The 72,089-nt window shown below is 34.7% G+C and overlaps 2 protein-coding genes and 1 pseudogene across 2 annotated transcripts; 1 reads left to right on the forward strand and 2 right to left on the reverse strand.

Moving 5' to 3' along the window:
* Positions 1-18,539: 18,539 nt before the first annotated feature.
* On the forward strand, positions 18,540-19,234 carry LOC143582842 (protein LIGHT-DEPENDENT SHORT HYPOCOTYLS 3 pseudogene; annotated as a pseudogene).
* A 9,809-nt stretch (positions 19,235-29,043) lies between these two features.
* LOC143582847 (putative lysine-specific demethylase JMJ16) lies at positions 29,044-32,635 on the reverse strand. Its single transcript, XM_077065325.1, has 8 exons — positions 32,056-32,635; positions 31,725-31,796; positions 31,518-31,595; positions 30,543-30,962; positions 30,250-30,477; positions 30,024-30,182; positions 29,599-29,943; positions 29,044-29,522 (listed from the first exon to the last, which is right to left on the reverse strand). Exons 1-7 carry the CDS (start codon positions 32,332-32,334, stop codon positions 29,665-29,667), a joined length of 1,515 nt encoding a protein of 504 aa, XP_076921440.1. The 5' UTR covers positions 32,335-32,635; the 3' UTR covers positions 29,044-29,522; positions 29,599-29,664.
* Positions 32,636-55,539: 22,904 nt separating this feature from the next.
* LOC143582845 (dolichyl-diphosphooligosaccharide--protein glycosyltransferase subunit 2-like) lies at positions 55,540-60,538 on the reverse strand. The gene is made up of 19 exons (XM_077065322.1): positions 60,396-60,538; positions 59,226-59,418; positions 59,039-59,128; positions 58,817-58,879; positions 58,636-58,705; positions 58,412-58,476; positions 57,993-58,047; positions 57,744-57,868; positions 57,524-57,639; positions 57,388-57,457; positions 57,212-57,313; positions 57,021-57,110; positions 56,792-56,934; positions 56,598-56,709; positions 56,432-56,515; positions 56,274-56,354; positions 55,972-56,196; positions 55,756-55,878; positions 55,540-55,687 (listed from the first exon to the last, which is right to left on the reverse strand). The coding sequence occupies exons 1-19, from the start codon at positions 60,536-60,538 to the stop codon at positions 55,571-55,573; spliced, it is 2,067 nt and encodes a 688-aa protein (XP_076921437.1). The 3' UTR covers positions 55,540-55,570.
* Positions 60,539-72,089: the final 11,551 nt, after the last annotated feature.

Genomic DNA, 72,089 nt, shown 5'->3' on the forward strand with positions numbered 1-72,089 from the left:
GGGACTGTTTATTTTAATATAATATAATATAATATAATATAATATAATATAATATAATATAATATAATATAATATAATATTATATTATATTATATTATATTATATTATATTATATTATATTATATTATATTATTATATTATATTATATTATATCAGGCTGCGTGCGTCGAGTACGTGGAGATTCAGATGAGGGTGCCAGGTGTCGAAGAGTCACGTTCGGAGGTTTACTTCAGGATATTCGGGCCGGATATCCACCTCTCCATGAAGGAGTTTGCGGTGGCTCTGGCCAATACACGGAGGCAGAGGTACGCCTCCCGATCTACATGCATAGCATCCACCATCTGCCCGACGACGACCTGCGGGTCTGGTGGAGCGCCATCAGCGATGAGCCGTTCGGGTCTGCTGTGATACATGTTCATAGGGTTGCATTGATTAGTTTGAACGTGATAAAGCATTCAATTGACCTTAGTTGAGTCACACTGGCAGAGACCCTTTGATAACCATTGCCGTGTGTTAGTGATTGTTGATGCCTAAGGTTTAACTAGTTGATTAACCAGATTTGATTATTGATAATTAATCTGTTAAATGACATGAGATTTTTGTATTTTACATGCTTGAACCCCGGTTGTGATTTGCTTTTGTTAATTGTTTAAACTTAGATTAATTTCTTGTTTTACATTAAAACCAAATCTTTGCTAGTGTGATCAACACTCATATTTTCTTACTTCATAACGTTATGAATTAAATACACGTTTCACTGATCATATACTCCTCGTGGCTCGACACCTTACTTACCCTAAATAGTTTAAGGTGATTAGGACACTTGTTTAATACTGTTTTTGACTAGATCACAACTTCCTAGATCAGCGAATAAGAAGATTCTTCTATAGAACTTTATTCCTAGATCAGCGAATAAGAAGATTCTTCGGTTTATTTCCAGTTGCCTCGATGAATAAAGTTCTATATATAGCTGATCCTCCCGCTTGAATTGCATTTTGAATTGGAGTAGGTGGTTTCTTTGAAAGTGAATGTCTTGCTTGGCAGGCTTTACATAATTGTCTAACTATGAGTGGTAATTTGTTGAAAACGAATGCTCTCGTAGGCCCGACGATGTGTGTCTGTTGCATGGCAATGGGAGAGTATATTGATCATGTATTTACTTCTTGCTACATGGCGTTGGTGGTATGGAATGGCAATGGGAGAGTATATTGATCATGTATTTACTTCTTGCTACATGGCGTTGGTGGTATGGAATAACATTAGTACGTGGTATAATATTGCCCCTGCATATGTTTTTTTTGGTGAACGACATTTTTGATGCTCGTAAGTGTCTTAAATGTGGAGCATCAAAGGAGTATGAAGTAGTTTATTATAATGGTGGCTTGTTAGCGTATTTGGAGAGATCAGAACGATTTAATATTCAAAAACAAGCCCATTAGAATTGAAAACATCCTTAGAGATATTAAAGTGTGATGCTAGTGGCTTAAAAACGAATCAAATAGTTTGAATTTAGAGTGGGATAGATGATGGCACTTGGCTTTGTAATTAGTTTTTTGTTTTGTTGTTGCTAGCCCCTGCTATTTTCTCAATACGAGGGGTTTTTGGCTTTGTTGAATGAATGTGCTGTTCAATATATATATATATACACTTAAAAATTATTAAAAAAATTTATTGATATGTTTCTTTTATACCTCTAACATTTACCTATATGTGTAGGTAGTTGTAGATTATGTGTTGGAAAATATACTCAGGTATAAGAATTTGTCCTTGTGCCAATGAAGTGTATAGCGATGGCAAATGCTAGTGTTATAAACAGGCTTGAAGCAATGACATGTCGTAGGTGTAGCTTGTGTCACACCCCGATCAACGGCGGCGCAACATGCGAGGGGTAACGTATTGATCGAACAGTAACACTAATTAAAGTAATAATTATATTATTCATTAATATTAAAACAAATACACAATTACAATAACTGAATCAATTACATCATACGCTTATATTTTTGAATAAATAACCTAAGCTAAACTAACTATCTTCGATCTTAATAACATCAAATACTTAAACCTGTAGCATGTATAAAATAGATTTTTGTCAATACAAATGTTAGTGAGAATACATAAGTTTAAGTTTAGATAAATATAGATAAAAATCATAATTCATATATCAATGTTGAGCATTACAATTCTTATGAAAATATAAACAATTAAATAAATGTGAACCCGTTCCTATTGATACAACATCAACTTACTTGGGTAAATGTATGATCATATTAGATGAGAATAGATGAGGATGATATATCAAACCACCAATGCTATGTACCAATCTGTCACACCCCAACCTAAGGCGGAAATGCCGGGGATGCGAACCGTGGTTCACAACTCACAAGGTACCATCATGCAATATAAAATATGACAATATCTAATTAATTTATTTATTTCAAAATTCAAATAAATGGCACAAGTTTCAAGAGATGACAAAAAATAAAATGCAAATTCCATTGTTTTAATATCTAATGGTCTCTTTATGTTTCATTCACCTTAGCTTCAAATCAACTAACAACCTGCATATGCGTACAAAATGACATAGATTTGTCAACAACACATGTTGAGTTTGATAATCACCAGTTTTGTCACTAAAAATAATAAATAATAAATTATAGATAATAACCGCGCAAACAAAATAATGTGAGTAATAATCAATCAAACTATAAGCAAATAGTGTGTCAATTGACCATGCCTCACGAACACGGGCTATGGCTACTATGACTGCATATAAATGTGATTGTTGGTTTACCATCGCCAAGCGAATCGGGCTTTGGTTACTAAGACGGCGTGTGATCATACTGACATGCTAGACTTCTGATGGACCTCTCCAAATATGATAGAGTGTAAGCATATAAGCAAGTAACAAATTACATTTGATTGAATACACACAATCATTCTTTGCTAGGTTTGTATGTAATATAAAATAAGTGTTAGTATTAATACTTGTATGTGTATGTCCCCAAAACGTTTGAAAACAGTAAAATAGAGGGGAATTATAAATCTCACCTTATTTCTTAGGCGAGTATGCGAGAAATAAGAATAAAAGCACGATTAAACGAACGAACCGTCCTTTAACGTGCTGACTGAGATAAACCGAACATACCTAAAAATTAGAGATTATAAACTCTGATTAAAAACGAGAACATAGCCGGTGGAATTGATCCAAACGGATGTCTAGAACTCCGGTTATGAGAAAATTAACGTTTAAGCGAGCTGGTACTGACCAGAATCCGAACAGCGAGTCGGAAGTCGGGGTTTGGCCAGTAACCTTAAAATCTCGAGATAAGAATAAAAATATTCTGGACCAAAATCTAATTCCGATCATATTATATAGTAATTGAAAAATCATTAAAATTTGGCTTTTTTGCCCCTAAACGGTCGGAAAGCAATTGACCAACAAAACCCCATTAATAAATAAAATTGATTGATGGCTTTTGTTAGTTAGATAAAAACCAACTTTTTTCATGAAGACAACTTACCCAAACAATGAATGGAATAAGAGATAATCAAGGTCAAAGTGGTCTTGAACATCAAAGTCAAACCGTAGATGAAAGAACTTAGACAATCTTTATGAAATTGATAAAGAAGAATGGAATTTCATGGGATACGGGGAAGATAGCTGGTGTTGAAGTAATAATTTAAGGTTTTATGATATGACTTGTTTAAATACTAAGGGTTAAGTTTTGTTTATTAGGAAACAGCTCGTTTAGGAAACCGAATAATCAATTAATGACAAAATCAGGTATAATAACATAGAGATTTCGGTTTGGACAATTATAAAACGAAATTGGATATGCTATAACATTTCTTGGAGTTTAAGTTTCGTTAATTTAATCAAAAATAAGAAAAAATTGGCAAAATTAGTCCATGTAGTCCCGTAAATACGATTTTTAACCGTTTTAAACGATTTTAAAGGTTGTTAAGGACTATTGGGCATAACTGAAAGTTATGGGATTATAAAATAAGTTAAACCAAGTTAAATAAAATTTTTAATTAGTACGAAAGATCCGAATTACATTCTCGAATCGGTTTAAACTTAAACGAATACAAATAGTCCAAAATGTAATAGTCTCCCCTACTTTAGGGAATTTCGTCCCGAAATTAAGAAAAACTAAAACAAAATCATGTTATAAACTTTAAGGAAAATAATTTTAGATAAAAGTTAAAAATTATCATTGCATAGAATTTCTAATAGCCGGAAGAACGCTCAAAATGAAAACCCGATAAGGGTACTTATATATAGGATGTACCAGCGACGTATCCACCATGTCTTTATCATCTTGTCATTTGTACCGTTACTCAAACTACTTTTGGTTCTGGATTATGATACATAATTGTACGTATTATGATTTCCATGCGAGGATTTGGATAATTATGTATGCATCCATAATTACTCTTATCGTCGGATGGTCCGCATAATCCGTCCCATCATGTGGGTTACAAAACATTGAAAGACATAATTTTGAGAGAAAATAAAAGTTTTTGATTTTAAAGATAAAATAAGATCATAAATATATAAATCTTTATAATTGAAAGGAAATGAAATCCTAGACGTTTGAGAGAGTGAATGAGGATAGGAATATAAGATAACCAACGAACTTTCGTGAACTTTACAAATATCATAAAAGAGCAAACCGATTTTTATGAATGTATGAAAAATATCACAGCAAATATTAAGTGAATGATTAGATTAATAGTTTAATTGACAACGAATCTTAAAATGAGAAATGACATATGAAACCTTTAAATATCGTAACATTAGGAATGAAATTCTTAAGACCGAGAGTATAAATTTGAAAAAAGTTAAAGAAGATTTTGATGGAACGAGTTTGATTAGATGAGAAACTTATGAGATTTAAAGAGATATTGATATGATATTATAGCATTGCAAGTTGTGAATTTGTGATGAGATAAATTCAAGCAACAAAATTAAAATAATAAAATAAATGGGAAATATTAATTGAAACATTAATGAAAATACGAAAATTCACGAATTCAAACAAATCGTTAATAGATTAAATTGGGAAGCGGATATTGTCGAATCACCGAGATAGTCCTATTCCAAATAAATCTTAAAAATTAGATATAATATGAGGCGTGTCATTGGAGTATCCACGAATTACGAGGGATCTTCTTATTTCCACAAAAGCGTAAAAAAAAATAATATAGAATAAGTAAATTGAATTATCGATGATTTATAATGGAAATTTAAGTAAATAATGAATATTAAATTAATTGTGATAGCGAAAATGAGATGTGACATAATATAATAAAATAAGATAAACGTGGGGCTAGAAATACATAAATCACCATGACTATTCTAACAACTAACGAAATAATCACCGAAACATTCAAAATTCTCAAGATGTTTCGAAAATTGAAGTAGGGATTTGAAATATTTACGAACCACCGTGTAATTTCAACTAAATAACGAAACTGAATTAAAAATGAAAATAGATCGTTGAGATACCCACGAACTACCGCAGGTTCTCAGCAATAATCGTGAAAATGTCAATAAATGAAATGGGTGATTGACTTATACATGGATTTCCATAGAGATTCAATAAAGAAGGAAAAAATCAATTTAATATTAAAAATTAAATTAATTGATAAAATATTTAATTTAATAGTGAAAATTAAAATTAAATGATGAAAAACTCAATTTAATAATAAAATTACAATAATTTAATTTTAGTAATAAATACTTATAAGATAGAAGGTAAGTTGTGAGAAGTAACATAAGATTAATGAAAAACAAGAAGTAATAAAATGTTAATAGTTAAAGTTGAGGGTAAAGATCGAAACGTGTTTGATAGTTTGAGAATATGATAAAATGAAATAATTGAGAGAAAATAATTTTGTTGGGCTATATTTATGGTTTATGCTTTATTTTTGGGCTTAGTTGGGCTATATTATGTAAACTGAAATCTATTGATTTCGGTGGGCTTTACTTTGTTTTGGGCCTAGTTGGTAGTGTATATATAGGATATATGTTTACTATTGTAGGGTTGTTCGTTCAAGTTCATCTTTCACCCGTGTAAGTTTGCTAAGGGCTTAAGCACCCGACGTATCAATATACGTGTGTTTTGAAGCTTATTCTTTGCGTTTGTTTGTGTTTGTGTTGGTTTCATTGAATCGGCTTGGTGATTAGTTTCCGCCTAATCATTGAGTTATTTGATATCACATTGAAAGATCCTTTCTCGGGACTTACAAATTTAAATAACATAACAAAATGATAATTGTACTAGCAAGTTGTGATAAGTGTGTTTGGAGCCTTGTGTTGAATTGTGGGAATTAAAATATTTCGATTAATTGGAGTAAAATAAACAAATCACATCATGAAATGTTGATTAAGAAAAATCAATTAAATAAATGAAAAACAAATATCCTTTGTTGGGTTAGGCTCTCCATGAGCCTTTTATGCCATTTTATTTTCCCAACTTGTTAGCATATCAAAATAAATAAATTTTATGAGTTGGGCTTTCCATGAGCTTTTCATGGCATTTTATTAGCCTAGCTAAATAGCAAAATATCGATTTGTGAGTTGAGCCTCCCATGAGCATTCCATGGCATTTTATATGGCCCAACTAAATAACAAATTATCAAAACAATTGAGTTGGTCGGCCCATGAACATTAGATGATATTTTAACTGACCAAAACTAAGTATCGAATTAACGGATCCAAATATGAGCAGTTGGAGTATCTCGTGAACCACCACGGACGATACGTTTCAATCAAAAATCAAATTGAAAACGGGTTGAGAAATGATAGTTGGAGTGCCTATGGATTTTTCATCCAACTAAACATTTAAAACAACAATAATAATAAAATATTGGAAAATTTTCCCGAATTTAGCCACGAAATCACCGTGAATTTGGTTTTTATAAAAAGGAATGTAACCGTTTAACCGGCCACGTTGACCAATTAAAGTTCCGGTCGTATGACATTTGTTCCGCTTTGGCTTGTAGGATCGAGTACTGTGGTCAGGTTATCCTCCAGGTAAAGAATAGCGTCTTACCTTGGGTTCTCCGAACCGTTTTGCCAAGGCCCGACTCACAGTTCTCTCCCCCTTACGGTTACTACAAGAACATGTTATACTCCCATGCTTTAAGGTGCGGGAGTAAAAACAAAACTAGGGAAGTCTTAAGGAATTTCCCATAATAAAATCAATATACTAAATTTATTAGATAAAGGAATTTAAAATATTTTGAGAGTGAGGCATAGCCTCAGAATTTGTGTGTAACATTAAAATAATAAAATAAATAAATAATCTAAGTAAGATGTAAACACGTAATAATAAGCACATAAGGCAATCAAGTAAGCATGTATAAAGTCCTAAGCATATTTCTAGGACTTTTCTAACCACCTATCTTATTTGAAAGTCATATTCTTTATATTTATTTTAACATCCACAAAAAAAAAATGGTTCAATTTTGATAAGTTAATAAAAATGAAGGACCAAAAATATTCATAAAATAAGTAATGGGAAAATAAGACAAAGAAATGAAAGCATCTTATGTTAAGGAAATAAAGGAGGAAACTTTATCCCACATAGAAAGAAGTAAGGAAATGGAAGCACTTTACAAGGAAGAAAATTTCCATAGTTATATTCTTACGTGGCTAACCACTCTTAGTGGTCCTAGCAGAGGGTGCGAAGCTTCAGACGGGCACAGGCGATGGGTGCAATATGGCGCCTTGATGGAGAACTTTGCCATTTGGACGATTTATTCGATCAATTACAAGGAGCGAGTTTCTTTTTGAAAGTAGATTTACGCTCTGGATACCATCAACAGAAAGTACAAGAAGAAGATATTCCGAAGACGGCTTTTCGGACAAGGTATGGACATTATGAGTTCATTGTAATGCCATTTGGACTTACTAATTCCCCAGCCGCTTTCATAGATATGATGAACATAATTGGTAAGCTTTATTTAGATAAAATTTGTAATCGTATTCATCGACGATATACTTATTTATATCGGAAGAAGATCATAAAGTTCATCTTAGGAATTACTTGAATTACTTCGAAACGAGAAATTGTATGCTAAATTTTCCAAATGAGAATTCTGGTTGCATGAGGTACAATTTCTTGGTCATGTTATTAAAGCAAATAGAATTCAAGTATATCCCGCAAAGATTGAAGCAATATCTCAATAGGAGATTCCTGGATCATCAACCGAGGTTCGAAGTTTCCTAGGATTGGCTGGATATTATAGAAGATTCATCAAAAATTTCTCCAGTATAGCAATTCCCTTAACTTCATTAACTCGAAAGAATGTTAAATATGAATGGGGAACTAAGCAACAGGAAGCATTTGATTTACTTAAACAAAAGCTTACAAATGCACCTATACTGGCCTTGCCAGAAGGTACACATGATTTCGTTGTATTTACTGACGCATCTCATTCAGGTTTAGAGTGTTACTAATGCAAAGAAAGAAAGTAATAGCCTATGCTTCTCGTCAATTGAAAGTACACGAAAAGAATTATATGACTCACGATCTAGAGTTGGGTGCCACAACTTTTTCCCTGAAGTTATGGAGGCGCTATCTTTATGGAGTCAAGTTTATCGTGCATACTGATGATAAAAGCTTAAAGCACATCTTTGATCAGAAAGAACTTAACATGCGTCAAAGAAGATGGATGGAATCTTTAAATAATTATGATTGCGAAATCATTTATCATGAAGGAAAGTCAAATGTTGTAGTTGACGCATTGAGTCGAAAGGAACATGAAAAGCCCAAGAGAGTTCAAGCCTTAAGATTAGAGCTACAGATTGACCTAATCGAACAAATCAAGAAGGCTCAGAAACAAGCTATTGAGAACAATCAAATCCCCGAAGAAAAGCGTAATGGTACAATTGACTCTTTAGTAAAAGGAGAGATTACTCAGACTTTGAAACCGAATCTGGGTACCAATTGTTAATGAACTGCGGGAAAGGGTCATGAGTGAAGCTCATAGATCGACATATATGATGCATCCTGGTAGTGATAAGATGTATCAAAATCTTAAACCAAACTACTGGTGGAATGGAATGAAAAGGGATATTGCTCTGTATGTTGCTAAATGTCTAACTTGTTTGCAAGTCAAGGCAGAGTATCAAAAACCTTCAGGTTTACTTCAACAACCTAAACTTCTTGTTGGAAATGGGAGATGATAATAATGGATTTCATTACGAAACTCCGTAATAGCACAATGCTATATGGGTTATTATTGATAGGTTAACTAACTCCATGCATTTCTTACCTATCAATGACTCTTACTCTATGGATAGATTGACATGGATATACGTGAACAACATTGTAGCATTACATGGTGTGCCATTATCTGTCATATCTGATCGAGACAGTAGATTTACGTCTCATTTCTGGAATAGTTTTCAACAAGCGTTAGGAACTCAATTGAACCTTAGCACTGCTTATCATCCTCAAACTGATGGGTAGAGTGAAAGAACAATTCAAACGCTTGAAGATATGCTTCGAGCTTGTGTGATCTATTTAGGAGAAAGTTGGGATGATCACCTACCTCTAATGGAATTCTCGTATAACAATAGTTATCACACGAGTATTCATGCCGCGCCATTTGAAGCGTTGTATGAACGAAAATGTAGAACGTCTGTTTAATGGTTTGAAACAGGAGATAATCAAAATATGGACCTAAAATAGTCCAAAAAACAACGGATAAAGTATTACAAATCCGTGAACGACTTAAGACGGCAAGAGATCGACAAAAGAATTATGCAGAGATCCGTCGTAAGCTGTTAGAATTTCAAGTAGGCGATAAAGTCTTGTTAAAGGTATCACCATGGAAAGGTGTCGTAAGATTCAACAAGAAAGGGAATTTGAGTTCTCATTTTGTTGGACCCTTTGAAGTATTAGAACGAATCGGTGCAGTCGCTTATCGCTTATGTTTGCCAGAAGAGATGAAGGGAATACATGATGTATTTCATGTCTCTAACTTAAGTAAATGTCTAACTGACGAAACTTTAGCCATGCCTTTAAAGGATGTCGAAATCAATGAAAATCTAAAATTTGTAGAACAACCTTTACAAGTTAAAGATTACCAAGTTAAGAAACTTAAACGGCAAAAGCTAAAGTTAGTCAAGATAAGATGGAACTCCCGAAGAGGACCAGAGTTTACTTGGGAGTTAGGAAATAAAGGAGGAAATAAGTAATTGGGAAAATAAGACAAAGAAATGGAAGCATCTTATGTTAAAGAAATAAGGAGGAAATTTCATTCCATATGGAAAGTAGGAAGGAAATGGAAGCACTTTATAAGGAAGAAAATTTCCATAGTTATATTCTTATGTGGCTAACCACTCTAAGTGGTCCTAGCGAAGGGTGCAAAGCACCAGACGCGCACGCGTACAAGCGCGGGCGAAGGGAGCAATGTGGCGCTTTGATGTCGCACTTTGCACTTTGCCCGCTCACATCGCCGCAAGCCGCTTGAGAGCCGCATTAGTATTTTTGAACGATGGAAGCAAGACCAAGACGTGACGAGCTACCAAAAGTCCAGGGACTAAAAATGAAAATTCTGAAAATTCTATTCCTTCGTACGACGCGAAGGAATTGGATAGCTACTTGACATGACGAGCTACTGAAAGTCCAGGGACTAAAAATGAAAAATCTGAAAATTCTATTCCTTCGTGCGACGCGAAGGAATTGGATAGCTACTTCGCGAAGTAGCGATGAAGTAACTGTGTCAACGAACGACACGTGGCAACACGTCATAGGACATGTGGCAAGCCTAGTTGTCAAATCATCAAACCTATTGGTCTACTTCGTGCGACACGAAGGATACTTCGCGCTACGCAAAAGACAAAAGAAACCTGAGGTGGTTTCTTAGCCATTCGCGCGACGCGAACAAACAATATGTTTGTCCTTCGCGCGACGCGAAGAAACTCTTTTTCTGCCTATAAATAGGCAGCTATGGAATGAAACCCCACTCACTTCCACACTCTCATTACCTTGAAATTCTTGCCTCGATCCCAACACTATGACGTTTGTATCTTGAAGCACGTGCAAAGAAAAGAAGTGTTGTTCGTTTATTCCTTCGATTACCTACCGACAAGTAGAAGTGCTACCCGCATTAAGCCTAGGCATTTCTTATAATCAAGCGATACAAGGTCCGAGGTAACAAGAAAGTACAAATCGGTGAGAAACACTGAACAAGAACAAAGGTGAATACACTCAAACTTTTATAACTCTTTGAATGAGTCTTAGAAATGTTTACATGGGATTATGTATCCCTAAAACTTTATAAACAAAGGTAATCGCTGGCTCTCAGGCTATCATATATGGTTTTCTGGATCCTTAAATATGTGGGTAGACGGTGGGCACACCGCACCACACTTGCTAATGCCTGCGTCACGTTGGGTTGGACCTAAGTAATGTCCAAGAGGGGATTATCTTGTGTATATTGGTAGTTACTAAGTCCTCGACGTTGCAGTGTCGCTGAGTGGTTTCGAGTAGAATTGGATGTTTATAATAGTACGTAGTTCAGACTTTCAGAACTTGATTATTTCCTAAGCCACATTGGGCCGAGGCCTACGATATCTTGAGGGAATAATTGAGTATCAAAATGTTTTGTGTCAACGTGTTCACCAGCATGTGTTGTTGACGTGTTTTATAAACTGTTTTACAGGTAATGAAGAATAGGTGTTTGGAGATGATGGATAGCCGTTAGACAATCTGATGGCTCAGTTGATGTTTTATTATTAAAACAATGTAAATTATGGTTTCTTAATTTCAAACACTTTTGTACCGACAATCGGATGTTTTATCTCCCGTATTTTAAATATAATAATATTTTAATCAAGTGTTCCGTTTTACCACCTTAAACTCTGGTATATTTACAAAAACAGGTACCAACTTGTGGTCACACGCCTAGGACCCAGATTGAGGTGTGACATTTATATACAAAACGTCGTATTTTTATTCATTATTTGCATGATTATAGCCTTATTGTTAAATTTCAAAATTTAGAAAGTCATAAAAAAAACATTTGCCTTATAGTATTTACTTTATGTACAAAAATATTCGAGTAAAATGCCATTTTCATCCTTGTGGTTTGGCAAATAATGCGAATTTAGTCCAAAAAGTTTATTTTTTGCATATGGACCCTCCATGTTTCTCAATTCTTGCCAATTACATCCAAATCACTAACCTTGTTAAATTTAAGTCAGGGGTAGACATGTCTTTTCACTATTTCTTTATTATATGAGTAAAGTGCCAAAATCGTCCCTGAGGTTTGATCATATTTGCGAATTTCGTCCAAAAATATTTTATTCGCAAGTAGACCCTCGATTTTTCTCAACCGTTGCCAATTCATCCAAATTGTTAACTCGGTCTAAATTCAACGTTAACTTATGGGTGTTACTATCCTTTAATGAAGAATAGGTGTTTGGAGATGATGGATAGCCGTTAGACAATCTGATGGCTCAGTTGATGTTTTATTATTAAAACAATGTAAATTATGGTTTCTTAATTTCAAACACTTTTGTACCGACAATCGGATGTTTTATCTCCCGTATTTTAAATATAATAATATTTTAATCAAGTGTTCCGTTTTACCACCTTAAACTCTGGTATATTTACAAAAACAGGTACCAACTTGTGGTCACACGCCTAGGACCCAGATTGAGGTGTGACATTTATATACAAAACGTCGTATTTTTATTCATTATTTGCATGATTATAGCCTTATTGTTAAATTTCAAAATTTAGAAAGTCATAAAAAAAACATTTGCCTTATAGTATTTACTTTATGTACAAAAATATTCGAGTAAAATGCCATTTTCATCCTTGTGGTTTGGCAAATAATGCGAATTTAGTCCAAAAAGTTAATTTTTTGCATATGGACCCTCCATGTTTCTCAATTCTTGCCAATTACATCCAAATCACTAACCTTGTTAAATTTAAGTCAGGGGTAGACATGTCTTTTCACTATTTCTTTATTATATGAGTAAAGTGCCAAAATCGTCCCTGAGGTTTGATCATATTTGCGAATTTCGTCCAAAAATATTTTATTCGCAAGTAGACCCTCGATTTTTCTCAACCGTTGCCAATTCATCCAAATTGTTAACTCGGTCTAAATTCAACGTTAACTTATGGGTGTTACTATCCTTTTACATGTTTGTTTACATTATTGTTATTATGTGTTTGTTTGATGATGTAACATCCACGTTTTTGGATTTATAAATAAAATATGTTTATATGTAATTAGTGTGTGTTGTTACTTAGAGTTAATAGAGAATAATAAGATGTAAGGATATGATTAAGGTGGATTATGGGCTTGAGAATGGTTACGGGCCTAAGGTCCATGGGCTTAGGATATTTAATCCCTAAAACCCTAGACATTTTCATTTCACCATCTTCAGACTCCAGACACATACATACCTCCTGTACACACACAAACCTCTCTTCTTCTTCCTATTCTATCCAAGATCTTTAGAGAGCTAACAAAGATTGATTTCCTATTCAAGATCTAAGAAGGTTCAACTAGGGTTCTAAGAAATTCAAGATCTAATCTAACCTAATCTTTCAGGTACGTATTAGGCTAAAGGTTCATCCTTCATTTCATCTTCATCTTGTTCTTGTTTTATAATAAAAGATGAACGAATGGACCTTGTAAGTTGGAAACAAAACGAATCGAGCCTAATCGACATAAATGAACTCTAATTGAACCAAGTAGGAAAGTTGGATCTCGATCTAAATAATTGGACATAATATATATACGTATATAAATAAATTGGAATCTGACTCTAGTTATAGTGGATTGGAATTCGACTCTAACTGGAGTGGATTGGAATTCGACTCTAGTTGGAGTAGATTGGAATTCGACTCTAACTGGAGTGGATTGGAATTCGACACTAGTTGGAGCAGATTGGAATTCGACTCTAACTGGAGTGGATTGGAGTTCGACTCTAGTTGGAGCAGATTGGAATTCGACTCTAACTGGAGTGGATTGGAATTCGACTCTAGTTAGAGTGGATTGGAATTCAACACTAGTTGGAGTGGATTGGAATTCGACCCTAGTTGGAGTGGATTGGAATTCGACTGTAACTGGAGTGGATTGGAATTCGACTCTAGTTGGAGTGGATTGGAATTCGACTATAGTTGAGTGGATTTGACTCCTATGTGACTCGAATGGATGGATTTGACTCCTATGTAACTCGAATGGATTTGACTCCTATGTGACTCGAATGGATTTGACTCCTATGTGACTCGAGGAATCCGAATGACTCCTATATGAATCGAGTGGAATCTAAACGACTCCTATGTAACTCGAGTGGAACCTAAACGACTCCTATGTGACCCGAATGTACCTAAGTAAAACTTGAAACTCGATTCAAATATGAGAACTTAACCCGAACCCGAGAACCGACTCGTTTAAGGATCATAACCTACAAACTCGTTAAGAACCCTCTACCTTATAAGCATGTTAAAAGAATCGTTAACTTAAAAAGACCGGTTCGTTAAACTAATAAAGTTCGGTTTGTTAAAGTAATAAAGTTATGATTCGTTAAGATATAAGTTCGCTAAGAAACCGTTAACCCGATTCGTTAGGGAATCATTAACTTGAAAGTTCGGGTTCGTAACTTATAGAGATCTTAACGAATAAAGATTAGTTTCGTAACCGACAAGCTCAGTGTCGGTTTCGTAAATAATAGGTTCGGATTAGTGAACTTAAAAGTTAACTCCGTTAACTCAAGAATATAAAATATCAAAATAGAAAGTTAATACTCGTATGTTAACAAACAGTTAGCCATGCTCAATTGAAGAAGGGTAATACGCTTAACTCAGAGAGAAACCGACTACAGGTGAGTTCTAGCCTCTTTCTCTGTGACGTTTTTCGGGGCTGTGTGCATCCACGTATGTGATAGTTTAAATATTTATCCTATGTGATAAGTATAATATACGTGTATGATTGTGCATCATTGTTATTATTATATGATGGTTTTGTGAATGAATATGTGTATATAAATATTATATACATGAGACAGGTAAAGTATGCACGTATGATAATGAGGTATGAAATGAACGTATGGATAGCTGACAGGACATGTATGGTTGTATGGTTATGCGAAATAAAGGGACCCGACCCTAATAATATCAGAGATTGTAGGGACGCGACCCTAATAATATCGGAGATAGTAGGGACCCGACCCTAATAATATCGGAGATAGAAGGGACCAGACCCCTAATAATATCTGAGATAGAAGAAGCAGGATAGTATACGGTATATCACAGGAAGAGTATGAAAGAAAGTATGTAAATACGTATGCATGTATGAATGAGTAATAGTAAGTAATATACGGAATACGTATCTTCGGACACGTATAGGTATGAATATGAATATATGTATGTTAATTGATTAACTAGAACTCACTCAGCGTAGCTGACTTTTAGTATGCACGCAGGTGAGTAGGATGAGACAGGTTGCATGAGGGAGACACGTGGCAAATAAAAGAAGACTGGCATCGAAGAAAAGAAGAGTCACGTATTATTTATATTTAATATTTAAAACTTATGAAATTTCCGTTTGAGACAAAGTATTAAAGTTATGTAAGAATGGTTTACTTTTATTCCGCGAAATATTTTAATTAACTCTGATTTTCCGGATTATGTGAATGAGTAAATCCAACCCGAGCAAAAGTAGGGCACCTGGGATCGGGGCCTTACAGGTTGGTATCAGAGCATAAGTTCGAGTGAATAAGCATCCTACATGATTAGACTCGAACAGAGAATGGGACGTAAAGTAGAAAAGAAAGAAGATGCCAGTCAGAGAATGTCATGTGTCACTCGATCAAGCTTAATACGTGAATTTCCTTACGTATAACGTAGGGATAAGTAAAGAAAGTTATATAAATTGTTAGTGATAGAATTGCTTGTGTATATTTGAAATGTTTGACTCTCTAACTGCCTTAAGTAGAACCAAGCAAAAGTAGACTCACGAAAGGAAGTGTATAGGACACGGAGAGTAACGTGAGCAGCTAATCTAGCTAGCCACTGTTATTACCTACAGCCTTACTATCCTTGTACTAAATAGTTCCTCACGTGACGATGTTTGTGTTTTCCCTTTAGGATTTAGATGGCTGGTACTAAGGCTGATGGAAAAGGAGAGCGCAAGGGGCGTCGAGGTAGGCCCCGCATCAACCCATACCCTCTGAGGAACCGATTACTGAGCCTAGTGAAGACAGAAGCCTGACTGTACGTGAAGAAGAGTATCAGCTCGATCCTACTATTCAAACTGCGATTACTCAAGTCGTTGCTGCTGCGGTGAAGAATCTCCAATTCGACAAGTCTACTGAGAGCCGTACTAAGACTGCTAAGAAGACTGGCGAGAGTAGCAAGAAGGACACTGAGACTGAGAATGAGAATGAGGTGTCAAGCGAGGTTCGTTCTGTGAAGATGAATGAGGGAAAGAGAGGCCGATGTAGTTGCAACTACAAAACCTTCAAAGGTTGTGACCCACCTAAGCTAACTGGTACTGGTGACGCAATCGCTACCCTTCAATGGATAACCGTAATGGATAAGGTTATCCGCATTAGCGAGTGTCGTCCCGACCAAGCTGTGGGCTTCGCTACTCGGTTGTTTGGTGATGAAGCTATGTTCTGGTGGGAAACTGTTGAACAAAGAAAGACTGCTGCTGAAATTAAGGCTATGAGGTGGGATGATTTGAGAGAGATGGTAATGAGGAAGTTTTGTGCTGATGCTGAGGTTGAAAGGGCTGAGATGAGGTTTCTGAACTTGAAGGCGAGAAAGATGACACACCGCGAGTACACTACTGAGTTTAACCGTATGTCAAGACTTGTGCCCGAGTGGTGAATACTGAGGCTAAGAGGATCAAGTAATATGTCAGAGGACTTCCACCAAACGTCCGCACACTGGTTAAGACAAGTAGACCTGCTACTTTTGATTCCGCGGTGGAACTTGCGGAAATGATTTACGAGGACCTGGCAGTGAATGAAGTGGTGGTAGAGGAGAAGAAAGAAAGGGAGTGGGTGTCTCTTACTAAACGATCCGGTACCCAATTGGTGAATTCAAAATATAAGAGACATAAGGAATAGGAGAAGATGCCGTGCAAAATATGTGGGAAGATGCACGGTGGGGAGTGTAAATGGGGAACTAGTTCTGATGTGTGCCGCAAATGTGGGAAGACTCATAGCGGAGAGTGCAAGTATGGGTCGAATGCTTGCTATAAGTGCGGTAAGATGGGACACTACACCAATGAGTGCGGTGCAGAACCAGCATGTTTCCGATGTGGCAAAACAAGCCATATGGCGAGGGAATGTGCTGAAGTTGGAAATAGTGGAAAGAAGGATGCTGAGAAGAACAAGCCAAAGACCAGAGCTTACATGCTGACACAGGAACAGGCCAAGCAGATTCCCGATGTTGTGACAGGTACATTTCTAGTAAACGGTATTTCTGCTTCTATTTTATTCGATTCGGGTGCTAATAGAAGTTACGTAGATGTGACGTTTTGTAAGGTAGCTAAAATGACGTGAAACTTTTATGGTAAAAACGGCTAGTGATACCTCTGTTAAGATAATGAGAATGGTTAAAGGCAATAAGCTAGCATTAGAGGGACGTGAGTTCCCTGATACTCCTTTTGTATTGACCTTAGGAGGATTCGATGTGGAAACGGGAACACATCACCATGGATTTCATAACTAAGCTATCGCGTACAGCTAAGAACAATGATACCATCTGAGTGATTGTGGACCGATTAACTAAGAGTGCTCACTTTCTGCCTATACGAGAGGCCATCTCATCAGAAACGTTAGCGAATGTGTGTCTTATGCTGACAGACGACGACGACCAATCGAGTTTAACGTTGGCGATAACGCGATGCTTAAGGTCTCGCCGTGGAAAGGTATTATTCGTTTTAGGAAGAGAGGAGAGTTGAGTCCAAAATATATTTGACCGTTTAAGATCATAGCTCGTGAAGGAAGGGTGGCGTATAAGCTTGATCTACCTGCGGAACCAGAAGGGATTCACTCTACCTTTCACTCGGCTGCAAGGGAGCCGGCCAGTCCGAACCGGTTTGACCGGTCGGACCAGAAAACCGGACCGGTTGAAGCAGTTTTCAATGAAAATTTTTTTTTTTTTTTGAAAAATCATATTTCAAGCATGACCCGTCTTATTTTGACCAAATTTGTTCGGCCGGTCTGACCGGTTCGACCGGTTAAACCGGTGAACCGGTTGACTGTCCGGTCCGGTTATAAAAACATTGATTTTAAGATCAAGTGTTAAAATTTTATCATTTGTTCGTACCAACCCCACTGTCTCTACTTGTTGTATCCGAAAAAGATCAGGAAATGTAAAATAAAAAAAAATAAAAAAATAAAAAGAATGAGACCAGCTAGACTATCAGTCAACCAATCAACTGTTGACATCATACAATTAAACATATAAAAGAAAGTTAAAGTAAGACTACAGTTATCCCAATTTACTTTTCACTATCTTGGGAAACTGAGTTTCACTCTCTCACAGCTCTTGTAATTATAAAGAAAACCCTAGCAGCATTTAAAGATAACCCGAAAAAGAAAGACAATAAAAAAAGCAACCATCACTTCTCAGATAACAATCAAAATCTACCCATTTTAAGAAAACCTAGAGATATCATAATACCCTAAATTCCAATGGATGCATACTCTGAAACCAATAACAGTACTATCAACAGTACTCACCAAGATTTCAGCACCACCGTTGCATCTGGCAGTTCCTCCAGTTCTCCGGCGGTGGTATCCACTACCCCAAGCCGCTACGAAAACCAGAAACGTCGAGACTGGAACACCTTCTGTCAGTACCTGAGGAACCACCATCCATCACTATTTATCTCACAATGCAGTGGTGCAAATGTGCTTGAATTCCTTTGTTACCTAGACCAGTTTGGAAAGACTAAGGTTCACACCATGATATGTCCGTTTTACGGACACCCGAACCCACCTGCCCCTTGTCCTTGTCCACTCAGACAAGCTTGGGGCAGTCTGGATGCCCTGATAGGCCGCCTTAGAGCGGCTTATGAAGAGAACGGCGGTGCCCGAGAGGTTAACCCTTTTGGGGCACGAGCAGTGAAGCTTTACCTTCGTGAGATCCGTGATTTGCAATCAAAAGCAAGAGGGATCAGCTATGAGAAGAAGAAAAGAAAACGTGTGGCGCAACAACAAAATGATAATACTTAAATTTCAAGAAATAAAATCATGTTGGATCAAGGTATGAACTAACTTTTTGTTTGCTTTTTAATTTTATTTCTGGATCTTATTATCTTTGATTTTATGTTAAATTAAAAAGAGTACTCAAGGGTACTACAAAGCTTGCTATGGTACTTCAGATCAAGGATTATTGCTAGTTTTAATTGGTTTTCATTTGGGTATGATCTGGATATTTTATATGAACAATGAAGACTATGAAGAATATGAATATTCCTATTGTTAATACTATTATTTTCTGTTTAGTGTGATTTACTAATTGACTTCTACTCTTCTAGTCACAAACTTAAATATATATACCAAATTGCAATATATGAACGATGGTTTAACTGAAATTGATTTGGCCAAATTCTAAACCATTATATATACTAGCTATGCATTGTTTATTTAAAACTGGAGCTTCCTCAATAAGCAACTAACTTTTGTTTTATATATGTCTAATATAAAGACAATATATGACTATTTGCAACAAAGAAACTGGCACATCAATTTTGTGTAACGGCAGCAACAATATAAACCGGACTTAGATTTAAAGTACATGAACTTGAGCAGCATCAGTAATTATTTTTTGAACTCTTCTAGTTAATTACCGAATAAATGGTAATTGTATTCTTTTACTAACTGAGATACTTAATCAAGATTTTGAAGTTAACGGGGTCTATAAACTTTGAAAGTTAATATTGGCAATACTTTTTTGTCACCATTTTACCGAAAAGGAAATGCCAATAATCGTGTGTTTGTTTCACATGCAACAAATTAGTAAAAATCTTTAACCATCTAAGTGCAAACAAGTTAGTTGGAATTCATATAGTTATATATAAATTGGAGATTACATAAAATAAATAATTTGTACAAGATTTGGACAATAATATTTGTGTTTCTATAAAGAACAATTTTCAGTAATGTTAAAAAGATGTTAGGTTCCAAGGAGCCACTTCTTTTGATATTCTAGCGTTCTATGCTATGTTATTCAAAGTACATTCTATGCCATCGTATGTTCACTATGCCAAAAATGTAAAGAATAATATGAAAAACAAAACGTATAATTGAAGCCATTCGCTTTATTGAAACAGCTTCTCTATCCCTTAAGGTAAAAGTAAGGTTAATTTGTCACCATCACACCCAGCCTCCCACCCGTATGCAAGTTTGTAGGCTTGACAAAAATCTATATTTTTTTTATTTATGTTTGTAACTATATAAAAAGTGGTTACAAAAAATATATATTTATATATGAAGAGACATCCCATCACAGGGTACAATGAACCAGTGGCTTTTAGTGTCAAGCGTCAACAAACAATGGGACAAGTCACGGCTAGAAAGAGCACGTCCTCTGAGACGACATGACACATGATTATTCTTGGCGAGGGAAGATGTCTTGCCATTTTTAAGCATAAAGCAACCTTGATCGGCCATACTTTTTGTGGTTCTTCCAGTACTAAGCAAGATATATATTTGTCAAGGAAAGGCACTGTTCCTTATAAATATTATAATCACAATATAAATATAAACATGTTATCCAAATACTAATTATAACTATTTATATATTCATAAACCACATCTAAAAGAGAAGCATGTTGGTTGATGCATGGCCGACTGTCAATCTATCACATCAATAGCGGAATTCGATAAACCAAGCAGTTTAAGAAGATATAATTTATCAACGTGCCTACACATGTTTGGGTATTCAAGACACATCAATTTAAAAAATGTGTTATGTGAATTTTTATAAAGATTACGAATATATTTTTTAAACCAAACCAAATTTTTTTAATAATTCAAAAGTTGTAAAAGTACTGCTTAACGAGAAAATGGATGAACTCGAAGTTAAAAATCACAACTAAAACAAGTTTTATCAAAATAAAAAAGTTCTACAAAAGTGATTATTTATACAAATAAATATAATACATTGATGTGGTCTATAAAACTTAAGAAATCTTATAATAACATCCATAATAAAATAGAAGTATATTAGAAGAGGTTGCAATAATCTTCTATAAGAATAAATTTTCCAACATGCTAAAGCAGTCTTGAAATTGTATAACAATACACTTTAGGGTAACATTTCACCATTTGAGTAATTCACATAAATTATACATTTTAATTAAACCATACAGTTGTACATAAGCCATATGATTTTGCGGTTCCCATGGCAAGCATATGCCGCTCATACCCACGTCAGTTTTTCCTAGCATCTTGAATTGCCAGCTGAGCCATGCATGCCGCATCCATACCCACCTCTCAAAGTGGAAATTTACCTTATCAACAAGAAGTTGCCTCAGTTCCTTTGACCTTCGATGACAACTCTTCTTCCAGTGCGTTCTTTTGTCAACAACTTGTGTGTTAGCACAAAGTTGTTATATCCGGACCAAGTTTCTATTGATGGTAGTTTGCCAACAATAACACTTATCAGCAATAAATCTCTTTCAAAGGCATTTCCCACTCAGTTTTGATTATTAACGTACTTTTCTTCATCGGAACTAACTGAGCATCAATAGTAACTTAGTTGAGTTTGATGAACAAATATAAACCCAACATATTAATTTCAAAAGTTAAATATTAATTTTACTCTTTTAAAGTACATAAGAGTATTTAGAAAGAATAAAGCAGCTAGCTAATTATCAAACTAGAATATTTTGAAAGAAATTTATTTTGATGCAATAAATTTTCAGAAGTAAAGAAATGCCGCAAGGGAAAGTTTCATTTAATTTTTGGGAAAATCTCATATAATAGTAACCAACTTTTAAAAGTGTTCCAATTAGGTCACTGATGCATATTTTCCCTAAATCGGGTCACTAAATCTTCAAATCAAGTCTCACCGATTTTTGTGTACGTCAAGAATGAAATGGATGATAAGATGTGGCTGTCGGAATTTGCAATATATGTAGTTAAATTTAAAAATTTTTAAAAAACATTAATTATATTAAAATTTAAAAATAAAAAATAAAATTCACGTCGCCACTCAACGTCAACTTAAAAAAAAAGATAAAAAGATTTCCTATGTGAAACAGAAAAGAAATTGGCTAAAAAAACATGTTAAAACTTTTAATTTAATCAAACACGAAAGTTGAGTGACCTAATTGAAACACTTTTTAAAGTTAAATGACCTTATTGAAACACTTTGAAAGTTGGTTACTATTCTATGAAGTTGCCCCTTAATTTTTCTATGTATTCTTTTTAGAAAGAGTTGGAAGGTAAAGGACTTGAGACTAAGTCCCTTTTCAACTGAGGGGATGCAATATTTGGGCTTCTGGTTCAATCGCATGTAGATAATAGGTAAGGCTTGAGATTTTTGAGGTCTCAGGTTTGAAACTTGACTTAATAGATTTTTTCAAAGTGGTGGGTTTCCTTCTTAATGTTGTTCCTGGGTGAGTCAAGTCTGAAACGTCAAAATCAGTATGGATGGATCCCGTCTCAGAAAGTCTCACGCGAATATTGAGGGTAGTTCCAAACGTTGTTAAAAGAAAAAGAAAGGGACGACGACATCCTCTCTTCCTCATTGGATTGTTTAATTAATGGGCAAGTCAGCTACTGGAACCAGCTACAACTCAGGTTTAAGAATGAAAATAACCGTGTCAAGTCAACTCGGCTCTAAAGTCTGGCTCACAAAATATTGAGCAAGCATTTTAAATTAAATTTAATATTATCATGTCACTAGTTGACACCATATTATACGAGCCTACTAATTAAAAATTGCATAGGAAACTCATAAAGATTTAAAACTTAATTAGTTACGCTTAAACGAGTCAAATGAGTGGGCCAACGAGCGAGCCTATACATTGTAACAAGTTTGGCTCTTACAAACGAGCCAACTCATCTAATCTTGGTCATAAATGACACATTTTAGAGTGAGCTAGCTATGAGCAATGAATTTTTTGAAGAACCCTACTCCTCCCACGTACGGGCAACCACTCTTTCTCCTCCCCTCTCATATATATATATTCCCCGCCCAACCCTGTATCATCACCACATCCTCTACGTCGTCTATCTTTTCTCTTACGTCACTCATATCGGTAATTCTGTAATATAACATAGTTTATATATTTCCTTTCGCCCTTAACACATACATGTGTGTAAACATATAATGATCTATTATATTAAATAGAGAAATTGTAAATTCAGTTCCCTACACATTTAGTCCTTTTTTTTAAATATAAAAATATAATCATGGACCGATTTTCAGTATTCTTATTTTAGGCTTCAATCTGGAGCACAAAGAGTGGGTAAAGGCAACCGTACGGAGGTTGACTTACAAGCATTAAAGATTCATAACACTTGATCTTTAACCGATAGGAAACATGCCATTGGAATGAAGTGTCAAGTGTGTGTATAAACAAAAACTTATGGCTGAAGGTCAGATTTAAAAACACGAGGCATGTTTGGTTATGAAAGGGTATATATACCCATGAGTATAAAGATACATTCTCTCTGATCGCGTATCGGTATAGATTATTATGTAAAAGGATTATTTGAGTTGTTCGAATTCATATCGGTAAATAAAAAAGAGAGCGAGCATAGTAGTATTGTGTATAGAGTATTATGTAAAAATAGTTTATATATATTTTGTAGTTATACAGGGGTAACTATTTTTTATTATTTAGAATAGTAACTTAACTAAAAAAAACTATTAACGCTATATTTTGATGAATCATCCACGTGAATGGTTTTTGCTTGCCATGCCAGGTAGAATGGAAACTATGGCGGGCACGATGATTACCGACGCAATTCCATAGCCACACGGTATTTTGTTGCACTTATCACGGGTATACCGCATGGTCTTATTATTATTAAATGAAAATTAAACACACATGTATACCTATGAGTTCTTTTTACAGGTTTGATTTTAGTAAACAAGGATTCTAAGAATGGAGAGTGTGGTCACCTAAAGGTAGTGAAACTACCCTAAGTAAGCGACCAATCTTGCACTGCCACGTCATCTTTATTCTTAAGTACCCCTGAACCATTCTAAGGGCTAACAATGGTGTACTCGAACTACCCTAAAGAATTTTAATTTTTAATTAAAAATAACTCAAAAATTATAAATTTAAAAGTCAAAATAAATAAAAATGCATACATTATAAATCGAAAAATACATAATAATTAAACAACATTTTATTCAATAAAAAATAGATAAAAATATTATTCCCAATTCCATCAGGGTTTTTTTTACTTTTATTATGAGTTCAAACGTGTCGTTATCGCGAACGTTAATTTGTCCGGTCATATGTTGCCATTTCGAACACACTGGGTGTTGTGTACGATCGCTTGATCCTCCCTTCGAAACAAAATAGTTCCAAACTCGTGGCCAAAAACCCAACGTTCGTTGCTCCACGGGGTCCATGTCTTCGGAAGCATAGACTCAAACCTTAGATAATGCTACTTCTTCTTCATGGCTCCATCTTCTTGACGCAATTCGTTGAGAATTTGATTGCTCCATATAAAAATATATTGTTTGAATTTGAAGAGAAATTAAAAATTGTTGTAGAATAGTGTGTAGAAAATGGTTAGTGTGTTTTGTTATTTATAAAGAAAAAAGAATTAAAAACTAGCCGTTCAACAACTAAAATAACAACTACATATTTCACATAAAATGTTCAGGGATACTACCTTTAAATGTGGGAGGCGTGGCAACGGGGAACCGGGGTTAGCCGTTGCTCAACACCGTCCACACTAACATTGTGTGAGGTTTTGATTGTGTTGAATTCAAGGGTTTATAGGGTTTTGAAAATTAATCGGTTATGGCTAGGTTTATATTTGATTGTGTTGAATTCAAGGGTTTATAGGGTTTTGAAAATCAATCGGTTATGGCTAGGTTTATAATATTTTCATAATTGATTTGGTGAGGATTTAAATTTTTGCCAAAGTTAGTATATTTAGTAAATATCTAAATTATTATTTCATGGCACTTTAAAGAATGACAAAGAAATTATCGGTTATATTTGTATGAATATATCCACGTACATTTGTTATATTTAAGTGGCGGGTTTTTTTTTCTGAAATTCTTTTTAGAACGACCAACTAAGTAACGTCGGGTACTTCGTACGCGGCCCCCAATAGCTAAAGGTAGCCCGAGCCGGCCACGAGTGCGGATTGACGGAGCCTCTAGAGGTCCACCAATTGAGGGATTCCCCGGATAAAACCCGACCCCCACGCCCGCCAAATGGCATGACAGCGAGGAACCGGTAAAACCGGGTGAGATTATGACTCAAACCCTGGCAAGCCATGGTCATCTCTCATATCTCCCATATAAATTAATGATAGTAAGGTTTGAACCAACTATCTCTCACTAATAAAATAAGTGCTCTATCATTGAGTCTCATTCAATTTTTTTCCTAAAATAGATAAGCAGAAATATGGAGTAGATATGAAATTCAGTCGTATCAAAATAATTAATAAAATTTTATATAATCAAATCAGGTTCCCACCGTACTTATGGTCACGTGTGCCTGTCTGCAGCCTGAACCAAGGGCCCATTGTCATTATTTTTAGAAAATTTTACTATTTATTCCTGTTTATACTAACGTATCAAAATAATAAAAGGACACATTTCATTTATTTTAGGAAAAATTCTTAAAATGGATTGTTTGAAATGACATAAAAAATGACTCACTAATCTTCAATATTCTCAAAATGAACCAAGAAATTTGGACTGAGGCGACACTTTGGCAAGCGTTCCAATGAGATTTCTCCATAAATGAAAATGTGAAACGTGTAAAATAGCTTACAAGTCCGGCCAAAAAGTTTAAAAAGTTGAGGAAGCCGTCCAAATTTTCTCATTAAATTTTCTTCTCACAAGCAGTCTTTCCCGACTGCTTTTTTTTTCTAGCTGGTCCGTACAAATTCTTAAGTTTTTAAAAAAGGTGACTTTTGAATTCCGTCTGTCAGGACGCATTTTAGAAAAAATTGTTCCAATGAGACGGAAAACAAAATCATCATCATCATCCTCCTCCTCCATGGCTGAACCTCATGAACATGTAGACTCATCATCATCAACATCACCTTTTCAATGGTGGAAATCAACCACAAATTCTCATCTGATGGGTCTCTCAAATCATCATCATCTTGCATTATTAAGGTGCTTAGAGAAATGGAACGCTTGTGTTTAATAAGTGAAGATGGAGTAGATGATCTTAAACACAAGCTCATGATCTACAAATCTGGTGATTTTTGGATTCATGTTGGTGGGGTTAAGAAGGGAGATATGTGTATTATGGTATTTTATTTTTCGTCTTCTCGAAACAAATTCTTCTAAAACGCGTCTTGGGAGACAGTTTTCAAAAGGCACCATTTACAAAAAGTTGAGAATTTGTACGGACCTGGTAGTAAACAAAAAAAACCGTCGGGGAAGACTGTTTTTTGGAAGAAGATTTAATGGAAAATTTTGGACGGCTCCCTCAACTTTTTAAACTTTTTGGCCGGACTTGTAAGTTATTTTACACGTGTCAGATTTTCATTTGCGGAGAAATCTCATCGGAACACTTACCAAAGTGTCGCCACAGTCCAAAATTCTTGGTCCATTTTGAGAATATTAAAGATTAGTGAGCTGTTTTCCATTTTCTCTCTTTTCAAATGGTACATTTTGAGAATTTTCCCTTTATTTTATCGTCAATGATGACCATCGTAAGTGATTGAGTTGAGTTATATAAAGACTTCAATTTGAGAAGGGATAGGTCTTTGGTTAATATCCAGCACAGCACAGGTACAAAATAGGGGTTCTCCTAAAACAAATAAGTTGAATCTACCTTTAAATACCTAGAGTAACCCAGTGATTGGACAGCCCAAAAGGCAGGTTAGGCAGGCGATCGGATGAGAAACTTGCTTTCAAAAAGATTTTAGCGAGCCTACAACAACTCTTGCGGTTAACAAAGGTGTATGCATAAGCAGGTGGGACTTAATATCTCACATGTGACAAAACATAGAGGGTTTTAGGTTGGGTCATGGGATTTTTTCACCTATGTTGAGCTTCCTTTTGATGGTGGAATGAGATGATCGAGTGAGTCGGTGTCCCATCAATGATCAAAATGACCGTTAAAAAGTTGATTTATTTTATTCTCTTTTTTATCCCATTTTGCTCATACATACTTTATATGAAAATGACAAATTTATGAAGGCATATCAGTATATCACAAAGTCACATGTCGCTCATACACATTTGCACTGATTAAATATTTTGATATACACTGAAACCGTCAAGCCTGTCTCAATTTTTCAAACAAAACAATTGAATAACATTTACTCAACGTGTCAAATCCTTGACAAAACACATATATCAATAACATGTCTCAACTACTTTTTTGCATTGAGCCTGGCACATAGCTTAAAGTCATGATCATGACATTAGAAGAGAAGCCTTAATCACCACACATCATTAGAAGCAAAATCTTGATCACAAAACGTTATGTCCTTGCTAGATATTTTAGAGTGTGATGGATAGTATATTTAAGATACACATTATTTAGGATAAACATTTTCTTGGCAAAACTCTGGTGCTGGTATAATATAGGTCATCTATTCTTCTAGAATAATGTGTCTTCAATTTTAAAACCGTCCTCTTTGATCCGATTAACTTCACACCTTGGTACATGTATCACACACGTGTTAAAAACTAAACCAAGTGAAATGCATAGTTTAATATGGAAAAAAGCCACTTAAAGTGAAGGTTACAATTAACATGTCAACAAAGCTATTTGTTTGTTTGTACAAATTTAAGCACAATTCAACAAGTCACTGCTTTTACTTGAAGTATTTAATCTACAACTTCGTACACTATTTATAGCACATTATGGTACTAGCTAGGCATCTTGTTTCGCATTTTTACCCCAAATAACACAACATATTACCGGAATTGATATCTAACTTTGACTCCTTTGTACTAGTTCAGCAATTTTAGTAACTTTAAGTCTAAACTAGTTGACTAAACCATAACAAAAATACACTAATCTCATACGCCTTATTGTTAACTTATTTTTCAATCATGATAGCATGTTACTCACAAACTCATGGGACCCTGCAAATACGATACTAACTAGTAGGATCGGATAAAATCATAGTTTGCGTCTGGCAGGTGACCTTCAAAAGGTTACGACAAGAAGCCAGTGAAGACTAAGGCATGAGATCTCACAGAAATTGTATATGATTTTTTTAGCACCGTTATCTTATTTTGTTCTAAAATGATATGTTCTATAAAAATAATGTATTATAATACGGATACGGGTTTAACTCATTTACCTAGCCCTTTTCTGTTCCAAGAATTCAGATCTTCGCTAATTGCATATTAAATCCAAATCTGGTGTCGAAATCATAACATAAATTGGCCATAGCAATCCACAAGGTGTACAACAAACAATTTACATAACCCTCAAATATGACTCATGAACATTAATTGAATAGTTCGAATATTAAAGTTTAAACCTTTAATATTGGCTTCCAAATACACAAAATCACCTTCTATTGCACGTTGTTCACCTCTTCATCTTAGCTCATCTTCAAGAACACACTCAACACCAAACACTTCATACAACAAATGGTAAAGAACTAAAGTAACACTTGTTAACACATCTTTTGACTTTGATAAGCTTACCACATTTTTATAGCAACTTCACACTAGATTTACGCACCTTACAACATGGTTATGAAGTAGCGATTAACCGATTAGTGGATCATGAAGAAGTCATGATATGCTAAAGCAAACATAAATTCATTATCTTTGCGTAATCAATGTTTTTATGTACGTATCTTTGCATACTTTGTAACAAGATTATGATGCAACATTACCAATCACCGTTTGTATATATTTTATGCATGAATTCATTTCATTTACGCTTTTACGATGACGAAAAAGTTGATTACAACATACCAAGATGACAAATGATATATCTATACTTCTAATTCCACGGTTGCATTCTATACAACTAATGACACCACTAACCATCCACGTTTTGCTACAGACCTACAGGTTCTAGCATTATACCCCTTTTGGATTTGCCTTACCTTCTAAAGTGTCGATTAGGTGATTCAATTCACTTATCTCATATCGAAAGAGAAAGAACCTGGAACTCCATGGGCATGTGCATATATGCTTTGAATGTTCTAGACACGAGTATTTGCCTGGGGTACATGAACAGCTGGCAGCCGAAAGGTACAAGTCATACAAGCATACGAAGCATTCCCTTTTCACTGCACAACCAAAATCCTCTTCCATCTTTCGTGACTGTGAAGCATTGCACAAGAATTCCCTCTTTATGCTTTCTTGCCTCACGCGCGACTGCTCCATACAAATAAACATGGGTCAGCAGGTTAAATAAGAAAATATTATACGGAAACGGGTTGAACAGATTAACCTTGAGGGCTCTTGTAAGCCAACCGTCTTTTCCACACGCGTTATTCCACCCACGCATTCGAAAGTCTCACGTTGATTTAGCAGCTTGTCTGGCAGCTTCAATTAGCATTTTATCATAGGAGAGTGATGTCTTCCGATGAAACTCACTGTATATTTCTACAGTCAGCTGCCCGTGTGGCAACCAGTCAAGCGTTGCAAGGTTGACTTTCTCAGAAACACTGAAATCAGTATCAAATCCTGAATAATATGCCCCAGGAAAGATAAGTACAAACTGCTTTGCATGTTGTACACAGCGGTACACAGGTATACCCTCAGATTTCAGGGTCGAGGGTGAAAGTTGAGCAACCTGTAACAGACAATGAAAACTCATTATCTGAACTGTGAAAATATAAAATACTTATTTATCTAATACTTGTAGATACTCACTAGCTTATGAAACAATTCACGATGTCTTGATATTTCTGGGAACGTTTTCTTAATTAGTGCTTCACATTTTTGGCGGTATTTACCAGGAACTCCATACAAGATTCTAGAAGCCCCAAGGTGCAAGTAGTTCAAAGAGTACAAGTGATGATCTTCAACATTCTGGATAAACAAAAACAAATAAGAATTTAAATAGCACATGTCATCGTCAACGAAATTCAAATCTTACCCAACAAATGGATGAAAAGCACATTCCTACATCTAGGCGTGGGGTCAAAAGGGCAGAATTGGCACTATCAAAAGCAAGAAGGGAACCAGGGAGCTTTGGGGTCTTATTTAAATTCCAATGTGATTTCATGTATTCAGTTTGATTATCATCATCATCATCATCATCAAGTGATGGCAAAGGAAATCCACTGCCAATAACTTTTGCCTCCAAATTGTGAGCAGACAACACCTATTACAGAGTCAGGATTAAATATTAAGTTAATGACATTTTAAGGTATGACTGTTTGAATATACCTGAATTTGATTAGTCGGGTTCTGAACAATTCGCCAATATTCTCCCTCAACATTCTCCCAATGCTTATTCTGAGTGAAAATATCTTTTTTTTGAAAATAGTATTGTCTAAATTGCTCCGCGTATGACTTGAACTTTTGCAGAGTAAACTCAGGACCACTTTCAAATTCAAATTCACTAGGTCCATTATCCAAATCCATTAAGTTCTCTTTTTGAATGATTGCGATAAGTTTTCTCCTTGAGTATACATCTTTAAGTTCATCAATCTGTTGAACACGTGTACCAAATTTACAAGATTCAAATTGATTTCCTTGCATAATAAGCGGCGGCTTCCAGGAATCGGGAGATATGATACGACAAATTCCATGTTCCTCTGCTTTTGGTCGTATTTTGGCAATATATTGATAAATGTCTTTAAACTCCTGTCAATAAAAAGGTCAAAGCTAGGTTAAAGATATAGGAATGCAAAAACAATGGACATTAAAACCATAGTTATCAAATGCTCTAGGCGCAATCAAGGCGCATAGGCCTCGCCTAGGGCCTAGGCACAAGGCGCAAAAAAAGCGAGGGCCTAAAGAAAAAAAAGCGCACTAGAATAAAAAATTTTAAATATATTATGTCTATGAAAAATAATACTACTCTTCAAATAAATTAAACAAAAGCTATTATATAACATTTAATATCATCTAAGTAATACCAAAGTTCTAAAAATGTCAAGATTCAAATGCAATTCCAGAACTTGAATAACAACATGTATCAATATAATGCCTTGGACCTCTCCTAGATCTAAGTTTTAGTAGCACTCCTTGCGTTTCTTTCGCTCGGCTGTTATCTTCTCATGTTCTTGGCATAGACAATGTTGAAGCACTCGCCTAGAAACTAGAAACGCATTTATTGAGTCTCGCCTGAAAAATGGGCCTCGGCGCAAAAAACGAGGGCTTTTAATAACTATGATTAAAACATATCAAAACAGTCACCTCTGGAGATGGATGAAAGGCGTGGGAATACTCTACCCCAGGCCTGCAGGATTCGTCTGGATGCCAACATGCAATAACCTGTAAAAGTTGTAATGCAGGGTTAATTACAACAATCTGAGAGGGTATTGGATATATCATATACCAACTGAAATATGTTAAAATGATACTTCATTATCACATTGCAAATTGAAAGAAATGGTCTCAAACCTTCTGGCAAGTATTGCAAGCCGGACACCCTCGAGTCACTCCTTTTGGAAGGGTATTTTCCATTGATATATTCTGCAAGAAAAAACCATTATTAACTGTTATAAAACCCAATCTGTTAAATTTAGTAAATTTCTGAATTTGGACACGTATAAGCGAGCATGTGATTATCATGTCCCAATTTAACAGTTTCGGTTTGTAATTGTTCTCAAAGAAGTACACCATTCTCACTTATATTAGGCTAATCTGTCACTGATAATCAAATCAATAAAACTGCAGTCTGTATATACGAACTTTTATAGTTAAGAAAGTGATGCCAAAGGAGCTAGCTAACCGTCTTAAGATGTTTAGTACTATCCGGTTCTTCCAGGTTACTGACTTGATCATCGTTAAGTAGCCAGGGCATTCGCTTGACAGACTTTTGAAGCTTCTCAATATCAACGTCACCTTGAATGCCTGTAAAATTACCAGATTCATCGTTCAGTTTCGCCCTCTTCAGTGTGAAAGATGTGAGTGATGAATATCCTGGTGGGGCCGGCCTTTTGTCTACTGCGTTCATCCTAGATCCTATATCTTTGGTTGTCATCTTTACTGTATGGAAACAAACATACATTAATTAAGCAAATAACTATGAAGCCATTACTCAAGATAGAAAGAACGTGATAGCACAAAAAGAAGAAACTAAAATAACCTTTAAAGCAAAATCACAAAGAATAATTGCTTAATGATATCTAACAATTAATGAAGATCATTAACACAAACATAAAGAAAATGGAATATTTAAGTATGTAAACAAAACTGAACTAGGGAAAATAATATGGCATTGTTATCCAACCCAAGTTAACTTCAACATTTGAACTTTTTATATGAACCAGTGTGGAAATACCTCAACTACTCAGCCCTGGCCCCTAGACTGTGTCCTCTTTAAACAGACCATTTTGAGCCCTAGATTTTGCTTACTTTCACAGTGCAACACAGGTTTACAAAAAAGTGAAGACATGGACGAAATCTGATGGTCGATAACACAAATTTCCACAGGCATTCAGTTACGGAACGAACACAAAATGAAAAACGAGAACAACTTTACCACAAAAAAAAAAACGCATAATTATTGTAACAAAATAGTTATGTAGTAAAACAGAAGCTATGCCTAGAAGGCTAGAATTAAGGGGATGAAACCAGAGAATGTATATCAGTAGTATGCGGTTAATTTATATGTAAATTAACATATGAATATGAATGCTAAAAAAACACCAATACAAACTTGGTATCCGGACCGAACTGTTGTCACAGGTCATCCTTGGTTAGCCAAATTAAATAAAACACACAAATAGTATTTACATTAAAAAGTAGTGTTTACAAATTACAACGATACAGAAGGCAGTCAGGCAACAAGCTGCAACGTTAGCCCTTTTTGGATAGCAAAGCTAAGTCATTTAAAATAGGCATTCATAGAACGTGGGATCACAAGTCATAACACTACAATTCATGACCCGTTGGACACGAGTAAGTAGCGCTACAGCCTCAGGCGCTAGGAAACCAAAAGTATCAAATGCGAAAGGTATAATCATGTGTTGGTTGTCAAGATAGGCTTTCTCGTGTGTGGTCACTTTACATGTAGCAAATAGATTTGAGGCCATTACTCTAAGATAGAAAGAACATGATAGCATATAAAGAAGAATCTAAAATAACCTTAAAAGCAAAATCACAAAGAATATTGCCTAATAATATCTTATCTTAACAATTAATGAAGATCATTAATTAACACAAATTAGCTTCAACAGTTAAATGATTTTGAAGAAGCACCTTCACTATTCAGGTTTTGCCCTAATTTAGCTTCTGATTGTGCTTAATTAATTTCACGTTACAAAACAAGTTTATAGAAAAGTGAAGACATGTTAGGAAATGAAGATAAGATGGATGAACAGTTTAGCTATATAATTATTGTAAGAAAATAGTAAAACGGAAGTTATACCTGATGAAAGCAGACTAGTCGTCGAGCACTCAGCTATTCACACCTTTATCTTCTTCGGTAACCAAAATCGTCGGCGACCATCTCTGTTATGTATACTTTTTTACAATTTAGAGTAATCAAATTAGGAATTCACAATCATAATCACAATTAACATCTCTAGAAATGTAGGACGCGTATTTAACCGGAAAAACGAGAACTTTGGTGAAAGCCGGAAACCTGCAATTAGCCGGCTATCTACCAATATCTTAATTTACAAACTCAAATTCAAAAGACTGATGTACATGAAATTCAAGATCTTCATCTTTATTATATTTATATGTGGGCATGGGTATTTTAGTAATTTAACATACACTTAGCTGGAAAACTTAATGTCATCCAATTAAATGACCACGAATGTTTCCCGCATCAAAATATCAGGGAGCATGCATGTAATTTTTCAAAGTTAGAGACCAAACGTGAAATCCGTGCAAACCACATAAAGCATCAATGTAATTAAGTTAAAAGGTTACGCTATGTGTGTGTATATCTTCTTTGCCCTATGTTTTCTTGTTCATTAGAACTAATTATATTATAAACTAGGTTTTATCCCCCGTATTACAGGGGTTGTTTTTATTTTTCGTTTCTAATATTTATATATTTTTTGGATTTTAATTTATTTATTGTAAGAAAGTTTATAATATACTTAGTGTTTGATAGTGAAAGGGTTTCACAAATAAATGAGATGTTATAACTCGTTTAAAAGCTATCTATGTTTGATGAGAACCATAGTCCGCTTATTTTTTTTACTATAAAATTGTTTCTTAATATAAATAATATCTTTTTTTTAAAAAATGGATATTAATTTTTAGTATATCCCTATTTTATATGATTTTCAATCAAATATTTAGTGAAATTAATTTTTAGTATTATGAGATGTTTGATGTGGTTTCAATTATTATATTATTATATAAACATTCCCTATTTTTTTAAGTACTTTGAGCCAGGTTTTTATTGAAAATTATTATTAATTGGTTCATGTGTGGGCATTTAAGGTTTTAAGAGACAATGAGTTAAGTTTAAGGACGCGCTGTTGCAAAGAAATAATAATAATAATTCATTCATGACGGTGGGACATTATGATTTTGATTCTTTTTACTTATTTATTTATGTATTTTCTTTGCAAGTCAATGTCTCGTCAAATTTTGTGACACGATTATGTTTATTATTATTTTTTTATTAAGCCCACAAAGAAGAATTATTGAAAGAATGAAGGCCCACTAGTTGGGTAGGTCTAAACGAGTCCACAAAAGATTATTTAAGTTTTTTTTGACGGCATTATTATGGGGGGAGCTAGAAAATAATCGGCCGCCACTTGATATTATTATTATTATTCTCTTGGAGCGAGGGCGGCTTGATTGAAGCAGGAGGTGTACGCAACAATTAAAAGAAGACTTTGAACGGAAGCTAGAGATTATTATTCGCGGCTGGGAGAGCCAGACGCAACTACATCCTTATTATTTGGTTGGATTTTAATATTTTTATTATGAACTTGGGTGTTGAACCAATTTATTTTATTTTCTTGAGCATGATTATTGGCTAAAACCATTTAGTTACCTAGGTTTTGAATGAATATTTGTTGAGTTTGATTTGCTTGTCGATATTGGATTATTGGTGTTGGACTAATATTATTGTAATAGACTTTTTGATGTTTTTAAGATGAATATGCATACTTATTATTAATTTACTTTTATTCAATAAGTTCCATATGTGTCTTTGTGAATGTCTTTAATGTGTAGACGCATATTAGGTTACCTACTGTGTGTTCGTAACTAGTTTATGGTTTATAGCCGGAATACTCCATATTCTATTATTTAAGGGTTTAGAGATTTTAAGTGTTCTACCTATCTTGAGACTGAGAGGTAATAGATAGTTGGGGTTGTCTTAGTCATTAGGCGGTTTGGGTATAGATTACACAAGAGTGGATTTCCCCTTATTGTCTTTTGGTTTTTGCTATCCTAAGTGTTTTTGAGCATCTTTAGGTTACTACTTACGTCCCTCACACTCCCGGATGTATTATGATTAGTGAGACTGAGAGGTGATCTAGTCATTAGAGTACTTTAATATTGTTGGAGAGATCGAGAGGTAATCCAACCAACCGGTATGCGTCATACGCCCCTTAGGTAATCCTTTTAGGTGACACCCAGAGAATGATCAGGGATCCACTAGGATGTCTAAGGTGTCGTATCTTTAGATCCCAGTTCCATCACAGTTTCCATAGCCGATAAGCATCCAAGATTCACAAATAGGATTTCAAGCCTAGGTAACGCCTTTCTCATTAGTGGTTTTCATCTAAGTCTTAGAATTTTAAGTTTAATTTAGTTTAAATAATTATTAGTTTTAAAATAAAATAAGTAAAAATCCAAAAAAAATATTTTTTTTTCTTAATTATTAGTTTATTTAGCTTTTAGAATCTAGTTTCGTTACTTTAATTAGTGTCTCTAGGGTTCGATATTCCCGGACTTCCCATAGCTATTCTACACCCAATAGATTCACTTGCCAATTGCTAGTGGTTTGGTTTAGGGTATTCTAGGTTTTTATTACTCGTTGTGCTAGGTTTATTAATTGCAATATTTTTATATACCACTTTTAGGCAGGTTAGAACCAAACCCTAGAACCATTTATTTAACCCATCTTTAAATGAATCGGGTCAAAGCCCTCATCCTTTACCATCTTAGTATGATAATCTAGGATTTTGCTTTGATTAACTTGATTGTGAGACCCAATTAGTTCATGGGTTTAGTGGGTTTTGAATAAAAATCACCCAGGTTCGGGTATTCAACATGAAATATCCTACAATCCGGACCTGAGGTGTTTGTTTCATCCAACCAGTTTGACACGCTAGTTCGATTCATGAAAAACTACACACCAGACCAAAAACACGGGCCATGGTCCACTCACCACGCCCCGATGGTCAACTGCAAGTCAACTGCAAGTTAAAAATGTAAAAATTATGCATCACAAGGTCGTGTCAGAATGACAAGGGGGCATGCCAAGCCTCTGTTCCAGATTTTCAAATTTATTTCCGCTCTTCGTTTCGATAATATCTTTCTTTTTCAGGATGACTGAACTAGGAGATGATATTCATGCTTTCCTAGTCTTCCCCGAGCTCACAAAGCGCGATCAAATCGCTTGGGACAGACTGGCACTCATGAGACGCCGAAGACCTGCTCCAAATCTTTATACATGCACCAAGACATTGCAAGATATCAACCAATTAGAACGTTACAACAATCTTGCGGAGGGCCCGTGGGTTTGAGTTTTCAGTTGTAAGAGAAGAGGCATAACCGAACTTACCAATGAGTTTCTTGCTTCATTCTCGACGTAAATCAAAGACCTTTACATGTGGGATCCGAAGGGGGTATGTTCGGAATCAGGGGAGTTTGGTATCCAACCTCAGTTACTTAGCTCGGGATTGGCACAGGTATCTATACAGCTGAGGAAACTAATTCTGAAATTTGGTATAATGCACTGTAGACCAATGGCCGTAGGGTTCCTGTGATTGAAGGTTTATGGATATCTTACCATAAGACGAGATAGGCGGGCTTAGAACAAGAACCGTCGATGGATAAGATCACATCTTCATAACAAAATGTGTACACGCTTGACCTAGCTCAAGGTAATGGACCAAACCTAACAAGTCCAAATTGGGCTTAATATTCAAGGCCTAGAAAAGATGATTTGAAACCAGAAAGCCTTACCACTCTTATTCCGTAGCCTTTAGTAAGTAGAATCAATCACTTAAATGACATGATTCAACTACCATGGGATTAGAAGCTTCCTGAGAAAAGTAAGTTGAATCATGTAAATAGCATTATTCATCAACTAGTAAAGGGAGTAGTTCATCAAAAGCCATTCCTCTCTGGGAAGAATACCATATTCGGTGTAAAACTTGAGCATTATGTTCGAGGTAAATTAACCCCATTGTCACTTCTAATTTCCTTGTCAATTTTATTAAATTATGTATTAATCATTTTGTGAAAAGCACATAAATAATCATTCGCTACTAACTTGTGTTTAAAATGAACAGCCACACAGTGTGATTAAAATCATCAGCGATGGTTAAAAAATAATCGGCACCTATATTTAAGGAGTTCAATATCTTTCTCAAATATTATAATGTATATGATCAAACATTGAATGTGATGTCACGAAGAGGAGCTGAAGAATCTGCTTTGATTCAAGTTAATGTTGTGGTTTCAAAGTGCTTTTACTGTACGTGATGATAGAATTAAACCCTCGGATAAGCAACCAACCAGGCCTGAAGCTCTCCAACTCCTGAAAGTGTGTTTCGGTTCCACTTGTTTAATCAAAGATGCACATTCTCAACAAAATTCAAATCCAGGTCAAATCAAAAATCATAAGTAGCATGCCTCTTGGCACTTAAGGGATCCTATCCAAATCCAAGTCAAATCAGAAATCAAAAGTAACATACCTCCTAACACTTAAGTGATCCTCTTGTGAATAAACTTGCAGAACCTAGCCTTCCTCTCAACTAGACCAGATACCAGTGCAGCCACTTCAGGATTGATGTTTTCCTTAACCCTTCTTGAGTCTGCCTCATTAAACTCTTTAAAAAATCACCCCAACAGGCCTGAAGCTCTCCACAACCTAAAGGTGTACTTTGGAACAACTTCTTTTGTGTACTCCAACACCTCACTTCTGATTTTTCCAGTCACTTATCAATTGCTCATATAATTTGTTTCTTCTAGCAAGTGAACTCATTTCATAAACTCATCAACAGTTCATTGAATATCTCACAGTGCACACAAGAGTTTTCTACCAGTTGAGCATTTTCCCCATTCAATGTTTTCCATTGTATTATCCACTTGCCATACTTTAGCTTTTCTCTGTAGTACAAGTGATGCACATGAAGCTCTTTATTATCTTGCCCCCAGTATACCAACGTTGCAGTATAAACATTTAGTGAAAACTGCATTAATAGGAATCAAGTTAGATTCCTCATTAGCTCTCTGTAATATCACTTGTCATGTCACTCACATGGTGCCTTTAAATTCCTTGGTTTGGTCATTCATGGCAGAGTCAAGAAAAGGAACAAAAATGTTAATGGAAAGAGGTAAAGTTTGTTATTTGTAAAACTAATTGAATTATGGGTAATGGGAGCACGGAAAGTTTGTTATATGAAAAACTGATTGAATTAGGGTAATGGGAGGAGGAATGATTGTTATAACTAACTACTTGTTGGGGTGTTTTTAGGAATTATTATTATTATACATTGAAAGTTTGTTGTATGAAAAACTGATTGAATTAGGGGTAATATGAGGAGGAAATGTTGTTAACTAACTGTTTGTTGGGGTGTTTACATGAAGAGTTTATGTGGTTGTTGTTGTTGTTGTTGCTGCTACTGTTGTTCATATGACATCAATTGATAGGGATAAGGTAGTCAACATTTTGTTCAACATCCACTAGGTCACGTGGATCCTTGCTGCCCCATCATCCAGGTCCATGCGTGCGGTACCGATACTAAAGCCATAAAATAAATTAGTGAACGCTTAGAATAGTAATGAGATCCATGTAGCTTATGATAGATAAAATGACATAATTAAAAGGGTGTTTATAATGCAGTTGGTAAAACATAGGTGCTGCGACGGTGAGTCGTTGCAATAGAATAGGCTAGTTACGGTTCTGGAATAAACCCAAATAGTTCGTCAAATTTACATGTTTAAAGAAGTTGTTTAAATTAAAAAAACTAATAAAATATTCAGAAAAATAGTTGCTGCACCGGACATGTGAACTAATCTTATATACAACTAGTTTTTCTACCTGGAGCGTTGCGCCGTGGCAGTTGGCAAAACCCTATCGTTGAATCACAGGCGTTGGTAAAACCCGAGCGTTACGACGATGAGTCGACATGAATTCGGTCGGTATCGGCTGCGTTTGTTAAATTTTGAGTGTTATGCCCAATAATTAGTTTGTTGTTATTTAGATAACTCTATATCGATCAATCAACACGATATAGACACAATTGGTAAAATTTGAGCGTTATATACCCAAAAAATTAATTCATCAAATTAACATATAAAAACATTAATATATAAGAAAACAAAATATTAAAGACGATGTTTATTTGGTTGGAAAACCCAGACGGTGGTAAAATCCAAGCGTTGTCGGTCCTGAACATTGAGGCCGTAACTTGACACGAATTCAGTCAGTTTCATTACGTAAGTTACAGTACCAGAACTAAAAAACGAAAATAAATAAATAAATTTTGAGGTGAACCAAAGACCAATTTTTTTTTTGAAAGAGGGGGGGGGTGTCGGTCGGTAAACTTGCGCATTGGTAAAACCCAAGCGTTGCCAGTCATGGGCTTTAAATATAGCCGTGAGTCAGCATGAACTCGATCAGTTTCTTTCAGGTTTGTTATGATGCAGGAACTAAAACAAAAAAAATTGACGTTTGGTCGTTTTCCATTATGTTTATTATGATGACCGAACGAAAAAAAATTGTCAACCAATACGGTGCCGTCAGAGCACTTGCGGCACCAAAGTTAGTATATATATAATTTAGTACACTTATTTATTATATATATATAATTTATTATCTTATTTTAGTACACTTATTTATTATATATATTACAATTCTAAATTTTCTTCTGCATAATGGGTTGTGTTTTATGCTTCAAGTGTTTGTACCTTGCTTATCTCATCTTGGTTTGGTGGTTTGTTGCCAGATGTCACTGGTGTTGCTATGTGTTTTCATATGTCATGACATTTCTCTGGCTTCTCTCTTCTTTCCATTTCTCTTTCTCTATATTAATGCTAAGACTAAATCTAATGATAAGTACTAGTATAATTTTCAAAGGCAATATGGAGGTTTAAGTGATTTATAGAATTATTTAAAATAAGTTTGTTTGTCTTTTAAAAAAACTAGTATTACAGACCTGCGCGTTGCGGCGGTAAAACAACAATAAATGCATGACTCGTGTTCATGCTGAACATTTTAACCCACAAACTCATTAGTCGGTTTCTTATACACTTTGTTTCTGTTTTAGTGGTGGTAAAAAATAATATGAGAATGTGTATTAGATTGAAATTTTGAGGACTCTTTGGTAATTTTTCAAAGTTTAAGAACACGCTGTTGCAAAGGTTAAATAAGAAACAAGGAAACATTGTAACCAAAGAGTTGAATCGTGGGCTCTTATCATTTGTGCATGAAGCCATGAACCAATAGAATTTCACAAATTAAATAGTATTTTTGTGACTAACATAAAGGTTGCTTTTTAATATAAATAACTAGTAGGTTCACCCGTTACGATGCGGCAGCGGGGTGTAGATGACGATTAAGATTAAGAAACGTAGTTACACATGTCACACATAATTTATGTTTTACATAATACCCATATAATCATTCATTACATCATATAAATTGGTCTTTTAAGGTGTGTACATAAACTAATTACAAAAGGTTGTTGCTTGTGTCCTTTGAGACATGTTAGTCTTGCCAAAAGTATAAGGTTGCTATCTGCTGCCATAATTTGCGAACATGAAACAGCCAAAAAAAATTGTCATTTTGACCAATGTGTTTATAGTTAGTTATTTGACCAAAATTTTCTAACAAATAGACACATCCAAATGTTAAAAGATTCAACTTAAATGGTAATCTATTATGTTCTTTTTTTATTTCGTTATGATTTTTTTGATACATTTTCTAATAAATGTTAATTTTATTAATTTTGGGATGTTGAACTGTCACTTAACCGGAGGGGGTGATTTGCTATTTCTTGAAAAGTATATGGCTGATTTTGAGGACTTTTGCTCCTATTATTTTAAGCATAAATAGGTCTCATTCATCCTTTGGAGAATATACAACAGCAACATTCATCGTACACAGTCCTCTGGCTTCTTTCATTCAATCCTTTGGTGCTGATACATCCGCTGCATACACTCTTCGCAACCAGTAGGTTGCTGATCAAACATCATCTTTACACCATGAAGCTTGAATAATCTATGATGACCAGTGTAATACTTTTTCATGTTAATCACTGTTAATTTTGATTCTTGCTTGTATCTGTAAGAATTTCGTGTTCAATAAAACTGTGTTTCTTGTTACAATTTCTCAAAGGAAACCGTATTCTTAACATGGAATCAGAACCTTTTGCTCTTAATCCTGGTTATCCTTGACGAATTATTGTAATTTTTTAAAGAAAAAAATTATAATTTTCAAACGAAAGAATTCTTACTATTAGTAGATAATTCTTTTTGATTGTATTGCAGGGACTTTTTTTTTGTTGTTTTTATTCTCAGATTTGTGTGGTACTCTTGTGAACTTCACGGTTCTTTGGTGAGACTGCTATTGTTCATGAGTTGAGTGTGACTTTGCTACTTGAGGAAAAAAAAGAAGCAGAAAAGGAAATCGTAAGAATCAATCTAGGGATTTAATCACCCAAGTCTGATTAACCTTTACTTCAAATCATAAAATTCAAAGACTCTTTTCATGTTAAAGGACTTGCCTGTGAGATTTTTCCGTCCCTTCAATTTTAATTTTTTTGTTCTTGCATTAGGCATTTGTGGCTGGGTTAGAAGGACCAGCAATTGTCTTGATAAACAGGGAGAGCTATCCCCTGTATTGTGTGCATCTAGGCATCCTAAGGACTTTGTTTGGTTGGTTCTTTATATCATTTTGTGTTGCACGCTCTCTATCTTTATAGTTTTTAAATGGCCGATAAAATGAGCAACCTTGATTTCGCTGACCCCTTATATCTTCACCCATCTTATACAAACAATTTATCTATAATAAATCTGAAGTTAACCGGGACTGAAAATTATGCTATATGGGCAAGTTCAATGGAGCTTGCCCTTCTTGTCAAAAATAAAACTGGGTTTATAGATGGATCTCGTGTCAAATCCACTACCAATCCCATTCTTGCAATGCAATGGGAAAGATGCAACTCTGTTGTATTATCATGGTTTCTTAATTCGATAAGTGAAGAGCTTTATGTTGGGCAAATATTTTTCAAAAGTTGCATTTGAAGTCTGGACTGAACTTAAAGAAACATATAATAAGATAGATGGGTCCATAATATATAATTTACACAGACAAATTAACTCCACATGTCAGAATGGTTCATCCGTCTCTGATTACTATCACACGTTAAAAGTATGTGGAGGCAATATGACATGTTAATTAATCTCCCTAAGTGCACTTGTGCTGCTGCTACTGAACTCTCAAACTTTAATCAAAGAATTAAGCTTATGCAGTTCTTAATGGGACTTGATGATTCCTATCAACCTCTTAGAACTCAGATTCTTTCGAAAGAACCTCTTCCTACGGTTAAGAATGCTTTTGCCTTAATTTCCAATGAAGAATCCCATAGGCCCTCAATCCATCAGGTAAAACCCAGGCCACTAAAAGTTAGTTAGTTTTATATATTAATTAGTTATATTTAGGTTAATAAATGGATGAACATTGGTACTTCAAGCATTGCTATGTGTTTTTCAGGACATTGGAAGTTAAGGAGCATAAACGAGCTAATTCAGAGCCATCCAGATGAAGATTAAGCAAGCCTCGAGAAGATGGAAGCATGAGGAAACATGTATTGAGGGTTAAGAAGGATTCGGGAAAGGATTGGATGAGAAACCTGAAGCAAAAGCGAAAACTGAACAAGATGGGTTACCAGGAAAGTGTCTTTTAGTAAAACGGGCATATGTCGGCCTAGAAAATGAGTTAAGGAATCCATAATATATGAATTTTGAGTTTCTCAACGAGAGGAATCGGAATATAAAATCAGTTTGCACCTTAGCGCGACGCGAAGATGCTATACATGCAACTTCACGCGACGCGAAGTTGCCTAAAACCGAAAAAATCTAGGTTTTGCCTTATATAAACCCATTAACCCCACCATTCGGTATATCACGACTTCCAGAGGCAAAAGAGGCTGCTTAGGGCGATTTTCCACCATTCCAAGGCTTCCGGTTCATCTCAAGTTTGCATGTCATCAAAGATAAGTCATTTTATCGATATGCCGATGTTCGGCTAAGTCCATTGTTCATTCTAGGCTGGGGTTTTGTGTAAATCCTCTTAAGACCAGATTTATTATGCTTAATGTTATGAACTTGATTTGACTTTAATGTGTTTATCTTGTTCAACTTAGTGCTTATTTGTTTAAACAATTTATATTTGCGATTATTGATTAGTGCATCACTTGTTTGGTTCTATTCATCAACATTTAGGGTTAGGCTCTTGTGTCATTGAATTTATAATCGTCAACTATTGTCACCTAATTAGTTTTTTCATAAATATAAATTGGTAATTAGGTAGATCAAGTTCAATTGTGTCAACATTTCGGTTAGGGTATCGTTTGTCATCACAATCAAACTACTAGGTCTAGTAATTACTGCGCAATCAAAAAAGTAAATATGGGATTAAGTTGACTAGCACATTACCTGAACCTAGAATGAATGCTTTTTATTAATATTGTTTACAAAGTCTTCTTAAGTATTCATTTAGTTTTAATAAAATCTTTTTCTGAAAACCACTTGACATCGTCTGTCCGGCCTTAGTTAACAATTAACTTAGTAATATTAAAATTAGCACTTTCCTTGAGTTCCTGTGAAGACGACCTTACTTACACATACTTATTATAGGTATTTAAGTCTTTAATTAATTGTTTTTTAGTAGACCGCGACAGCCTACGTCAGCCACCGCTTTTGCTAGTAGAGGCCTTGACCCGAGAAGAGAATCCAACAAACATGAACCCCTTAAATGCTCACATTGCAATCTCACTGGTCACACCACTGATAAATGCTTTGAACTTGTTGGGTATCCCTCTAATTATAAGAAGAAGTCTGATATTCAAAGGGCCCAACAAATCTCAAACAATGATCAAGGTAAACCAAAATTGGCCAATGCTGCTCAAACAAGTCCGTTTCCTTTCACACCTGATCAAGTTAACAAGATCATGTCCTTGATCCGTGAAACTTCTGGAAGTGAGTGTCCCACCTCTAATATGTTAGGCAAGTTTTTCTACTCTATCGGTTGGAACACCTTTTTTTGTCTAAATAGTTTTAAAAACATGAACTTTTCTAATCATTGGGTTATTGACTCCGGGCTAACCAACACATGGTAACCTCTGAAACGGGTCTTGTTAATTGTACCAATGTTTCTGATCTTAACCTCACTGTTTCACACCCTAACGGAACTAAGGCTCACATAACTAAAATTGGCCAACTAAAATTGTCTGATCATGTTACCCTAAATGATGTGTTGGTAATTCCCTAATATTGTGAATCTATTATCTGTGAATAAAATGGCGAAAGAAAACAAAGTTTACAGCCTATTTACTGAAAATAACTGCTATATTCAGGACTTTCAGTGCCAGAAACATCTGATGACTGGTAGTGAAGTAGGGGGTTTGTACTTTGTCAACATCTTGAATAAGATCCAGTCAATTGGTGATTCTTTCTTTGCTAAATCTGTCGCTCTCTCTGTTAAACTATGGCATAACAGGTTGGGTCACCCCACAGAAAATGTTCTACATGTTCTTAAAAATGTTCTATCTCTGAATAATACTAAATCTATTGACCCATGTGATGTTTGTCATCAAGCTAAACAAACCAGATCTGCTTTTACTCTAAGTGATCACAAATCTAATGAACTGAGAGACCTGGTTCATATGGACCTATGGGGACTTAGGGTAACAAGCAGAGAAGGTTATAAATATTTTCTAACAATTGTTAATGATCATTCTCGTGCTATATGGGTATACCTTTTAAAATCAAAAGATGAAGTGTTTCAAAAAATCATAGTCTTCTTCAAATTAATTGAAACTCAGTTTAACAAAAAAATAAAAATTTGTCGGCCCAATAATGGAACTGAGTTTGTCAACAAACAGGTAGAACGTTTCTTTGAACAAAATGGGGTTATACACCAAACCTCGTGTGCTTACACACCTTAACAAAATGGCATAGTTGAGCGAAAGCATAGACATTTACTTAATGCTGCTAGATCTCTCATGTTTCAGGGTAACCTTCCCCTAAATATGTGGAATGAATGTGTGTTGACTGCTACGTACATCATAAATAGGATCCCGTCTTCTATCCTTTCTGGTAAATCTCCTTATGAACTTTTGTTTAAAAGAAAACCTTCTCTTTTACATCTTAGAAGTTTCGGGTGTCTTGCCTTTTGCACTAACTTAAACCCTTCAAATAAATTTGACTCTAGATCAATTAAATGTGTTTTTATTGGGTATTCTATTAAAAAAGGATCTAACATGTGGGATTTAGAAAAAAGAACTTCGTTTTTCTCTAGAGATGTAAAATTTTACGAAGATATCTTTCCTTTCAACCAAAAAACCACTAATGACTTTTTTGAAGGTTTAAAACTTTTTGATGATTTACTTGAAAAAAATGTAAAAGAAAAGACATCCACACCCGATGATGAGATAAAGGTATCAAAAGATCATGAGGGGCATGACGGTGAGGTTCAGCAACCGGACACTCTAACTGAGACTGCTAGCATCGAAGAAGGTGGATTCGAGAGGCATGGCGGTGAAACCGCAGCCGAACAGATTGACAGAAGTCTAACTGTTGACACCAATGTTTTGAAACCCGGACCGGACAGGCCGGTCGGACCGGGACCCGCTATGAACTCCTGTCCGGTTCGTATCGTATTATATAACCGTTTTCTAATAACCCGGCCGGGTCTCCGGTTTAACCGGTAATGCACTGTTAAATAAAAAATCTTGCAGAAGATGGAACTCGAGCCCTGGTCATCCAACATGCATGGTTTAAAGTTGACACAAAAGCCACTAAACCAGGCTTGTTTTATGTTTTAATTACTGAAACATGAATACTAAATAGGTTAATTGTATCTAATTTAAAAAAAGCATTACTTTCTGGTTTCGTCGTTGCATGTATTCGTCCATCATATGTATGATTGCAATTTATTTATATATATGTAAAAGAAAAGGAAGCTTGCCAATTTTTTTTTTTACATACATACATACAAATAAACTTGTTGGGAATACACAAAGTAAATAAACTATAATACCAAATATTTAATATAATAATTAAAATAGGAATTTGTTAGGATAAATATGTAAAACGGGATCTTGATGATGAGATATTTGGGAGAGACTTGAAATCATGGGATGAGTTAGAAAGACGTAAACGACTTTATATTAAAGAAAATACTAAGGATGTGTGTGTATATGTATAAAATATTTATGACGTCATCCGGGTCAATGTCCGGTCCGACCTCCCGGGTCGGTCCGACCTTTGACCCAGTAAGGCGTCCGGGTCGATGTCCAGGTCGGGTCTGAAAACACTGGTTGACATTGTTAATCGCTCAGAACCCCTATCTCTAAGTCTCGGCAACTCTGATAGAGGTACTAGGATGGCAGAACCCGCTGAAACTCCTAGGACTGAGTCTACTGATTCTGAGGTGTACCTGGACCAAACCAGCAAACCACAACAACTCTAAGGAGATCTACTAGAAAATCAACCATGCCTAAATAATTTGATCAATATGTTATTGAAGGCAAGTTAAATACGGGATTGAAAAGATGGTCAACTATTCTAATCTTTCACATGAAAACTTCTGTTTTGTGTTAAATCTTAACAAAAGTCTTGAACCTAACACTTATTTTATGGCTTCCAAAGATCCAAATTAGGTCAATGCCATGAATATGGAAATGGAGGCCCTTCATAAAAATAATACATGGGTTCTAACTGACCTTCCTAAAGACAGAAAACCCATAAGATGTAAATGGATATATAAGATTAAATATAAATCTAACGGGGAAATAGAACGTTATAAAGCTAGACTCGTTGCTAAAGGTTACAGTCAAAAAGAAGGACTGGACTTTGATGAAACGTTGTAAGGCCCCGAATATCGAGAATCCCACAATTGGTAATCATATCTAAAATTCACAAAAATTTAAAACCAAACCAATTCATCTTATTAAAATCGTTTCAGAGTACTAAACAGCAGAAAGTCAAAAACAGTTCATTCCATTAAAGTAATTAATTCAGAGTATGATTCAGCGGAAAATCATAATTATTAAAAACAAGTTCCCAAAACCCGGGAATTTTCCCCAAACTAATTTTCAATGTATTTGATAAAACTTTGAAAGAAAAATGTTCATTATTAAAAACTTCCGACTGAGTATACTCTCCACCGTCCAAGTAGCTTCGAGCACGTCTAAGCGGTAAGCATCCTTCTCCCAACCTGAAATTCACACTAACATACACATAAAGTCAGCTTGAGCTAAGTGAGTTCAAGTTTTAATAATTTACATTTAAATAAATCATTCCAAGAGTTTTAAAATAAAACGGGATACAATAGTTAGGCCATCATCAACAATAAGTAGTCATACTTATATATGTATAAACATCCATATAATTATATCCCTATAGATATCATCCAAGTATTAACATCAGGGTCGAGCACACGTACAACCCAAACACGTAATATCCAAGTAATAACATCAGGGTCGAGCACACGTACAACCCAAACACGTATCATCTCATTCGAATCATGCCACACGAGCCTCCCCCCTTACGGGCTTTTCAGGGCTCGCCACAGGATTTAAGAACCTGAGTAGTATAGTTCGGCCCAGCCAAGATCACCATCCATCCGCATGCAAACACAAAGTAGGCATACGCAAACATCCTTAGTCGATAACGACTAATTAACATCGCCAATTATTGGCCATAAAATAACGCATGTATAAACACGCGTATATATATATATATAGGGGAGGGATATTTTGATAACCATGTTGAGTTTTAAGAACTTAAGAACTTCAATTCTAGGCCACACATTTAATTAAATTGGTTGGAATATGTGATTGAGATTAAATCTAGCAAAAAAGTCAAAGTATGAGAGAGAATAAATATGTAAGTGGTTACACTAACTTTTACGTCCGTTACACATGTGTAAAAAGTCGACTCGGTGCGTAAAAAATTGTGTAATTTTTTTACGTGTATGTAACTTACATATATTACGCATGTGTAAAAAAATTCGAAAAAAAAAATCGTTACACTGAGTTCTTTCGAGTTCTTAAAACTCAAAGGAGTTCTTAATTGAAATCTCCCCTATATATATATATATATATATATATATATCATCCCAAATATATCATCATGAAAGTAAGCCTATGGTTATAATGTAACACCTGCATACACATTCATAAATATCATCTCATGACATACTTCAATACGAGTAAGCCTATATCCTTGAGTCTAGACCATAAGTAATGTCTATAACCTTATAAAATATATAACCATAAACGAGCCTCAAATATTCTAAGGCATGGAATCTAATTCACCCATATTTTCATGAACCCACAAACACAAGTAAAGCCATTTAAAACCATCCAATTAGTTTAAACGAGTATAGTCAGATAAAATTGTAATATGGTGTATGCTAGCCCAAAAGGTGAAAAGAGTAAAAAGGGGCACATGAACTCACCTGACACGAGGCACACAATCACAACGGGCTAGAGGACCCTTAAGTACTCCCACAACTCAAAAGCCTGTCGGATTACGAACAATCATTACTAACGACACCGAAAGGACTCGTTTACTCTACGAGATGTTCTAACGAAGTTCGAGTTACCTAAAGCCTCGACCTCATGAAACTCAATCATAACAGCCCCCGGGGCCCTACATTTACCGACACGACCCATAGATACTTCCGAGAATAAAGAATTCCCAAATTACCCCGGAAGCACTAGGTGATACAAACACGCGCGTTTAAGAGTTGTTTAGGCAATTAACATCCAACTTAGCCCCGTGTGGACCCAATATGTTAAATTCACAGTCAACACGACGCTACACAAGTCAAATGGGTCGGTAACTCGTAAGTACAACGCACCAACTATTCAATAAACACGAATGCGCGTTGTACCGACCCGTTTGAGTAACCGACAACCAATTCAGCCCCAATACTTATAAAAATCATTTTCCAACAGCCCGTACATTAAACCAAAGCTATCCTAACTGAATTGGTCATCACTTACTTCATCCCTCGCGTTAAACGCAACAAATCACTATTCTAGACAACTGAAAACTAGTTTTCAATCTACAACTAGTTGACCAATCAAACGAACACCAATGGACACGATTATAAAGTATGTTATACTAGACATACCTAAGAAGATTTTGGTGCAAAAACCTCAACCAAAACAGTCCCGAAATTGCTCAATTGGACAGCCACCCGGTAAGCCTAAAACAAGCGAGTTATCAATCAATACGCGAGATATGATGATGAATTAAGGTGTAAAAGACTCGTATAAGGTTAGCACAGACCTGGAATCGAACTTTGGAGGCTGGAGAATGGACGGAAAGCACAAAAAATGAGGAGAACCCTCCCCTTGAAGCTGCCGATTGGGATTTAGGGGGGGGGGCTAGGGTTTTTTTTTTTTTATATAAAACTAAATGTTACACTCTGGCCCCTCGAGGTTGAAAATTACGGTAACTAGGATGAAAATGTTAAGAACTTAACATACGAGAACGACTAGGAGGTCCCTGAAGATGTCAGAACGAGTTCCGGTAGAACATACAATCATAGAAGGCATAAGCCCTTATTTTCTTTTCTCAACGAAATTTTTACGGGCGTTACAAACGTTCTCACCCGTTGTGAAAATGGCCACAATAAGGTGTGTCATCAGCATTGCTGTCCAAAAAAATTGGTCTCTACATCAGTTAGATGTCAATAATGCTTTCTTATATGGGTCTCTCAATGAGGAGGTTTACATGGCATTGCCATAAGGGTAAGAATGAAACCAAAGTGTGTAAACTAACAAAATCCATATATGGTTTAAAACAAGCACCCAGGCAATGGAATGAAAAACTTACCTCAATTCTTACTGAAATTGGTTTTAAACAAAGTAAAAATGACTATTCTCTGTTTGTTAAAACTGAAAAAGACTCAATATGTGCTTTACTTGTCTATGTTGATGACATAATTTTAACTGGGAACAATGACTCCATTCTTGAAAATGTTAAGTCCAGCCTAATGTCTAAATTCATGATAAAAGACCTAGGTGAACTTAAGTACTTCTTGGGTATAGAAGTGTTAAAGACCGAAAAAGTATTGGTTTTATCACAAAGGAAATATTGTCTTGACCTTCTAATGGAATTTGGGATGCTTGCATCCAAACCTGTTGGCAACCCAATCGAGCAAAATGTAGTAGTAACTGACAAACAAAACTCCTTCAAAGAAGATTTTGACCAGACCCGACATTTCATATACTGTTGGTTGTCTAAGTCAATTTATGCACAAGCCTCTTGACTCTCACCTTAAAATTGCTATGAGACTACTAAGGTATCTAAAGGGATCTACTGGGAAAGGCTGCCTATTTAGAAAAAGCAATAACTTCAATATATCAGCTTATGCCGATTCTTATTGGGGCAAATGCTTGGCTACCCGAAGGAGAATCTCTGGGTACTGTGTGTCTCGGTAACTCTCTAATTTCATGGAGAAGCAAGAAACAACCCATAGTTTCTCGCTCTTCTGTAGAAGCTGAATATAGAGCCATGGGAGTGGCTGGTTGCGAGGTAACATGGTTAATTAAACTCTTGGCCGCAAGTTACCTGTGTCCTTATTTTGTGATAATAAAGCTGCTATCCTCATGTCTGCTAATCCGGTTTTCCATGATCGGACAAAATATTTTGAGATTGACCTTCACACTATTAGGGAAAAGGTTATGGCATGTTAAAAGATTCAATTCAAATGGTCATTTGTTATGTTCCTTTTTTATTTTGTTATGGTTTTTTTTGTAAACATTTTCTAATAAATGTTAATTTTATTAATTTTGACATGTTGAACTGTCACTTAACCGGAGGGTGTGATTTGCTATTTCTTGGAAAGTATATGGCTGATTTTGAGGACTTTTGCTCCTATTATTCAAGCATAAATAGGTCTCATTCATTCTTTGGAGAATACACAGCAGCAACATTCATCGTACACAGTCCTTTGGCTTCTTTCATTCAATACTTTGGTGCTGATACATCCGTTGCATACACTCTTCGCAACCAGTAGGTTGCTGATCAAACATCATCTTTACACCATGAAGCTAGAATAATCTATGATGACCAATGTAATACTTTTTCATGTTAATCACTGTTAATTTTGATTCTTGCTTGTATCTGCGTTAATTTTGATTCTTGCTTGTATCTGCAAGGATTTCGTGTTCAACAAAACTGTGTTTCTTGTTACAATTTCTCAAAGGATACCATATTCTTAACACCAAATTTGTTAAAAGGTACAAAGAATCTGATACACAACTAAGAATAGAAAGGTGGTTAGAAAGTAATGTGTATGTTATAAGCAAGTTTTGTGGCCGTGTGCATTAATTTGAAAAGACACGTGGAAATTGAATTGTTTGCAACTACCTGGTGAGTTCAGATTCTTTGTTCAAGTTTGTGACTTCATCCTTGTTCTTTTTTTTGGAAAAACTATGTTTGCTTGTTCAAAGGTAATACATGTGTTTCATTGTCTCCATTCTTTCGCTTGATCATGTCAGGTGATAGAAAGTTACTTTTGCTTGTTTACGTCAACCGATTGTTTTTCTTTTGTTTATGCTTATCACCTTAAGATGGCATAGCAGTCTATCTAAGTGAAACAATATATTCTAGTCTTAGATTGAGTTGTGGCTGTGTACCTAGTGTTTCTTGCATTATTTTTTATGGAGACCAGCAAACTTGAACCACAATCAGCAAAGCAGGACAACAACCAACCAACAAAGCACAACAATGACAATGATCAAAGGCTGTTCAAAATTCAAATATAAATAACATTATACAATAAAACAACTAAAAATAACTTAATCAGTACATTTAGAAAGAACATGTAAAAATATCAAATAAAGAAACGAACTTGACAAAACACAATTAAGACCACTACGACAGAAAGTTTAACACTAATTATGTTTAATAACCTGACTTGAAATGACCCGTCAACGTATATTTGGTCATCCTTTTGATCCATTTTTTACCAATAAAAAGACCATCCATTGAAATTTAAAAAAATGACATCATGTTGACAAATTTCATTTCATATATGCATGGACCGGATGTCGCAATTTCAGGCGAGCCACGCAATTTTGATCAAAGAAAGTTTAAAAGGCTCAGAAGCGTTAGCTCATTGTAGCTGCAAATAAATTATCACGCCAAAACAATGAACACCTAAATACTTTTTGGATCATCATCGCCTAAGTATCTTTGACTTTCAAGCATTTAAAAAGTCAAAGTCATCGAATTAGGGTGAAAATCAGTTGCAATTTTCATAAGAAAAGGCTCAGCCAAGCATCATAGCCCTCAACATCGCATGAACATCAAGAAAGTTTTAGAAAGCTCTCATTGAGTCATTGTAGTTGCAAATAAATTGTCATGCCAAAACAATGAACACAACATTATTTGAATATGTTGCAGATTTCACAATAAAAGGCTTAGGCAAGCGCCAAAACAATGATAAAATTGTCGAAACACCAAATAAGCAAAAGGCTTACACGTAGCACTACATCAAAAGCGCAAGGTACAACCCATACCGCACAAACTTAAACGATCATTAAGTTATAGCGTACCAATGATGCCACTGTTTCTGGAATGAATCCGGTATCGTCACTTCAGAGAAGTCGTTTTTTATATTGATTGTAACCGAAAACAATAGAACCCGATGTAACACCTTATAGTGTCCAAAACCACAATTGCAAACAAATTAGCACATGTGAAGTTCACAAAGTAATAGTCAGTGATTGAAAAGGCCAAAATTGGATAGGGTTTGATGTTAACCCTACAAAACCATCAGCACCACCGGTGTACAACATCATCGCCACCGCCACGGCCAGCGACAGGGCAATAATGGTTACCAGGTTTGTGGTGGTTTGGCTACCTTGTGTCTAATCTCTCAAACAAATGAGAGAGATCCGATGAAGATAAAGAGAGCAAGAATATAATCAAAAAAGATAGAAAGGTTAAACAACTGTCAAAACATCATATAATCAAACATGTAGCAACAATGATAGACACCTGGCAATAAAGCATATAACCAAATGACATATGCCAAGTGCAAACATCATATAAATAAATATAGCAAGTTAAACAAATAAAGTAAGCCATATATCATCTATTATACATTAAATTATTAATCAGTTAGGTTCTATCTTGTGGCCGTTAAACCACTTGGCATCATCACCATTAGACTAGACGCTATGGGCGTCGTGGAGAAGGGCGCCGTGGAGGAGCGAACACCGCCGAGGGGCGCTTGGCGTGAAGGGGACGACCGGCGCGGTGAAGGTGGGGTCCCCCCCCCCCACCCCACGGATTTATTACCGTTATTTAAAAAAAAAAAGAAAAATCAAATTTAAATAATATAAAATACACACACTCATATATATATATACCATCTCCGGCGAACTCGTTAAATTGACGAGCTGATTATACGGCCGGTGTTTAACGTTCCTTAAAAAGAACGCCGCTTGCTGTTGGTGACCGGTATGGGTTTTGCGGGGTGGTGTTGATTAGAGGGATGGATCGTCCGGTGTTGTTGACGTTGAAATAATCGCCAGGGAATCCCGACGGCATGTTTGATTCCGATGGGTAAGACAGTGGTTATATTATTATTATTATTATAAATTAAATAAATGGGTATTAAAAGAGGGGAATTTTGGGAAATGAGAGAGGGTTTCGTAAAAGCAAAATTGGATTGATTCTGGTTTTTGATTATTATTTAATATATATATATATATATATAATATAAAATTTTTAGTGTTATTGTATTTTTTATTATTATTGTATTATATATTATTGTATTGGTTTTTTTGTTTTACGAAAAAAAAAATGAAATAAGGTTGGGCTTCGAAGCCCCCCTCACCATAGAGGGGCATTATGCCCTGGGGCTCCGATGCCCTCAATGCTCATGTGGCGCTGTAGAGGGACATCGAAGCCCCCCACCATAGCATACAGCCTTAGGCGTTAAACCGAAACGGGAATGTTGAAGTTGCGAGCCAAAATGAGAGGCAACATCCCATTAACGTCGGTAGAGGACCCAATGAGATGGGACGATGGGTTACATCTCAAGTCAACCAATCACATTTTTTTTATTTTTTTTATTTATTTACTTTTTTAGTTAACTAGAATGAGCTTGTTTTACACTTTTTTATTTTAACCAGGACACAGTCTTATTTTTAATAAGTATACAATAACAAAAAATTATTACAAAAAGAAGTAAATCATTAATGCTTATTATCAATGATTTTTTTTTTTTACATTTCATACCTTTTACATAAAAATAATATGTTATGTACATATAGAAAACCATAAAACAAATTTGTTCATGTGTTTTCCTTTTGAACCACGTGTTTCAGTAAATATAACCATGACTTACACGTTGCATTTTCTAATATTTAAAAACTTTTAAATTTAAAAAAAATTATTAATTTTGTTTCATATGCCCTCAAAACATATAGCAACTAATGAGTGCTAAAGATGAGTATTGTTTTAAATATCGTTTTTTAACTCTTTTCACTTTCTCACTGTAGATATGACTATTTTCCATGCTTAACAAGCAATTACTTTAATCGCAAATATTTAACAAAGTAAAAATAAACAAAAGCAGTACATATAAAATAAGTCCGAATCTATCATCGAAAAAACAGGTCCTGCTTAAAATAGGATAATAATACTAAGACGAAAAGGTATCTAAAGAGGGTTAGATAACATTACAAAACAAACTCAATAGTCAAAACTGTATTCTAAAGTTTTAAGACCTCTTTTCTAATTATAATAGCGCAAATACCAGCCAATGATTATGATATTGTATCACCATGTCCTAACACTTATATAAGTAGAAGCATCTAACTGGTGGTTTTGTTTCAGGCCGATTTTAGCTTAGCTGATGCCGAGGCAAGGTGGGAGAGAGTTCTATGTCCCACAAACATCAAGAATATCCCTATAACTCCCAAAGTTTTCAATGTGGTGAAAAGATCCAACTGCATCCAATATAACAACATATCAGATTTGTCAATTGTTAACGAAATAGTTAAAAACAGAGTCATACCTTCAACCAGAAAAACGCATATAGGAGGAGCACCGCTGCAATGCCGCCATGGAACAGGATGGCAAATGTGGCAGGTACCGGTGATGTGGGGAAGTTCTTCAAGTTCACACCAAGACGTAATAACTGCAATAAAAAAATATATAATTTTTAAAGTCAAAGATTAAACAACTTCATAGTCTTTTATTAGGAAAGCGCATGTTAAAAGACAGGACTTACCCCAACAAGGAATCCCAGGAATGGGACAAGAACAAGGCCTAAGAAAGCAAAAGAAACCTCTTGAGGAGGACGTTTTTCTGGGGCCCGGAAGATATGGGCTATCTCGGCCTTGGGCCCGTATCTTGAGTAAGGGTTAACAGCTTGTGGAGGGGGTTGGGGTGCCTTTTCAGGTGCCTTCGGCAGATCTAATTCAATAGACCCGAGAGGTTGTAAGAAAGAGTTCTCCTGAAACACATATTAACGTGTTTAGAAATTGACCAACAATATGTATATAAGAATTATTCATATGATGAAATACTTACCATCACAGCATCACCCACCGTCAGCACAGTATCATATTGGCCAGAGAGATAGTAAAACTTCTCAACAAGACCGAGAAAATCCTGAAATAGTAGAATATTCAAACGACCCATTTTGACCAGTTACAATAACGTTAAATTAGAAAGAAACGAAACGTAACCAGAGTTATCTCAAAATGTTTCCCAGAGTTTCCCACAATGAAGATATGCTCAACTCCAGTTTCATGTCTCAGCTTTAAAAACGCCTGCAAGTAAACAGAACTTGAATAAGTTAAGCATACAAAAAAAACTGATGAAATACAGGCAGTCAAAGACCTGGTCAAAGACCTGATGAGGCTTGAACGGTTTGCCAGATGGGGTTGTCAAAACAAACGATAACTGCAACTTTTGAAGGTGGTTTGCTGAAAGTGACAAATCATTCTTTCCAGGTAAAACTAGCCTACAAATCAAACAGTACATGTGATGATCAAATTAAAATAAAAATCTATTTTGTTTTTTTTAGTTCGAGTGAAGTAGCATACTTCTTTTCAGATTCAACAATATCACCCTCAAGCACTGCAACTTTTGCGTTATCCACTTTAACGACTCCTGTAACATGAACTGGCACTTTTGTTCGGCCTCCAGTTGCAAACTTTCTTTTATGTTCTGGATCTGAAAGCACAATCTAGAAGAAAAGAAATTAAATTGATGACAAATAAATATATGGTTGGAAACATTATGGTAAATCTGAAGCATAAATTGTATCAGTACCTCAAAAGCAAAAATATATTCCCCAATATCAACGCCTTCTGGCAAAGCATCTAATGTATAGATTGCTTCTTTTGGGTCAAAATGAAGTTCCTGAAGTAAAAAAAATAAAAAATAATAACACTTAGAGCTAGATATTCAAATTTAAAGATATATTTCATAGGTAACAAATGTTGTTGAGTCTTAATAAGAACCTGTCTAAGAACTGAAGCATCTTTTGAACCTGAGCTGAAAACTTGCATGAGTTTTACTGACAAAGGAGGAGCAGTAGATCCCAGAACCGTGCTGACCTTAACCTGAAAGTAAAGCTTAGACTTAATAATCTAAAACCAAACAGCATAAGAAATATGAAAAATGAAACAACACACACCTTGAGTTTATCTTTGCAGGTCAATGAAAGCACCGTAGCTGGAAGTGATAAAATTAGAGGAACTGAAACCCTGCAACAAAATATGATTTCATATTATTTGATGAACAATCTGATAAACAGTGACAGATAGACGTGCCTATTGTTTTCCAAGTGAGATAGAGCGTCAATTTGGTAATACAGGTCCTTGCTATTTCCAGGGACTCCAACTCCAAGAAAAAACCTTGCCAAACCCAAAATTTTGTCCTCGGGTATCTGCAAAATTTGGGCAACATTAGAAATAAATATTGATAACAGATAATTGAAGTGACTTGTAGCAAAAGAAAAACAAATATATGAAACATGAGAATGTGTCGCACATTTAAACTTTCAGAAGTGGATGCAAATTTTGTCAGCCCTCGAACAACAGCAGAGGTGGCGGAAAGCAGACCCTGATGTCCACTTGCATCAATGTGTTTGTCGTCAAAGTAATATGATCCATCATCTATAAAACGATAATGAAATCAATAATCATCAAGACAATAACTTTTTAGAAGAATCATGCTTGCATGGTATAAGCACCTCTTAATACAAAATATAGACACTTTTAATTTAATATATATACTAACCATATTTCTCAATACTGTCAAAGAGCTTCACAATATCTTTTTTCAATGTACCAATCTGAAAAAAAGGTGCAAACAGTTAGATAAAAGCATGGGACATAGTAAGTAGATGTGGTATAAGCATCACAAAATCTGTGTTTGCTTTAACAAGAAGATGTGGTAGGTACACTAGGTACGATAAGAATCACGTTTAATGGCTAAAAAAGATCCAAGAAACCACAGAAATTACACTCAAGTCAGTCCCACTATTGAATCATTTATTTAGAATGCATGTGAGAAAAGAATAATATAAATAGCTCAAAAACAAATACTTGCATTATTCAAATAAGAGATTAAATGGCTAAGTTGCATACAAGTAAGGAATTTCAAATGCGTCATTATAAATTGGAAAGACCATTAAACAGACTGCAAAGCTAACTCACCAGATTTTCATCAACCGGAGAAGCTGCTAATGATATAACTCCAGAAATGGTTTCAAATGCCAATCCTGAGTCAAGTTATTGTGTGTAGTGAGTAATTGACCAAATAAAAAAATCATGATGCTTAACCAGCTGGCCATGACCACTCTTTGGAAATAAGAGCAGATAAAAATCTTTTATATGATATTGTACCAATACCGTAACCATTGACAGAGTAAAATGCTTACCTGCAGCATAAGTACTAGACTCAGGATTGTTAGAACTGTAGCGCCACCTTCCATCACTTTGGCTGAGAGCCTGAAAATGAATACAAGGTCAAATAAGGCATTCACTTACAAAGTGACATTAAGTTAGTGAAAATCTGCTTTAAAAAGACAATGCCCTTTACAATATAGGTAAAAGAACAACCTTTATGGAGCGTAAAATCCCATCAGCATTTTCAAGAATTACATCAACTTCAGAATTTTGATGCTGTAAGAAATATAATTGAGAAATCAAGCCATGAGAAAAAAGTAAATGCAAAGCTAATATTTGTGCAACAGAACCACAGAAGAGTAGATTTTTGAATAAACTGCCCCAAAAATTGCCATAATGCAAAACTGAGAACTGAACTCTTCCAAAAGTCGTTACCTTAACAAGTAGCAAACCTCCTACTGAATGATAATAATCTAGAAGAGATGTTGCATCCTTGACGGCCTCTTTAAGTCGTGATACAACGTCCTGAAGAAGTAAAATCAGTATACAAGCATTTAAGAACGTAAAAAATAAAAATAAAAAAAGGAATTTCAAATTATGGGTAATGCAAGATTAATCATACCGTTAAAGCCCCCTTGCTGATCGTGCATGTTAATAGCCCATTAACTTGTAATGCATGATACAAGTCCTTTGAGTTTGAAGAGACCGAAGAAAGAGTATCCACCACAGACTTACACGTGTGGTCCTTTACATCAGGTTTCTTTTTTATTCCAAGGACCTCGAGTGTCCTCAATGCTTCATAGGCTTCTTCTAAACTGAAATGAACAGTACTTAATCAGATATCTAAATAGCATTGCAAAGAATAAATTTTCATACTTAAAGCAGTTTAGTATGCTTATAAACTCAGGATCAAAGACATAAAACATATTGTGAAAAACAAATTGGAATGATATTTGAAAGGAGTGATAACCAATTCAAGATATGAAACAATAAGAAAGACAGATAATTTGGTGACAGCTAGTATATTAAAACATAAACAGAATCAAAAAGAAAGAGAATAGTGTATCCAGAGTGTGTATGATGTCACATATACTTGTAAAGCCATGGAATCGCATAAAAAAGAAAACAACCCCCCCCCCCCAAAAAAAAAAGAGTAAAGCCATGATATTGAAACATTTAGCCCAATGATAAATCACTTATTGTTTCATAATATTTCTAAAACTAAAAGTCCAACAAAAAATAAATAACATTCTAGTCCATTATCATCTCCAAAATGAAACTTATCAGAAAAACAGCAAAACCATAAGATTCCAGCAGTACAACTACTATCAATGTCAACAAATTCCGTTGTAATTGGTCATGTAGAGCATAATCCAGTTACTCTAGTTTGCCTTCTAGTTCTTACCCTTCAACCTATCTCTTAAAACATAAATGACACAAACCACAAAACATCCAGTCTTCTAATGTAGACTATTCCTCGAAAACTATACGGATGACTAGCTTCAATCACTCACAACCAGTTTAAGTGTTTATAAACTTTGTCTGTTTAAATAGCTAAAAACTAATACCTACATATAACAACACTTTTGTTTACTAACTAATTAATTCAGCTGGTGCAAAAAGAATAAACCATTAAACCTAATCTATCTTCAACTAAAGTTGTAAATATATGTATAAAACATTAATACAGCCTAATTAACATCACATATGATCAATATCATCCAAATATCGACAAATTTCACCACATAAACTCTATAATTATTCAGTGCATACATATAATCATTAAGCTAACCTCGAAAACGATCCGGTAACGGGAGAAAACAGCTCTAACGCAGCGGACCGGTGAGACTCAGAGATCGTGTGAAATACCGCCATAGCTCCATAGATCGAGGCTATTGCTAACACTACAACAATAATTCCTACTTTACTCGCCATTGCCTGTATATAAAACGATAAATTGATAATAATTAGAACAATCTAAGAACTACAAAATTGATTAATTGAACGAAGCTTATAGATCGAGATCGAAAGAGGATCTTACGAATATGGTTAGAGCATGCGACAGTGTGTGAGTACTTGCAAGTCTTCAGCCGAACTAATTTTCAACGCCTGAAATGTAAGTTATTAGGGATTGTAGTATACGCTCAATAATTTTACGCTTTTCTCCTTCTTGATTTTTTCGGTCCTAATCGGTCCTTATACATTCGAATTTACTATTAACTTGTTAACTTAAAACTATGGGGCGTAAACAAGCTGAGCCCGAGAACAACTAGGCTCGAGTTTGGCTCATTTTTACTTAGAGCTTTTTTTTTTCTAAAACCCGAGCTCGGCTCGCGAGCTGTTTCTTCCCCAAACGCAACTTGTTTATTATTTATTACTTAAGTTATATACGTTTTTAATTATTTTTTGTATTTTAAGAAAAACCTTAAAAGAGTCTTAGCTTGGCTCGAGCTTGTGTAGTATACTAGTACCTTAAATGAGCTAAAGCTCGACTAGAGCTCGACTGTGCATTGTAAAATTAATACATAAAAGTAAAATTAAAAAATAAAATAAAATAAAACAAAAAATGGCTAGACTTGAGAAGCCTAAACGAGCTTCCCATACAAGGCTCGAGCTTGGGCCTGATGACTAAATGAGCTTGATTTGACGCTTGGGTTTGGTTTGTTTCGAGTTATTTGTCGATCCGAGATCAAGTAGCTCGCAAACAATTTCTAAGTAGCACATGTCATCACCATAATAATTCTTATAAATTTTCTCTCTTCTTTCTCATATTAAATGCATTTCTCTTTTTTATAAATAATGTTGTATTTCATTCTTTTTTCTTTTTAATATTTCATTTTTTCTTTTTAATAATTCTTTCTTGATTTAAAAAATTTAATATCAGCAGAAATATGTTATTTTGTTTTATATGAATATATTGTATTAATTATTAATATAAGTTTTTTTTATAAGTAACCAATTTTCACGTTGATTTTGAATACTGATTTCAATAAGTAAGGTTTTAAATATATTATATTATTACTTAGTTAATATTAAGATTTTATAGAATATGATAGACAAATTGGAAATAAATAATCTCACCTTTTGTGTATCGGTCAATAATAATCTCACCTTTAAAAATCATTACCAATGGTCCCACCTTTCAACTATTTTTCTCACAATGGTCCTTCGTTAAAAAATATTTAACGTCGTTAGGTTTTTTCCTAGTTTCAAATCGATGTTTTAGGGCTTTTGATCGGAAGAAGGATATAAGTCGACCAATGTAAAACTTATCTCGAAATGGTGATCCAAACGACGAAACAATGTTTCAATTCGGGTGCTTGAATTTCCAAATAACAAAAATCGAGTCATTTGAATCACCGTTTCAAGATAAGTTTTACATAATTCGAATCGTATCGTTCTTCCGATCAAAAACCCTAAAACATCAGTTTGAAACTAGGGAAAAACATAGCGGCGTTCAGTATTTTTTAACGGATGACCATTGAGACAAAAATAGTTAAAAGGTGGAACCGTTGCTAGTGATTTTTAAATGTGGTATTATTATCGGTCAATACACAAAAGGTGGAATTATTCATTTCCAATTTTCCAATATGATATTACTGGATGAAGGGGCAAGGTTAATTTAAAATTAAAATTTCAACTTTAACTTATTAAATATATATGATATTTACTACATTACAATTTTTTTTTCTGTCAAACCCTTAAAAGATAAATTCACTATTGATGCATTCTTAGTGTTTATGTTAACATAAACGAGTGGGTTTCTTTAACCAGTTAAAGTATCAAACATGATTCAGGTCAAAACAATTTATGATTATAATGAGTTTCGGTCCACGAGTTGGTTTAAAAAAGTAGTCATTTACACTACAAATAAAAAGCCATTTAATGACATACAAAAAGTGTCACTAAAGAGCTTTGTTGGAATGAGTGACACAAAAAAGTGCCACAAAAGTGCTACCACTAAAGCCTTTTAGTGGCACTTATTTAGTCTGCCACTATAAACTTTCGGGCTGGCACTTTTTTCCGTATGCCAGTAAAAAAATTGAGACTTTAGTGGCACTTTTTTTCGCCTGCCACAATAAACCTTTAGATTTTTAGTGGCACTTTTTTACACCTGCCACCAAAAACTTTTTAACTTTTGTGGCACTTTTTCACACTGCCACTAAATCTTTTTCACCACAATTAGAAGTTTGATCACATACAAATGTCTAATAATTCTAAATAAGTCAAAATATCAAGCATATAAAAAGGAAAGTAACACATTTTAACAAAAACCGAAAACTTCACCACGCTCGTTAAGCTCTTTCACCATCTTCAACACGCTCTTAACCTCTTCTCTATAGTCTTCATGCGAAGTACCTGATAAGAAAAACAAACACTTTTCAACATGTAAACAATATGGACACTAACTTGTGTAACCAGTTTAAATATTAAACCTAAAACCGATACCATCCTATTGAAATCAACCATATCAACACCAACCTTGTTTGAAGATGCAAACGAGTTGAGCCACTCGAGATTGGCTCGTGAAACAGCTCGAGCCGAGCCTAAACGAGCCCGAGCTCGAAACTGAGCCTAATAGTAAGCTCGTTTAAAGAAATTAGTTGCTAACAAATGTTATAACAAAAAAATATTACACAAAATAACAAAGGCATAAAAAACATTAAAAAAAGAATATCACTTTTAAAAGGACTAATAAATTGTAACTAACATTACTTTATGGCTTATTCTAACAATCCCCTTGTGCCATCAATGTAATCCCTGGATAAACAGCATTGGCGTCATTAAGAACCCAAACAATTTTTTCATATTAAGGCCATATGTAATTTGTTATCTCTAGTTTTTTTTTAATTTCAAGGTTTTAGATTATTATATTAGGAAATGCACCTTATAGACTGTCCTACCGAGTGGCTGGAGATGAAAAGAATCACAACCAGTACGTTGATAACATATGAAAGCTTGAGTGGAGTGTTTTTCATGGCACCTGCTGATCTAGAATAATTTCATAACATCAAGAAATTTAAAACTATGTCACGATGCTCAAATAGCTTGATAGATAAAGTGTGCTCACATGTATATACGAACAAATACCCGTACATAAAAAGTCCATCTGAACGGATAACACAAGGGCAATGTATCGCTTGTATCTATTTGCATGACTCTGTACAAGGTGAAACGTTTAAAATTATTTAAAGAAAAAGAATTATGATAATATAAATCTAGTTGAAGATTAGGTACCTCAACGCATGCGAGGAGGACCTGCAAAGCCATTTCGTGACAATATTTTGCTTTCAGCGGGTAGGAACCATACCTAGTTCATAATACAACGAAAATGAGTCCATATTGTTTTTAAAAAAATATGTTAGGTAAATAGAATATATAAAATTACTTGGAATAGCAGACTTCTCCATTGCCTCCACATAGAACTGCCATATCCGTTGTTGTACACATCAGCATGCCTCCGTTAGCAGTTGACTGCACTGCAGAGTCTAGGAACACAGATGGTGAACCGTATGGATCCAGATCAACCTGAAAAACATCAAATTCTGGTTACACCACAAGATTATAAGTTAATCACGTAACATGTTAGATATATTCATCTTTATTGCAATCGTTAGATATGAGCAGACTATACCTCGCTTTTGAATTTCTCAAGATTTCTTGGTCTAGAAACTTTTTAACAGCAGCTTCCTGAAAATTCAAATGATTGGAAAGAAGTTATAAGCATCCACACATAAGCATATATTCAGATTATTAGTTAGTATGCATGTAGACATGCCAATGGAATAATAACTTTGTAAAAAAGATAATCATTGAAAGAATATAATGATACCTGCCGACTTTCATAATTTCCTAGCAAAATAGTGATGATAGATGCATATGAAAAGAATGATCGATACTAATGCTTACCGTAACAGTTTCAAAAAATTAATACCCTCGATCCACAGCGAGTAAAAATAGAGTAAACAACAAAATGGTCATGAAGTTAACCGATAGTTGTATACTAATAAAACATTTGATAATATCATTTAATATATACCTTTCCTCCAATGAAAAAAAGTTCAGCAAAATCATGAAATTGTCCATGAATATCACCACAAATAGTCACAAGGCTCTTTACAAGCTGCAGAAAAAGCAAACATCCAAAAATTTTATTAGCTTAATATCCATTTGATGACACATTTCAAGATGCAATCAACGGCTACAAAAGCCATTTAACCAAACCAATGGTTCATGCCTGAGCATTGCTTTCGCCCATCAAGACCTCTTTTTCCTTCTCAAGTAATGTCTTAACCTAAATTCACAAAAAAAAAATAAAGAAAGCAAGAAAGAAAGAAAAAGAAAAAAGACATGCATACAACAATAAATAGGAGTGTAGACAAGATGAACCGAGCTCAAGCTCGACTAGGCTCGAGCTCAGCACCTTTTGGTATCTTTTGCTAAAGGTCAAGCTCGGCTCGTGAGTCACTTTCTCAAGCTCGAACCCAGTTCGAGAGCTTGGCTCAGTTATTACTCATTAGTTAATTTACATACGTGTGAAATTATTTTGATGTATCTTGAGAAAAAACTTAAACGAGTCTATGTTGGGTTCGAGCTTGTGTAGTACCTGAAAACGAGCCAAAGCTTGGCTCGAGCTCAGCAGTGCAGTTTGAAATTAAAACTTAAATACACAAGTCTCGTTAATGCTCGACGAGCCAAGCCTAAACAAGCTTCCCATACAAGCGTCGAGCTCGGCTCGTTTCGAGCTTTTTATCGATCCAATCGGCTCGACAACAAGCATATACATCCATAATATCATCAAACGCATCTCATTATAAACAAAACACGAATTAAACAACAATCTATTCACAACACACATACAAATACGCTCAACCTCTAGGTCAAATAAAACACGAATTCCATATCTATCAAAAAACGCCCAAATTCTAACCCTAAAATTACAGCAGATGTGAAATTATTCAATTCAACAATAACATAAAGAAAATCTAATACCTCTGGTTCGGATAACGGCTTGCACTATATGAGCTGTGAGATTTGTTCGTCCAGGTTACCGTGGCTGTTCGAAGCCAGATCTACACTCATTTTGTTACGTGAATGTATGATAATATTGTGTGTGTGTGTGTGTGTGTGTGTGTGTAGAGATGAGTAGTTGAATCAATTGAAATAAATTGTTAACGGAATTAGGATCGGAGTTATAGGTGTGATGATGAACGCAAAGAAGAAGAAGATGAAATGAAACCATTCCAGATCGGAGTTATGACTTATATAAATATGTTAAATTCATTCCAGATCGGAGTTATGACTTATATAAATATATTAATTTAACTTAACCTATGTATAAATAAAATAATAATTTATATTCTCTATGTTGGTTACCTTTTAGTAGACATCAAGGCTTCGACGAGTATTGATGCGTGCCACTGGTCTTCACCAAAAATTTAATGTCACAAAACCTAAATGTGTTTTAAGTAAAGATTACATACCCAAAGTGCCATTAAAAACCTAAATTAGTGGCACAAAATTTGAATGTCATTAAAATTGTGTGACACTAGATTTTAATGTCATATGCAAAGTGCCATTAAAAACCTAAATTAGTAACACAGAAGTTAAATGCCATTAAAAACGAGTGACACTAGATATTTAGTGGCATATGCAAAGTGCACTGAAATCATAAATTAGTGCCACCAAAACTAAGTGTACTAAACGTGCGCTATAAGCAAAGATGGCACACACAAAGTGCCATTAAAAACCTAAATTAGTGGCACAAAGGTTAAATGCTACTAAAAAAGAGTGACATAAGATTTTAGTGGCATATGAAAATTGCCACTAAAATCATAAATTAGTGGCATTAAAACTAAGTATCACTAAACATGTGTTATAAGCAAGATGGCATACGTTAAGTGCCATTAAAAACTTAAATTAGTGGCACAAAAGCTAAATGTTATTAAAAACGAGTGACACTAAATTTTTAGCGGCATATGCAAAGTGCCACTAAAATCATAAATTAGTGGCACTAAAACTAAGTGTCACTAAACATGTGTTATAAGCAAAGATGGCACACGCAAAGTGCCATTAAAAACCTAAATTAGTGGTAAAAAGGTTAAATGTCATTAAAAATGTGTGCCACTAAATCGCATTTTTTTTGTAGTGTTACAACTTATTTTTTTAATTGACTATTTAATCAACCCATCATTTATGTTAAGCTCATCATCTTAAAATTCACAAAAATATAAACACTAGATTACATGTTTTGGTTTTCAGGTGGATAAGAAAACTTCTTACCTTAGGAATACAAATGTTAGACATTAGCACACTATTAATCAGATGATAATACTTTGTATGCCTTCTATTATTAAATATTTCAAAAATATAGATTTCTTTAGTTACCGAGTTATATTTGCACCGAAAAATGAGGTCGTTCAAGAAATTAGCAAACGTTTGTTATTCATGTTTTTTTGCTATATCTAGATTCTTGCTATATCTATATATAAAAGCAAAAACAATGTGAAATTAATAAGTTTTGATATAGAAAATAAAGTTACAAAAAAAACTACAAATATTGAGTAAAAAAAATATTTAAAGATTTATGAATTTTCTAACAACCTTTTATTTTCAAATTGTGTAATTTGTAATTTATTCTATCATATAATATATATTTATATTTGTTGAACATATTAATTTCATTTCACATTATGTTATTATTTAAATAAATTTATTTATTGCAAAACGGATAACTAACCTAGTATAAAAATAAAACTAACATTTTGTTTTCAATTTTTACTAAAACCATCTCCACGTCTTATAATATAGCCTTAAATCTCTTAAGATTGGTGAATTTTGTTAGAAGGATGCAAAATTCACATGTGGGTGACATATCTTTTCTTGATCAGTTTTATTCTTATGCATATATTGTTTTGCATATATTGTTTGATTATGATGCTAGCCATTTTAATGTGTGTATGAAATTTAGTGGATCTTTTACCCTCTCGACGATTTAGCTTGATGAATCCCTGAAAGTTGGAATATTAGGCATCAACGGCTTCTTAGTATTAGATGTGTATCCAAATTGTCGTGTTGAGATCGAATGAGAGACCTATTCCATTGATCTCATTCATATGGTTCTTTGAAGTTTGATGTTGTAGTCGGCATGGATCGGATATCTTGACATCATGCAGTATATTGTATGTACTTACAAGATTGTTCAACTTTCTATCCCTAATGATAGACACATCTTGGTGAGAAGAAAGAAAATATATGTGTTTGGCCAATGATGAATACAATGAGATACTTGACGCATGGGTGTAAGGCATTCTTAGCATATGTTGTCGACACTAGTCAAGCGAGGAATAAAATTGAAAACGTCTATGTGGTGAATGAATTTCATGAAAATTTTTCAAAATGTTATGTATAGTCCAAGCTAGAGAGATGTATAATTTTTAGCTTATCTAATTACGGGTGCCAAACTAGTTTCAAAAGCACCTTACCATTTACGTCACTTTGAGATGCAAGAGCTAAATCTCAGTTCAAGGATCTTATTGACAAGCGTTCTCCTCGTCACAATGTGTTATCGGGTGGGGGTGCACCAATTCTATTTGATTTGTCAATAAAAAGGACAAGAGCATATGTATGTACATTGATTATCACAAAATGAATGAAGTCACCATAAAGAAATGGTATTTGTTAAAGATCAATATGGAGATTCGGTCACCAAAATGAAATATGTAAGATGAGGTTGTTAGACCGTCTTTCGTACAAGATATGATCATACGAGTCTATGGAGATGTCATTCGGTATGGCTGGTGCACCATCCACATTAATGGGTCTCGTGAATCATGTACGTCGAGCATGCTTATCAATGTGTTATTGTGTTTATTGACAACATCTTGGTGTATTTGTAAAATGAGGTTGAACATGATCATCACCTCTGCGAAGTTCTTGCTAAAGTTGAATATGAGATTTGGCCACTATCCACTGAAGCTTTACGATAGAATATGTGGTTAATATATAAAAAAGACTTTAAATAATAATGCTTAAGTATCTATAAAAATGAATTTGTAATTTTGACTTTTAAATGAATTAAGAAATGAGTTGTAAGTTTAAATGAATGGTTGAAAATAAGTTTGGCATTGGTTGGCCTTTATTCTAGTAGTAGGTTATTGGCCCGTGTACGACACTGGTGGAAATATAAAAATCGTCTAACAAACACATATAACTTTAAATGACCATATAATTTGTAGTATATTTTTTGAGACGACAACATGATATTTATTACGTACGTAACTTAAATACAGAAATAAATGTAATATAAAATCATAGAAATATGAAAAAACCTATAAAAGCATATATATTTCCCAAATAAATGTTGTAATAAATACTGCAAACACATAATATAGAACTTAAGGACTTAACATAAGAAATTATAGTCAAAAAGATAACTGAAACCTACTATGTCGGTCATTCTTACGAAGCATCATGCCAAAAAATACTTACACGTTTTATTAAAATTATAATGTAACTGGATTTCAGCGGTGCTAATATCTATTGCCAATTTGTACTGAGGAAAGTAAGCTAATGCGGTGTTAGTATATGTAGAAAATAATGTATTTTAAAAATTCGCAACTTCAATAGGAATATCTAAACACTATACTTTAAAATTTTAATAGTTAGTATTAATCACATTCACTTAAAATAAACATAGTAATTTAATTAAATTTAGGTTGGTGGCATTACTATTAAATATTATGTTACACTTTTATTTATTACAAACAAACAAAAACAACCAAAGTTGAATTTCGGCATTAAGTATTAAAATGTATTTAAAATATGGTTACAACATATTTCATTATGTTAGTTTACTTATTTTTGACTAATTATGTATGTTACATTTTGTATAATTGATAGTACATAAAAAATCAATTGTTATTTAATTTAATTATACATTATAAATATATATATATATATATATATATATTAAAAACCATTATTTCCTACACTCGCACATTTGTTACCGTTCGAAATGCTACTTAGCGGATCTCTTGGCGTTGACACTGCATTTTTATATTAAAAAAAGCATAATTATATAACATTTAAAGGGTAAATAAAGAATATTAAAATGGCTACCCGTTTGAATAATTGCTCCTCTTATTGAAAGAGGTTGATTAAACAAAATTATGCTTCTTTGATTTTGAAGACAACTGTAATATAATACCGCCAGGTTACCATATGAAAATGAGGAACACCATAAATGTTGACAGAAAAGACGTATATAGCGTGCTGTCTAATTTTGTTCATTTAATGAAGGATTTTAATACACAAAACATAACAATTAGAAACACACGACAACAAAGAGTATTAAATTTAGTCGCAATTGTGGTTTTTCTATTGGATGTTCATAATTTAATTGTAAAAACTTAAAAATTATAAACATTACTTGAAAACATAAATAGCATACCTTAGTCTAGTGGATACAAAGAATAACAGTTAACTTCAAACGACATAGAGGATTATAAAATCGTTAATGTAAAAGTGTCTAACCCACCAACATTGTGTGTTGAATGTATATGAACAAAATTTGTAGAGTTAAATAGTATTCAACTTTCTAAATTAGGAGTTACTATTTGATTTAATATCATAATCATTAACATTATTAACATTAATATATGAATTGAATTATTTACTTGGAATAATATTTACTTTTGAATTATTTAATTATCAAGAAAATTTGAGAAGCCTTAGTATGTATAGAAACTATAGTAATAGATCAATAGGTAGATGTCATTTGTCCAAAAAACTTATTGCTTTAATAGTATAAGTAGATAGTCAATACACGGTTACATTCTAGCCTCTCTATCTATTATGTTTCATGGTATCTCACATTTGCAATACACCCAAAGAGTCACCACACCATTTCACTTCACGCGACCTTTCAACCGAAGTTTGAGCTTCTTAAATTAACCAGGACCGATTATTTAGTCATCTGTAAATTAACATTATCAGACAAAGACTCGTTTTACCCTATGGATCAGTCCACCAAAATGAATATTTGTTCCACTGATGTACGCTAACAATCTGACTCAAGTTCATTTATAAAAGGGGTAGCGGCGCAGCTTGTTGCCCGCTTGCCTTCTGTTTCGATGTAATCCAATAAACAATTTATATCATAAAAAAAAATTTATTTTTAAATTAGAGTTGCAACTTAAGTTTATATAAATGCTTGTAAAATCTAATTTTACAAACATATAAAGTTGTAAATATATATTTAGTGATTGTACAAAGTTTAATTAAAATGATATAGCTGAATACACTCAGAAGTTTGTTTGGGTGCAAGTTTAGTGACCCTCTTTTATAACTATGAATAAACGAGAATTTGTACTCTTGCGTCGCATGGACATACATTACATAATATGTAAAAGTCGAACGTTAATTTTTTGCATGATATATAAAAACAGGAAGAACATGGATGATTTTACATAACATATAAATGTAGGATGTTAGTTTTTTGCGCGCTTTAACTCACCGCAACTGTTGTGGATAGAAATTTCAAGGGTCCTAGCAGGCGGAATCCTCGCAGTGCAGCAGGATTACAGACAGGCAGGATCCTCGGTAAGTATCATTATTAACTATAATTATCCTTTCATCTTTGACTTGGTCTTGCAGACAACAGTTATTAATTAATGCTTTGCTGGAGACTTGGTCAAATATTGAAGATTAGGACGTTGGAGACTGTTACAACATGACTAAGACAAACATATGCAACCGTAACCGCTCCAGGATCCTCGCCAAAACAATTAATGCTCATTATTGCTAGTTATTATTGATTATTCATCTTGTAACTAAATATAGAAGTTCTCTTGATCGCACAAGACACATTACACACACCCGAACACACTTGCTTGTACTCATAGCATCGATCTAAGCATGTCCACACCTTTATCACCGATTTTCACTTAATATAATTGAGACATGGATAGTTTTCCCCTCCCAAGGTTTTTTGCCGGAGATTCTCTTAAGGATCAAGGAGTTTTCCTCGCTAAATCATTATGTCACTTGTACCGTTTACTTATTATTTTGTTTACATTATCAAGCATCCTACCTCACAATCAAAGTTTGGTTACTTGATTATCATCGTGTAATTTTTAACCAAAACAGCAACCATCGTGCTGCAGAGAGTTAGACCGCGAATAAAATTAAAGAAAATAAAATGAGTGTTTTGTCAAAAATTGCCGAAGCTAATTAATGAAAAAATTCGTTAAGTGGGGGTAGAGTGTTCTTCAATAATTCGGTAAACAAGTGCGATAATGGGTTGGCACGGCAATATAGCGAGGAAAAACCTTGGATCCTGATGAGGATCCTCTGAAAAAACCGCAGGAGGGGAAATCCCCTGCCTCAATTTGTTAATGGTGAAAAGGTGATTACAGCTTGAGAATTGATTGCAAACGATGACTAGAGTATAGAGTGTAGTGTAGTGTAGTGGGTGAGTATATTG

This window comes from Bidens hawaiensis, unplaced genomic scaffold, assembly GCF_021521415.1.
Source record: "Bidens hawaiensis isolate Kalapana, Puna unplaced genomic scaffold, B.hawaiensis_p1.1 tig00032031_1, whole genome shotgun sequence".
Lineage (NCBI taxonomy): Eukaryota > Viridiplantae > Streptophyta > Magnoliopsida > Asterales > Asteraceae > Bidens > Bidens hawaiensis.

What these genes read in the sequence shown, in the direction of transcription:
- LOC143582847 (XM_077065325.1), bottom strand. Translation starts at nt 32,334, where the DNA reads ATGTATGTTTGTTTCCATACAGTAAAGATGACAACCAAAGATATAGGA. An exon ending in CCTTTCATCCATCTCCAGAG is followed by an intron (nt 30,963 to 31,517) that starts GTGACTGTTTTG and finishes TTTTATTGACAG; the next exon opens with GAGTTTAAAGACATTTATCA. An exon ending in GTGAATTGTTTCATAAGCTA is followed by an intron (nt 29,944 to 30,023) that starts GTGAGTATCTAC and finishes TGTCTGTTACAG; the next exon opens with GTTGCTCAACTTTCACCCTC.
- LOC143582845 (XM_077065322.1), bottom strand. Translation starts at nt 60,538, where the DNA reads ATGGCGAGTAAAGTAGGAATTATTGTTGTAGTGTTAGCAATAGCCTCG. An exon ending in TCTCACTTGGAAAACAATAG is followed by an intron (nt 57,458 to 57,523) that starts GCACGTCTATCT and finishes ATTTTGTTGCAG; the next exon opens with GGTTTCAGTTCCTCTAATTT. An exon ending in ATGCGTTTTTCTGGTTGAAG is followed by an intron (nt 55,688 to 55,755) that starts GTATGACTCTGT and finishes TATTGGATGCAG; the next exon opens with TTGGATCTTTTCACCACATT.